The following is a 71,501-nucleotide window of genomic DNA, read 5'->3' as shown; positions in this document are numbered from 1 at the left end:
AGGGGCTGGTTCCCTTCCCCACTTGGCCCAATTTACCTCCCGGGGTCGTTGCCCCCCTTCGGTGGACCCCCGGGGCCACCTCCGGTGGTCCCGGTACGTTACCGGTGATGTCCGAAACACTTCCGGTATCCGAAACCATCCGTCCTATATATCAATCTTTACCTCCGGACCATTCCGGAGCTCCTCGTGACATCCGGGGTCTCATCCGAGACTCAGAACAACTTTCGGTAACCTCGTATAACAATTCCCTATAACCCTAGCGTCATCCAACCTTAAGTGTGTAGACCCTACGGGTTCGGGAGACAGGCAGACATGACCGAGACGCCTCTCCGGCCAATAACCATCAGCGGGGTCTGGATACCCATGGTGGCTCCCACTTGCTCCACGATGATCTCATCGTATGAACCACGATGGCAAGGATTCAATCAATCCCGTATACGATTCCCTCTGTGTGTCGGTATAGAACTTGCCCGAGATTCGATCGTCAGTATACCTATACCTTGTTCAATCTCATTACCGGTAAGTCTCTTTACTCGTTCCGTAGCACGTCATCGTGTGACTAACTCCTTAGTCACATTGAGATCATGATGATGTTCTACCGAGTGGGCCCAGAGATACCTCTCCGTCACACGGAGTGACAAATCCCGATCTCGATTCGTACCAACCCAACAGACACTTTCGGAGGTACCCGTAGTGCACCTTTATAGTCACCCAGTTACGTTGTGACGTTTGATACACCCAAAGCACTCCTACGGTATCCGGGAGTTGCACAATCTCACGGTCGAAGGAAAAGATACTTGACATTAGAAAAGCTTTAGCATACGAACAATACGATCTAGTGCTATGCTTAGGATTGGGTCTTGTCCATCACATCATTCTCCTAATGATGTGATCCCGTTATCAATGACATCTAATGCCCATGATCAGGAAACCATGATCATCTATTGACTAACGAGCTAGCCAACTAGAGGCTTGCTAGGGACACTTTGCGATCTATTTATTCACACATGTATTACTGTTTCCCGTTAATACAATTATAGCATGAACAATAGACGATTATCATGAACAAGGAAATATGATAATAACCATTTTATTATTGCCTCTAGGTCATATTTTCAACAAGAAAATCCCCGAAAATATTTTTTTTGTAACGGAAGAAGATCGGAGAACTTGGGAGCCAAGTCAGAGGAGCGCCAGGGGCCCCACAAGCCCCCACCCCGCGGCCAGGGGGCGCGCCATACAGGATTGTGGGCCCCCTGGAGGTCCCCTGACCAAGATCTTGCGCCTATATATTCCCAAATATTCCCAAAAAAATCAAGAGACAATCGCAATCGATTTTCCGCCGCCGCAAGCTTCTGTCTCCGCAAGATCCCATCTCGGGCACGTCCTGGTGCCCTGCCGGAGGGGGGATTCGAACACGGAGGGCTTCTTCATCAACACCATGACCTCTCTGATGATGCGTGAGTAGTTCACCATAGACCTACGGGTCCAAAGCTAGTAACTAGATGGCTTCTTCTCTCTCTTGGATCTTCAATACAAAGTTCTCCATGATCTTCATGGACATATATCCGATGTAATCTTCTTTTTTGCGGTGTGTTTGTCGAGATCCGATGAATTGTGGATTTATTATCAGATTATCTATGAATCTTATTTGAGTTTCTTCTGATCTCTCTTATGCATGATTTCATATCCTTGTAATTCTCTTCGAGTTGTGGGTTTTGTCTGGCCAACAAGATCTATGATTCTTGCAATGGGAGAAGTGCTTGGTTTTGGGTTCATACCGTGCGGTGACCTCACCCAGTGACAGAAGGGGTAGCGAGGCACGCATCGTGTTGTTGCCATCAAGGGTAAAAAGATGGGGTTTTCATCATTGGTTTGAGATTATCCCTCTACATCATGTCATCTTGCTTAAAGCGTTACTCTGTTCGTCATGAACTCAATACACTAGATGCATGCTCGATAGTGATACGTCTCCAATGTATCTATAATTTTTGATGGTTCCATGCTATTATCTTGTCAACTTTGGATGTTTTATATCCATGAATATGCTATTTTATATCTTTTTTGGGACTAACCTATTAACTCAGTGCCAAGTGCCAGTTTCTGTTATTTCCGTGTTTTTGACTCTTTTTCAGACGCAGTCCAAATGGAATGAAACTTTATGATGATTTTTTTGGACCAAAAGAGACCCACGAAGCTTTGGAAGAAGGCCGGAAGAGCCACGAGGGAGTCACAAGCCCTGAGGCCGCCACCCCCCCCCCCTAGGTAGCGCCTACCAGGCTTGTGACCTCCTCGTGGGCCCAACCGACGTAATTCCACCGCCATAAATTCCTATAAATTCAGAAACGCCCAAAAAGAAACCTAGATCGGGAGTTCCACCGCCGCAAGCCTCTGTAGCCACCAAAAACCAATCTGGAGCCCGTTCCGGCACCCTGCCGGAGGGGGAATCCATCTCCGATGGCCATCTTCATCATCCCGGCGATCTCCATGACGAGGAGGGAGTAGTTCTCCCTCGGGGCTGAGGGTATGTACCAATAGCTATGTGTTTGATCTCTCTCTCTCTCGTGTTCTTGAGATGTCTTGATCTCGATGTACCATGGGCTTTGCTACTATAGTTGGATCTTATGATGTTCTTCCCCCTCTCTCTCTTGTAATAAATTGAGTTTCCCCTTTGGAGTTATCTTATCGGATTGAGTCTTTGAGAACACTTGATGTATGTCTTGCACGTGTCTATCTGCTGTGATCAACTTGCGGGTTTGTGACATTTGGAACCTATGCATATGGGTTGGCACATGTTTGATTCATGTGAGTACTCGATGTATGTTTTGGTGATCAACTTGCGGGTTCGTGACATTGGGAACCTATGCATAGGGGTTGGCACACATTTTGACTCTCCGGTAGAAACTTTGGGGCACTCTTTGAAGTCCTATGTGTTGGTTGAATAGATGATTATGAGATTATGTGATGCGTATCGTATAATCATACCCACGGATACTTGAGGTGCAATAGAGTATCTAGGTGACATTAGGGTCTTGGTTGATAAGTATCTTAAGGTGTTATTCTAGTACGAACTCTATGAAAGATTGAACGGAAAGAATAGCTTCGTGCTATTTTACTACGGACTCTTGAATAGATCGATCAGAAAGAATAACTTTGTGGTGGTTTCGTACCCGACAATAATCTCTTCATTTGTTCCCTGCTATTAGTGACTTTGGAGTGACTCTTTGTTGCATGTTGAGGGCTGGTTATATGATCCAATTATGTTATCATTGTTGAGAGAACTTCACTGGTGAAAGTATGATCCCTAAGCCTTGTTTCCACGCATTGCAATACCGTTCGTGCTCACTTTTACCATTTGTTACCTTGCTGTTTTTGTAATTTCAGATTACAAAAACCTATATCTACCATCCATATTGCACTTGTTTCACCTTCTCTTCACCGAACTAGTGCACCTATACAACTTACCATTATATTAGGTGTGTTGGGGACACAAGAGACTCTTTGTTATTTGGTTGCAGGGTTGCTTGAGAGAGACCATCTTCATCCTACGCCTCCCGCGGATTGATAAACCTTAGGTCACCACTTGAGGGAAAATTGCTACTGTCCTACAACCCTCTGCACTTGGAGGCCCAACAACGTGTACAAGGAGAAGGTTGCGTAGTAGACATCAAGCTCTTTTTTGGCATCGTTGCCGGGGAGGTTAGCACTTGAAGGTATATCTTTAGATCTTGCAATCGAATCTTTTTGTTTCTTGTTCTTTCGCTAGAAAACTACAAAAAAATGGAATTGAGGATGCCTCATATGCTCCATCTTTTCAATGTCTTTCGTGAGCATGATGGGAAGGAAAATTGTGCTCAAGTGCTGAAAGAAGAATTACATAGAATGCTTGGCATATAATATGTGAATGATGAGCATGATTGCAATGTTCTTAGCATGAATTCTTTGAATACCCATGATGCTAATGATATGCAAAGCCACAAGCTCGGGGATGCTATATTTGATGAAGATGATCTTTTTAGTTCTTCCACTTTGAATGATCAAAAACATTTTTATGAAAGCATGCCCCCTATCTATGATGATTATTGTGAGGATACTTATGCTTTAAAGAAGAGGGATGATAAAACTTGTCATACTCTCGAGAACCCCTGCCAAACCTTGCTTTTTCATTGTGGACACAATTTGTAGTGCTCAAGTCTTTTACGATACTCCCACAACTATTCTTGAGAATAGATTTCCTTATGTGGAGAGTAGTAAAATTTCTATGCTTGTAGATCATGAAAAGAATGCTTTAGGTGCTGGTTATATTGTTGAATTCATTCATGATGCTACTGAAAATTACTATGAGAGAGGATCATATGCTTCTACTTATTGCAATAGTATCAAGCTTCCTCTCCATATGTTGAAATTTTTGAAGCTATGTTTGTTTTGCCTTCCTATGCTAGTTGATTCTTGCTCCAATAAATTGTTTGATCACAAAATCCCTATGCATAGGAAGTGGGTTAGACTTAAATGTGCTAGCCATTTGCTCCATGATGCTCTCGTTGTGTTTCAATCCTTACCTTTTATGTGAGCATCATTGAAATCAATGCCTAGCTAAGGGCGTTAAGCGATAGCGCTTGTTGGGACGCAACCCAATGAATAAATTTTTCTTTGATTTTTTGCTTCCTGTTTTGTTTTCTCCACACCATCATAATTCTGTTATGATTGTGTCTTTTGTGTTTCTTTTTGTGTTTGTGCCAAGCAAAACCGTTATGATTAGTCTTGGTGATGATTGTTTGATCATGCTGGAAAAAGACAGAAACTTTCTGCTCACGAAAATAATTTTCATTTTTATTCTGTAAGAGATTTTGAGTTGATTCTTTTTGCTTCTGATTTCTATGCAATTTCTTCAGACTGTCGTAAGTTTTAAGATTTTTTGAAGTACCAGAAGTATACGAAGTATACAGATTGCTACAAACTGGTCTACTGTTAACAGATTCTGTTTTTGTTGAGTTGCTTGCTTATTTTGATAAAACTATGGATAGTATCAGAGGGTACTAGCCATGGAAAAGTGAAAATACAGCAACCCAACACCAACATAAGTAGAATTTAAGTTTGCTACAGTACCTAAGGAAGTAGTGATTTGCTTTCTTATACTAATGATATCACGAGTTTCTGTTTAAGTTTTGTGTTGTGAAGTTTTCAAGTTCTGGGTGAAGTTCTTATGGACAAAGAGATAAAGAGTGGCAAGAGCTCAAGCTTGGGGATGCCCAAGGCACCCCAAGTTGATTCAAGGATTCTGAAAAAGCCTAAGCTTGGAGATGCCCCGGGAAGGCATCCCCTCTTTCGTGTTCAATCCATCGGTAATGTTACTTGGAGCTATATTTTTATTCACCACATGATATGTGTTTTGCTTGGAGCGTCTCGTATCGTAGGAGTCTTTTATTTTTGTTGTGCCACAATCTTCCTTGCTGAACACCTAGAGAGAGAGACATGCACTCACCGTGATTTTGTCAAGCTTCACTTATATCCTTTGATTTAGGCAATTCAGCTCACATGTGTTTCACTTATATCTTTAGAGCTAGTTGATTTTGCTCTATGTGCTTCACTTATATCTTTTAGAGCACAACGGTGCGTGGCTTGGTAGTTGGCTTATGCTATGAAAGTAGTCCCAAAAGTGGTAGTTATCCAAAGGGATATGAAAACTTCCATCTTCATGTGCATTGAGTAGAAAGAGAAACTTGATTCCTCTCAATTAGTTTTGAGATGTGGTTGTGGTAATATTTAAGTTATGTTAGTATGGTGTTGTGAATCTAGAGATAATTGTGTTGAAGTTAGTGATTCTCGTAGCATGCACGTATGGTGAACCGCTATGTGATGAAGTTTGAGCATGATTAGTTTATTGATTGTCATCCTTTGGGTAGCGGTCGGGATCACGCGATGGTTTACACCTACCAACCCTTCCCCTAGGAGTACGCGTTGAATGCTTTGTTTCGATTACTAATAAAACTTTTGCAACAAGTATATGAGTTCTTCTTGACTAATGTTGAGTCCATGGTTTAGATGCACTTTCACCTTCCACCATCACTATCTTCTTTAGTGCCGTGCAACTTTCGCCGATGCATAAACCTACCATATAGCCTCCCTCAAAACAGCGACCATACCTACCTACTATGGCATTTTCAAAGCCATTCCGAGATATATTGCCATGCAACTACCACCATGACATGTGCCACCACTTCTACATTTCCATTGCATGATCATAAGATAGCTAGCATGATGTTTCCATTGATGTCTATGCCATGCTAGATCATTGTCACGGTACACTACCGAAGGCATTTCATATAGAGTCATCATTGCTCTAAGTTTTGAGTTGTAAGTGTGATGATAATCATTGATGGAGGATTGTCCCATGTGAGAAAATAAAAGAGGCCAAAGATGCCCACCAAAATAAAAAAAGAGGCCAAAGAGCCCACCAAAAAATGAGAGAAAAAGAGAGAAGGGACAATGCTACTATCTCCTTTCCACACTTGTGCTTCATATTAAGCACCATGATCTTCATGATTGAGAGTCTCTCGTTTTGTCACCACCATATAGCTAGTGGGAAATTTTCATTATATAACTTGGCTTGTATATTCCTATGATGGGCTTCCTCAAAATTTCCCCAGGTCTTCGTGAGCAAGCAAGTTGGATGCACACCCACTAGTTTTCCTTAAGGGCTTTCACATGCTCATAGCTTTAGTGCATCTCTTGCATGGCAATCCCTACTCATTCACATTGATATCTATTGATAAGCATCTCCATAGCTCATTGATATGCCTAGTCAATGTGACCATCTTCTCCTTTTTTGTCTCACAACCTCCACCACTCCATTCCACATATAGTGCTATAACCATGGCTCACGCTCATGTATTGCGTGAGAGTTGAAAAAGTTCGAGAAAGTAAAGGTGTGAAAACAATTACTTGGCCAATACCGAGGTTGTGCATGATTTAAATTCGTTGTGCAAGGATGATAGAGCATAGCGAGACTATATGATTTTGTAGGGATAACTTTCTTTTTGGCCTTGTTATTTTGAAAGTTCATGATTACCTTGCTAGTTTGCTTGAAGTATTATTGTCTCCACATCAATAGCAAACTATTGTTTTGAATCTAACGAATTTGAACATTCATGTCACATAAGAGGAGTTACAAAGGACATCTATGCTAGGTAGCATGAAAGCATCAAAAATTCATTCTTTATCACTTCCCTACTCGAGGACGAGCAGGAGTTAAGTTGGGGATGCTTGATACGTCTCCAACGTATCTATAATTTTTTATGGTTCCATGCTATTATCTTGTGAACTTTGGATGTTTTATATGCATGAATATGCTGTTTTATATATTTTTTGGGACTAACCTATTAACTCAGTGCCAAGTGTCCGTTTCTGTTTTTTCCGTGTTTTTGAACCTTTTTCAGACGGAGTCCAAATGGAATGAAACTTTACGATGATTTTTTTTGGACCAAAAGAGACCGGCGAAGCTTTGGAAGAAGGCCAGAAGAGCCACGAGGGAGTCACAAGCCCTGAGGCCGCCACCACCCCCTAGGTAGCACCTACCAGGCTTGTGACCTACTCGTGGGCCCAACCGACATAATTCCACTGCCATAAATTCCTATAAATTAAGAAACCCCCACAAAGAAACCTAGATCGGGAGTTCCGCCACCGCAAGCCTCTGTAGCCACCAAAAACCAATCTGGAGCCCGTTCCGGCACCCTGCCGGAGGGGGAATCCATCTCTGGTGGCCATCTTCATCATCTCGGCGATCTCCATGACGAGGAGGGAGTAGTTCTCCCTCGGGGCTGAGGGTATGTACCAGTAGCTATGTGTTTGATCTCTCTCTCTCTCTCTCTCTCTCTCTCTCGTGTTCTTTAGATGTCTTGATCTCGATGTACCATGGGCTTTGCTACTATAGTTGGATCTTATGATGTTCTTCCCCCTCTCCCTCTTGTAATGAAATGAGTTTCCCCTTTGGATTTATCTTATCGGATTGCGTCTTTGAGAACACTTGATGTATGTCTTGCACGTGTCTATCTGATGTGATCAAGTTGCGGGTTTGTGACATTTGGAACCTATGCATATGGGTTGGCACACGTTTGATTCATCTGAGTACTCGATGTATGTTTTGGTGATCAACTTGCGGGTTCGTGACATTGGGAACCTATGCATAGGGGTTGGCACACGTTTTGACTCTCTGGTAGAAACTTTGGGGCACTCTTTGAAGTTCTATGTGTTGGTTGAATAGATGATTCTAAGATTATGTGATGCATATCGTATGATCATACCCACGGATACTTGAGGTGACAATGGAGTATCTAGGTGACATTAGGGTCTTGGTTGATAAGTATCTTAAGGTGTTATTCTAGTACGAACTCTATGAAAGATTGAACGGAAAGAATAGCTTCGTGCTATTTTACTACGGACTCTTGAATAGATCGATCAGAAAGAATAACTTTGTGGTGGTTTCGTACCCGACAATAATCTCTTCGTTTGTTCCCCGCTATTAGTGACTTTGGAGTGACTCTTTGTTGCATGTTGAGGGCTAGTTATATGATCCAATTATGTTATCATTGTTGAGAGAACTTCACTAGTGAAAGTATGAACCCTAGGCCTTGTTTCCACGCATTGCAATACCGTTCGTGCTCACTTTTACCATTTGTTACCTTGCTGTTTTTGTAATTTCAGATTACAAAAGCCTATATCTACCATCCATATTGCACTTGTTTCACCTTCTCTTCACCGAGCTAGTGCACCTATACAACTTACCATTATATTAGGTGTGTTGGGGACACAAGAGACTCTTTGTTATTTGGTTGTAGGGTTGCTTGAGAGAGACCATCTTCATCCTACGCCTTCTACGGATTTATAAACCTTAGGTCACCACTTGAGGGAAAGTTGCTACTGTCCTACAACCATCTGCAGTTGGAGGACCAACAACGTCTACAAGGAGAAGGTTGCGTAGTAGACATCAGATAGCGGTCGATGTGTGGAGTAATAGTAGTAGATGCAGAAAGTATCGGTCTACTTGTCTCGGACGTGATGCCTATATGTATGATCATTGCCTTAGATATCGTCATGACTTTGCGCGGTTCTATCAATTGCTCGACAGTAATTTGTTCACCCACCGTGATATTTGCTATTATGAGAGAAGCCTCTAGTGAACACTATGGCCCCCAAGGTCTACTCCACACCATATTTTCAGCCTTACACTTTTTACTTCGTTGCACTTTCCTCCTTCATATCTCACTTTGCAAACAATCTTGAAGGGATTGACAACCCCTTTGAAGCGTTGGGTGCAAGCTCGTTTGTGTTTGCGCAGGTACTCTGGACTTGACGAGACCCTCCTATTAGATCGATACCTTGGTTCTCAAACTGAGGGAAATACTTACTGCTCCTATGCTGCATCACCCTTTCCTCTTCAAGGAAAAAACCGACGCAAACAAGAGAAGTAGCAAGAAGAATTCCTGGCGTTGTCGGGGAAGGACTTTTGTTGCCGTAGCAAATAACGACTGCGAGAGGAGCAACTTGAGATGACGCACATACTCGTCATCGATCTGTGATGCCTCGGCAAGGAGGGCAGATTGTTGTTGCTTTTCAACGTACGAGGAGAGCACCAACTCCTCTCTCTTCACTATCGGCATAGTGGATCCCTACAGGCTCGAGGATCATGGGCGGCGGAGCCAGGATCCAGTGCTCCCCATGGATCCTCCTGCCAGTGTGAACATGGCCATGGCGAAGGTGTGCAATAGAGAGGAGAATAGATTGCGCAAAGAAGATTGGATAGGTTTTTCGGCATGGTCGTATTTCTTAAATAACCGGGGACAGGTGGATAAGCGTCGCATCACTACGGGAGCATCGGCTAGAGGTGACTTACGGGTTGTCGCGTTTGCATTGAAGCGGCTTTGGTCGGTCATCCAGTCATGTCAGTTTTTACGCCTTGTATGTGGATAGGTGGCCACCCGATCGCATCTCCTCTGAGCAGGAGCGAATGTGTGGCGAGGCCTCGGGAGTCGAGCTCGTGGCGAGAGGTTTCAGGTGGGAATGCACATGAGGGTTTATGTATGGGACTGCCCATGCATAACGTGGTGGACATCTGTGCGTTCACAAATCTCGTACTCGTTTGCATTTGGTTTGTGAGAATTTGGACGTATGGACCGTCCGCTGACGTTTTGAGGACGACGTCAAAGGAGTAAAAGTGTTCGTACTATGCGGTCCGGACGTTTACGGGCGGTTTGACATATAGCATTGGAGATGCTCCAACTTCCATTCACGTAGACTACATCCAGTAGTGGGTCATGAGGGAATAGTTTCCCCGCGTCCATCGAGTGGCTCAGGTGGAGACCCAGAAAACCTAGTTGCCGGCCTTCCTCTCCTTCGTCATCGCTGGAGAAAGCTGCCAGATGAAGTCCCAGGCGGCCGATGACGTTCTGGAAATATGCCCTAGAGGCAATAATAAAATGGTTATTATCATATTTCCTTGTTCATGATAATCGTCTATTGTTCATGCTATAATTGTATTAACAGGAAATAGTAATACATGTGTGAATAAATAGATCACAATGTGTCCCTAGCGAGCCTCTAGTTGGCTAGCTCATTATTCAATAGATGATCATGGTTTCCTGATCATGGGCATTGGATGTCATTGATAACGGGATCACATCATTGGGAGAATGATGTGATGGACAAGACCCAATCCTAAGCATAGCACTAGATCGTATTGTTCGTATGCTAAAGCTTTTCTAATGTCAAGTGTCTTTTCCTTCGACCGTGAGATTGTACAACTCCCGGATACCGTAGGAGTGCTTTGGGTGTATCAAACGTCACAACGTAACTGGGTGACTATAAAAGTGCACTACGGGTATCTCTGAAAGTGTCTGTTGGGTTGGTACGAGTCGAGATCGGGATTTGTCACTCCGTGTGACGGAGAGGTATCTCTGGGCCCACTCGGTAGAAAATCATCATGATCTCAATGTGACTAAGGAGTTAGTCACACGATGACGTGCTACGGAACGAGCAAAGAGACTTACCGGTAACGAGATTGAATAAGGTATTGGTATACCGACGATCGAATCTCGGGCAAGTTCTATACCGACAGACAAAGGGAATTGTATGCGGGATTGATTGAATCCTTCACATCGTGGTTCATCCGATGAGATCATCGTTGAGCAAGTGGGATCCACCATGGGTATCCATACCCCGCTGATGGTTATTGGCCGGAGAGGCGTCTCGGTCATGTCTGCCTGTCTCCCGAACCCGTAGGGTCTACACACTTAAGGTTCGATGACGCTAGGGTTATAGGGAATTGTTATATGAGGTTACCGAAAGTTGTTCGGAGTCCCGGATAAGATCCCGGACATCAAGAGGAGCTCCGGAATGGCCCGGAGGTAAAGATTGATATATAGGATGGATGGGTTTCGACGTCGGAAGTGTTTCGGACGTCACCGGTAACGTACCGAGACCACCGGAGGTGGCCCCGGGGGTCCACCGGAGGGGGACAACGACCCCAAGATGCTAGATGGGCCAAGTGCGGGAGGGAACCAGCCCCTAGGTGGGCTGGTGTGCCTCCCACACCCAGCCCAATGCGCAAGTGGTGGAGAGAGGGGGCAACCCTAGGCGCAGGTGGGCCTTAGGCCCACCAGGTGGTGCGCCACCCCCTCCCACCCTAGCCGCCCCCCTCTCCCATCTGGTGGCCGCCGGCCCCTAGGGAGGGAACCTTAGGGGTGGCTCAGCCCTCCCCCTCCTCCTATAAATAGAGAGGGGTTTTGGCCATTGGGAGACACTGTTTTCTCTCTCTCGGCGCAGCCCTGCCCTTCTTTCTCCTCCTCTTCGCTGGTGCTTGGCGAAGCCGTGCCGGGAGACCTCGTCTCTCCATCGACGCCACGCCGTCGTGCTGCTGGAGTTCTTCCCCAACCTCTCCCTCCTCCTTGCTGGATCAAGTTGCGGGAGACGTCACCGGGCTGCATGTGTGTTGAACGCGGAGGTGCCGTAGTTCTGCACTAGATCGGAATCACACCGCGATCTGAATCGTTGCGAGTACGACTCCATCAACCGCGTTCTAGCAACGCTTCCGCTTAGCGATCTTCAAAGGTATGAAGATGCTCTTACCCCTCTCTCGTTGCTGGTCTCTCCATACGAATATCTGAATATGCGTAGGAAAATTTTGAATTTGTGCTACGTTACCCAACAATGGTATCAGAGCCAGGTTTTCTATGGTAGATTCTATGCACGAGTAGAACACAAAAATTGTGGGCGATGATTTGTCAATTTGCTTGCCACTACTAGTCTTATTCTTTTCCGACGGTATTGTGGGATGAAGCGGCCCGGACCGACTTTACACGTACGCTTACGTGAGACTGGTTCCACCGACAGACATGCACACCATGCATAAAGGTGGCTAGCGGGTGTCTGTCTCTCCTACTCTAGTCGGATTGAATTTGATGAAAAGGGTCCTTATGAAGGGTAAATAGTTTTGGCATATCATCGTTGTGGCTGTCACGTAGGTAAGAAGGCGTTCTTGCTAGAAACCCAAATAAGCCACGTAAAACTTGCAACAACAATTACAGGACGTCTAACTTGTTTTTGCAGGGTTTGACATGTGATGTGATATGGCCAAAGTTGTGATGTTGCATGTATGATGTATGAGATGATCATGTTATTGTAATAGGTTTCACGACTTGCATGTCGATGAGTATGACAACCGGCAGGAGCCATAGGAGTTGTCTTAATTTATTATATGAGATGCAACGCCATGTGCTTACTACTGTTACTTCATTGCTAACGGTTAGCGATAATAGTAGTGATAGTAGTAGTGATAGTAGTAGTTGGCGTGACGACTTCACAGAGACACGGTGATGGAGATCATGATGATGGAGATCATGGTGTCACGACGGTGACGATGGTGATCATGCGATGCCTGAAGATGGAGATCGAAAGAGCAAAGATGATAATGGCCATATCATGTCACTATATGATTGCATTGTGATGTTTATCATGTTTTTCATCTTATTGCTTAGAACGACGGTAGCATAATAAGATGATCCCTCTTAAAATTTCGAGAACGTGTGCACCGTTGCGAAGGTTCGTTGTCTTGAAGCACCACGTGATGATCGGGTGTGATAGATTCTAACATTCGCATACAACGGGTGTAAGCCAGATTTACACACGCGAAATACCTAGGTTGACTCGACGAGCTTAGCATGTACAGACATGACCTCGAATACAAGAGACCGAAAGGTCGAACATGAGTCATATGGTTGAATACGATCAGCATGAAGTTGCTCACCATGGTGACTAGTCCGTCTCACGTGATGATCGGACACGGGTTAGTCAACATGGATCATGTATCACTTAGATGACTAGAGGGATGTCGATTTAAGTGGGAGTTCATACTTAATATGATTAAATGAACTTAATTGTCATGAAATTAGTCTAAAAGTTGTCTTTATAAATATTGTAGATGGCCAACGTCAACCTCAATTTCAACGCATTCCTAGAGAAAAACAAGCTGAAAGATGATGGTAGCAACTATGCGGACTGGGTTCGCAACTTGAAGCTCATCCTTGAAGCAGCTAAAAAGGCTTATGTCCTTGATGCGCTGCTAGGTGACCCTCCCGCTCCCGCAGCAGCCCAGGACATTCTGAACGTCTGGCAAACGCGGAGTGATGACTACTCTCTGGTTAGGTGTGGCATGTTATACAGTTTAGAAATGGGGCTCCAAAGGCGTTTTGAGCAACACGGAGCATATGAGATGTTCCAGGAGCTGAAGCTAGTTTTTCAAGCTCATGCCCGTGTCGAGAGATATGAAGTCTCCGACAAGTTCTTTAGCTGTAAGATGGAGGAGAACAGTTATGTCAGTGAACACATACTCAAAATGTCTGGGTTACACGGTCGTCTGACTTCACTTGGAGTCGAACTTCCGGATGATGCTATAATTGACAGAATCCTCCAGTCTCTCCCACCAAGCTACAAAGGCTTTGTGCTGAACTACAACATGCAAGGGATGGAGAAGACCATTCCCGAGTTGTAATCGATGCTCAAGTCTGCAGAAGTAGAAATCAAGAAAGAGCATCAAGTGTTGATGGTCAACAAGACCACTAGTTTCAAGAAAGGCAAGGGTAAGAAGAACTTCAAGAAAGACGGCAAAGCTGTTGCCGCGCCCGGTAAGCCAGATGTCGGGAAGAAGAAAAAGAATGGACCCAAGCCTGAGACTGAGTGCTTCTATTGCAAGGGAAAAGGTCACTCGAAGCGGAACTGCCCCAAATACTTAGCGGACAAGAAGGCCGGCAACGTTAAAGGTATATGTGATATACATGTTATTGATGTGTACCTTACCAGCGCTCGTAGTAGCTCCTGGGTATTTGATACCGGTGTTGTTGCTCACATTTGCAACTCAAAGCAGGAACTGCGGAATAAGCGGAGACTGGCCAAGGACGAGGTGACAATGCGCGCCGGGAATGGTTCCAAGGTCGATGTGATCGCCATCGGCACGCTACCTCTACATCTACCGTCGGGATTAGTTTTAAACCTTAATAATTGTTATTTAGTACCAGCTTTAAGCATGAACATTGTATCAGGGTCTTGCTTGATGCGAGACGGCTACTCGTTTAAGTCAGAGAATAATGGTTGTTCTATTTATATGAGTGATATGTTCTATGGCCATGCTCCGCTGGTGAATGGTTTATTCTTGATGAATCTCGCTCGTGATGTTACGCATATTCATAGTGTGAGTACCAAAAGATGTAAAGTTGATAATGATAGTCCCACATACTTGTGGCACTGCCGCCTTGGTCATATCGGTGTTAAGCGCATGAAGAAGCTCCATACTGATGGACTATTAGAGTCTCTTGACTTTGAATCATTTGACACATGCGAACCGTGCCTCATGGGCAAGATGACTAAGACTCCATTCTCAGGAATAATGGAGAGAGCAACCGACTTATAGGAAATAATACATACTGATGTGTGTGGTCCAATGAACGTTGAAGCTCGCGGTGGCTATCGTTATGTTCTCACTCTCACCGATGATTTGAGTAGGCATGGGTATATCTACTTGATGAAGCACAAATCTGAGACGTTTGAAAAGTTCAAGGAATTTTAGAGTGAGGTTGAGAATCAACGTGACAGAAAAATTAAATGTCTAAGATCTGATCGTGGAGGAGAATATTTGAGTCACGAGTTTGGTAGTATTCATATAGAATAAGAATAAAATAGAATAGAATAAGAATAAAAATTAAGACAATAAACTGCAGATTCTTTCTTTCTGTTCCATTCTTACGTTTCCATATTAAAGTGTTTCTTACTTAAATTTAATAATATTAATCTAATATGCCCATTGGTGTTCCAAAAGTACCTTACCGGATTCCTGGAGATGAAGAAGTGACTCACACCTAAGGAAGTGTGGAATCGTTTCACAACTGACGCCGCCTGGCACACCGCAACGCAACGGAGTGTCTAAACGTCGTAATCGCACTTTATTAGATATGGTACGATCTATGATGTCTCTTACCGACTTACCGCTATCATTTTGGGGATACGCATTAGAAACTGCAACATTCACTTTAAATAGGGCATCGTCTAAATCCGTTGAGACGACACCGTATGAACTATGGTTTGGCAAGAAACATAAGTTGTCGTTTCTTAAAGTTTGGGGCTGCGATGCTTATGTGAAGAAACTTCAACCAGAAAAGCTCGAACCCAAAGCGGAGAAATGCATATTCATAGGATACCCTAAGGAAACTATTGGGTATACCTTCTATCTTAGATCCAAAGGTAAAACCTTTTTTTGCAAAGAACGGATCCTTTCTAGAGAAAGAGTTTCTCTCGAAAGAAGTAAGTGGGAGGAAGGTTGAACTTGATGAGGTAATTACACCCCCTCTCGAACAGGATAGTAGCGCAGTGCGGGAAGTTGTTCCTGTGGCGCCTACACCAACTGAAGAGGAAGTTAATGATGATGATCATGAAGCTTTGGATCAAGTTACTACTGAACCGCGAAGGTCCACAAGGGCACGCTCCGCACCAGAGTGGTACGACAACCCTGTGATGGAAATCATGTTGTTAGACAACGGTGAACCTTCGAACTATGAAGAAGCGATGGCGGGCTCGGATTCCAACAAATGGCTTGAAGCTATGAAATCCGAGATAGGATCCATGTATGAGAACAAAGTATGGACTTTGGTGGATTTGCCCGATGACCGGCGAGCCATAGAAAGTAAATGGATCTTCAAGAAGAAGACTGATGCAAACGGTAATGTAACCGTTTATAAAGCTCGACTTGTCGCAAAGGGCTTTCGTTAAATTCAAGGAGTTGACTATGAAGAGACTTTCTCTCCCGTAGCGAAGCTGAAATCAGTCCGAATCATGTTAGCAATTGCCGCCTTTTATGATTATGAAATTTGGCAAATGGACGTCAAAACAGCGTTCCTTAACGGGAACCTTAAGGAAGAGTTGTATATGATGCAACCAGAAGGTTTTGTCGACCCTAAGGGTGCTAACAAAGTGTGCAAGCCCCAGCGCTCCATCTATGGGCTGGTGCAAGCATCTCGGAGTTGGAACATTCGCTTTAATGAGGTGATTAAAGCATTTGGGTTCATACAGGTTTACGGAGAAGCCTGTCTGTACAAGAAAGTGAGTGGGAGTTCTGTAGCTTTCCTCATACTGTATGTGGATGACATATTATTGATGGGGAATAATATAGAGATGTTGGAGAGCATAAAGGCCTATTTGAACAAGAGTTTTTCAATGAAGGACCTTGGAGAAGTTGCATACATATTAGGCATCAAGATCTATAGAGATAGATCGAGACGCCTCATAGGTCTTTCGCAAAGTACATACCTTGACACGATATTGAAGAAGTTCAATATGGAAAACTCAAATAAAGGGTTCTTGCCAGTTTTGCAAGGTATGAGATTGAGTAAGACTCAGTCGCCGACCACGACAGCAGATAGAGAGAAGATGAGTTCTGTCCCCTATGCTTGAGCCGTGGGCTCTCTAATGTATGCCATGTTGTGTACCAGACCTGATATAAACTTTGCCATAAGTTTGGTAGGGAGGTACCAAATTGATCCCGGTATGGAACACTGGACAGCGGTCAAGAATATCCTTAAGTACCTGAAAAGGACTAAGGAAATGTTTCTCGTTTATGGAGGTGACGAAGAGCTCGTCGTAAAGGGTTACGTCAGCGCTAGCTTCAACACAGATCCGGATGACTCTAAGTCACAGACCGGATATGTATATGTGTTGAATGGTGGGGCAGTGAGCTGGTGCAGCACCAAGCAAGAAGTCGTGGCAGCATCTACATGTGAAGCGGAGTATATAGCTGCTTCAGAAGCGGCTCATGAAGGAATTTGGATGAAGGAGCTCATCACCGACCTTGGAGTGGTTCCAAGCGCGTCGAGTCCAATAACACTCTTTTGTGATAACACTGGGGCCATTGCCATAGCCAAGGAGCCCAGGTTTCATCGGAAGACGAAGCACATCAAACGCCGCTACAACTCCATCCAGGACCATGTCCATAGTGGAGTAATAGATATTTGTAAAGTACACACGGATCTGAATATTGCAGACCCGTTGACTAAACCTCTTCCACGAGCAAAACATGATCAACACCATAATGCTATGGGTGTTCGATACATCACAATATAACTAGATTATTGACTCTAGTGCAAGTGGGAGACTGTTGGAAATATGCCCTAGAGGCAATAATAAAATGGTTATTATCATATTTCCTTGTTCATGATAATCGTCTATTGTTCATGCTATAATTGTATTAACAGGAAACAGTAATACATGTGTGAATAAATAGATCACAATGTGTCTCTAGCGAGCCTCTAGTTGGCTAGCTCGTTAGTCAATAGATGATCATGGTTTCCTTATCATGGGCATTGGATGTCATTGATAACGGGATCACATCATTGGGAGAATGATGTGATGGACAAGACCCAATCCTAAGCATAGCACTAGATCGTATTGTTCGTATGCTAAAGATTTTCTAATGTCAAGTGTCTTTTCCTTTGACCGTGAGATTGTGCAACTCCCGGATACCGTAGGAGTGCTTTGGGTGTATCAAACATCACAACGTAACTAGGTGACTATAAAGGTGCACTACGGGTATCTCTGAAAGTGTTTGTTGGGTTGGTATGAATCGAGATCGGGATTTGTCACTCCGTGTGACGGAGAGGTATCTTTGGGCCCACTCGGTAGAAAATCATCATGAGCTCAATGTGACTAAGGAGTTAGTCACACGATGACGTGCTACGGAACGAGTAAAGAGACTTAGCGGTAATGAGATTGAACAAGGTATTGGTATACCGACGATCGAATCTCAGGCAAGTTCTATACCGACAGACAAAGGGAATTGTATACGGGATTGATTGAATCCTTGATAGCGTGGTTCATCCGATGAGATCACCGTGGAGCAAGTGGGAGCCACCATGGGTATCCAGACCCCGCTGATGGTTATTGGCCGGAGAGGCGTCTCGGTCATGTCTGCTTGTCTCTCGAACCCGTAGGGTCCACACACTTAAGGTTCGATGATGCTAGGGTTATAGGGAATTGTTATACGAGGTTACCGAAAGTTGTTCAGAGTCCCGGATGAGATCCCGGACGTCACGAGGAGCTCCGGAATGGTCCGGATGTAAAGATTGATATATAGGATGGATGGGTTTGGACGTCGGAAGTGTTTCGGGCGTCACCGGTAACGTACCGGGACCACCGGAGGTGGCCCCGGGGGTCCACCGAAGGGGGGCAATGACCCCAAGAGCCTAGATGGGCCAAGTGCGGGAGGGAACCAGCCCCTAGGTGGGCTGGTGCCCCTAGGGGGTAACCCTAGGCGCAGGTGGGCCTTAGGCCCACCAGGTGGTGCGCCACCCCCTCCCACCCTAGCCGCCGCCCCCATCTCCCATCTGGTGGCCGCCGGCCCCTAGGGAGGGAACCCTAGGGGTGGCGCAGCCCTCCCCCTCCTCCTATAAATAGAGAGGGGTTTTGGCCATTGGGAGACACGATTTTCTCTCTCTCTCGGTGCAGCCCTGCCCTTCTTTCTCCTCCTCTCTGCCGGTGCTTGGCGAAGCCCTGCCGGGAGACCTCGTCTCTCCATCGACGCCACGCCGTCGTGCTGCTGGAGTTCTTCCCCAACCTCTCCCTCCTCCTTGCTGGATCAAGGTGCGGGAGACGTCACCGGGCTGCACGTGTGTTGAACGCGGAGGTGCCGTAGTTCGGCACTAGATCGGAATCACACCGCGATCTGAATCGCTGCGAGTACGACTCCATCAACCGCGTTCTAGCAACGCTTCCGCTTAGCGATCTTCAAAGGTATGAAGATGCTCTTACCCCTCTCTCGTTGCTGGTCTCTCCATAGGAAGATCTGAATATGCGTAGGAAAATTTTGAATTTATGCTACGTTACCCAACATGACGGTGGTGGAGGTCCTCTTCCTCCTGCACCGGGATTGGAAGAGGCGGGTCCCCAACGATGTCGGGGCTCTCCTCCCAGATCTGGGTCACGGTGGCGTGGCAGATCGTCCCCGACGACGATGCAAGATGATGGCATGATGGTGGGCGGAGGTGGCAACGATGCATGGCGACGCGAAAGAGTTGGTGGAAGCGACGACATCTGACCTACATCCTGAGGCGGCAGTTCTGGAAGGTGGGGGCAGGTGAAGCTCATAGCTCTCGCGACGGTATGGCGTGGTGTTGTCCCTCTCCAAGGCGGATCTGCGTCGGTGATCTGGTGGCTTTGGCTCCGGATTGGTTCGGACGGTGACGAGTGTGTGGGATCCCTCTCGGCGTCACTCCCAGTTTGTCAAGTTGGGATGGCAGCCCTCCTCCGAGGCTCCACTGGTAGCACACACATGCTATGGCCGTTGTGCGGGGGCTCCCACGATGGCAGTGTTGTTGTGGATGGTCGCAGGAACTGGGAGCCTGGACCTGGGGCTTTGAATGCAGCCTGGACGGTGCACGCGTTGTCACTTGAATTTTCTTGGGACAGATCCGGGTGAAAACCCGGTCTTCAGCCGGTGGCCGAAGCCGGTGAAGGTGACGCCCTTTGTGTCGTTTCCTTCATGAAGGCGTCATCGAGATGAAGCTCTCAACTCCTCATGGCACCTCCGGGGGAAACCCTTGATCAATTGATCGGATGATGGTGGTGCTTTTGTATCGTTCCATCCTTGGGGCGTCATTCTTGGATGTGTGCATTCGCTCGAGGGACCAGTGAACGATTTTAGCGGTGGAGTGGCGATTCATGTCACGCATCGATGATGTGGAGCCTCGATGACATGGTGGAGCAGAGTCTCGGCGTCGGATGTGTGATGATGGATGCGCGTAGGGAGGTGGCGTTGTCTGACATCATGGTGGCGCGGACGACATGTCTAGAAAGGTTGATGCGTGAGTACCTGTTGTGAAGATGAATCGACGGATGACGACGGCGATATTTGAGAGTGCACCAAACCGGTGTGTGTACCAGATATACCTGGCCAAACGGGTCGTCTCAGTCGGGCCGACCCGATAGCACGCCGGCCTGGCACGAGACGAGCCCGGCCCGACACGACTTAAACGGACCCGTGCCAGGCACGCAGCACGCCTCGGGCCGTGCCTGGGCCTGGAGGCTGAGCACGCGGGCCGGCACATCACGACTCGTTTAATTTATGTATGTATATATATATATAGCCTAATGGGCCTAAATATGAACCCATGAGGCTAAAAATATAAGGCCCAGCGTGCTAATCGGGCCAGCATGCCGGCCCGTTTAATAACCGGGTCGTGCCTGGGCCTGGAGGCGCAGCCCACGGGCTGGCACGACACGACCCGATTAGTAAACGTGCCGGCGCGGGCCCGTTTACAACGGGTCGTGTCGTGCCGTGCCGGACCTACCCGTTTGGCCAGGTATGGTACCAGACCTAAACAACGTGGCTTCGTTGGGGCTTCCGGCTTTAGATGTTGGTGCGAGGTCTATTTGGTATTCGGCTCGGACAATCGAATCTCCTTTACTAATTGGATAGAAGTAGTGACATATGTTGTTAAGATGATGACTTTAGACTTACTGATGTATTACTCCCTCCGTTTCTAAATATAAGTCTTTGTAGAGATTCTACTACTAGAGTACATACGGATGTATATAGACATATTTTAAAGTGTAGATTCATTCATTTTGTTCCGTACGTAGACTTCTAATGAAATTTCTTAAAAGACTTATATTTAGGAACGGAGGGAGTACTTTACAAGGTCTTTATAAAATTAATAAAATAGTTGCATACATCGTTCAAATGCAGGGGTGCAGAGGTCAGGGTCATCCATTTTTTTAATGTAATTAGGTGTAGGTTTTGCCGTATCAGGGGCAGGCTTGTATTGAGCTCCTACGGGTTTTCTTTTTTCTTTGAACTTTGTTTCGTTATATATAAACTGGGACCGGGGGTCTTTGGGGGGGGGGGGGGGGGGGGGCAAATGGTCGGAACATTCGGATTATCAGATTATGGTTCGTGCTGCATCTTCCACGATGTGATGTTGCTCGGAATCTATTCAGCCATTGGAACCTCTTGCAAACCAACACGATTGAGCCATTGGCATCCTTACACACAAGTTCGTATAATGCATCCGCAACTCCACTTTACGCGTCTTCTCTGTCCGCTTTGGGAATCCAGTGGCGTAACTGGAGAACGAGAGTTGCAGCATAAGTCCGTAACAAAAGATGCTGAATACATTTAAAGTTATGTGGAGAAATGGACCAAAACGGTTTCGTGGTGTAGTTGGTTATCACGTCAGTCTAACACACTGAAGGTCTCTGGTTCAAACCCAGGCGAAGCCATGTATCTAGTTTTTTCGCACGGAATCAACATTTTTATCGCGTGATGCATTTACATTTTTTTTTCAGATAGAAAAATGCATTGAGCAACATACAAATTAAGTGCCAAACTTTTACAGTGATTCTATTGCAGAATTTACAATTCTTGATTTCAGTTGCTTAATTAAGGCCTCACGGATCATGTTCCTTAACTTTTACAGTGATTCTATTGCACAATTTACAATTCTTGATTTCAGTTGCTTAATTAAGGCCTCACGGATCATGTTCCTTCATACATCATGACGGTTTTAGGATTGAGATCTTTTGCCCAAACCCCGGAGTCGGCATTTTTATCACGTGTATGCATTGCCATTTTTCTTTCAGGCAGAAGAATGCATTGACATATGAAATCAACATACAAATTTAATGCCAAACTTTTTAGGATGATTTATGGAGTAGTGCATGAAATTTGCGTACGCACCCCTGGAGAGTTGTCATAATTACACCTTTTTAGGGATGTTGGAGCTTTTATCGAGCATGCGCAAAAAATGATTTGTGAATACAAGACGCTCCCAGACATGCAAATTGGATTCTAAACAGGACAAATTATGGTGTAGATTATATAATTCAGTTTTTATAATTTATTATGTCTCCAAACAGGACAAATTATGGTGTAGATTATAAAAACTAGATGGATAGATTATTAAAAACTCACAATCTACTTTACCCCAGCTAAAATCAGATTATGGATTGCTAATGACCCATTACCTTTGTAAAGTTAGAGATAATTACATTCCTACCACCGCCACCCTTCTCTTTAAAAAAACCCAGAGGGCAGAAAACTTGGATTACAATTTATATAATGTGGCCTCCAAACATGCCCACCTAGAATATTTTTATAAACCAGATTGTATAATCTATCTTCATAATCCAGATTATCATAATCTATTGCGGTTCCAAACAGGTCCTTACAGGAGAGGTTTGTCGGGCTTACATGAGAGCACTATTAGTAAGCCCCATTATTATTAAGGTGTCACTTAGCAAAAATGATGTCGAAACTACATTGCTTGTGTGTAACACCATAAAGGAAGTTGATACACACAGTCATGTTTTATAGACCATATCAATAACAATTAAGCAATTGTAAAGTTTTTATTACAAAAGGGAGAATAGAAATATCAATGGGAAATGGTGTTATTCATCTCTGATCCAATTATTTAGCCGGGCGTGTGCCACGTCACCTCATCACACACAATCATGTGGTCTAGGTTGCCCCCACAACATGCATATCATGCACCCAGCTCTCGTGTGCATCAACCCATGTTGGAAGCCCTTTTTGTCCTTTTCGACAGGTTTCACACAACAAACATATCAAGAATTTAGAGTCCAACATGCTTATCTGAAGAGGAAATTCAATCCTCTGTTCTAACAACTATAACCTAGAAGGGTACTTCACACCCGATTTAACACGACTAGGCTGAAAAACACTTCTAATTGTAAATAACTCACAACCGGAGCATTGTCAATCTTCCCACACTCCTCTATAACCTCCCTTGGGGGTAGCTTATTGCTAATGTATGACTTTCAAAGACTTTTCGCAAACATAACTAATTCATTTTTCAAATCTTGACACTCCCTCCCCCTTCAAGAAACGACTTGACGTCAAGGCGGTTGGTGAGCCATGAACTTTGTGTAATGATTCACAGAGAAATACAGAAGTGTGGGCAGAAACAGCCAAGCACATTCCTTATATTTGTTGGGACCAAAGTAATGCTTTATTTCCTGGCCAAATTAAGGATTTGGGGTTGTTTGCAAAATATATCTAAACAGAATGATAGATCCACCCATCTATACATGCATATGGAAAACTCAACTTTGCTTTCATGAAATATTTGTTTCAAACAAGTGCGGTAAGCCCCCCACCCACCGTGTGTGCACGCTCATGAAATGATTCTGTTGCAAAAGATATCAAGGGTTCTTAGTAACTGTATCATTGTAGTGATTCAGTAGCCGACAAGGGTCCTAAGTGCCTACTACTAGACCACACTACACCCGACTCTACACATTTACATAGCTTAGGCCCTTATCGAGTGTTTGTTACGATGTTGAGGGCTCCAACCAACGACTTGTTATCCTCATCTCAAGCCAAGATTAAAATCAAAACCGTTTCTTTTTATGGGTGTAATGCTTATAAAGATGGACAATAATGATCGTGTAATATCAATTGATCAACCTCATCATCAAAACTGGTTTCCAATTGCTCAAAAATTCTCACCTATATGTTGGTCTTTTATGGTGAACTTGTGGTGAAGGTTAACATATCGAGAGTAGGGCAAGATAGGATAAGGATTGCAACAAAGAAATAAGTATGAATTGGGCACAAAATCACTACTTCATTGCCCATGTCGCGTGTCATGCCACCTAATACGATTTACATTTTTTAAGAAAAGAGTAGGTTTTTGCCCCAACATGAACCTAGGTGATCCAAATAGCTAGTTTCCCTCTCTTTAGTTTAGCTTTACCAACCGAAGGAGGACACTTCCAACCAAATAGGAGGGACAATGAAGAATATATAAGTGGCAACCATCTATATATAACTAAAATAGGTGTGCGAAGTATATTATTGAGTCGGCCATGAAATCATAGAATGAAGGAATCGGGCTCTAGGATAAGCATGTATTGGAGGCGGGTTCCCAATAAGTTACTGACTATCCTTCTCTAGCTGAGGCTTGAATCATCATTTTTTTGCGAGCTGTGAGTTGGTCTAGTTTATAGTAAAAAAATAAAAAAATGAAGAAAGAGAAACTATATTATGAATGAAATGCAAAGAAACAATTTCACACGTTCGGACTTAGATAGACGGGGAGTCAATGGGGTTGTCAACGCTCGGTGGTTCATAGGTGATGACGGGAACAAGGCGGCGCTTCGACCGGGCAAGAAACACTTCACCTCGCAAAACTAATATAACGAATATCGTCTTGTGATAGTATCGACATACGTGACGAGTCAAACTGATATTTCGATCATACGAAATATGATTTTGTCCTTAATCCTAAAAGTCAAGTAGTCAAAAACCATATTCCAAACTTACCCGTTGAAATATATTGTGTGCCTCTCTCCAAGAGTTCAGACTGTTGGAGCAACTGACTGAAGCATTAATTCAATATGTTACATTACAATGGCACACCCCTTGTTAGTTGATTCCCTTGTGACTCATTTGTATCAAAGTATGTATGATTTCATGATTTCATCAAATGATTAATAATTCACAAAAAAGAAATAAATGGATTAAAAATTACTAGAGCTTCAAGTCTATGTAAAAGCTTTGAGTATAGAGTAAAGAAAATCTCTACTACTTAAAAAATGAATATCGTTCCTTTTACTACCAAGTGGAATGCTTCGTTCAATCTTCCATTTTTCTTTGTTGAGCATCATTCCATGAAAACTACCTTAAGCATACCATCTTTTACTGACTTACCAAATAAACTTGTGTTTTCTTTGAAAAGCTAATAAATGATATGTTGTTGTGCTTCCTGTGATTTTAGTCAAGGATGAATTCGTCCAAGCAAGGTTTAGAATTTTGGTAAAAAACTACTTCTTTATTTTCTGAATATAAGACATTTTATTTTTTACTATAGACTAGATACGGAGCAAAATAAGTGAATATATAATTTAAAATATGACTACATACATCCGTATGTAATTCAACTGGAATCTTTAAAATGTCTTATATTTAGAAACGGAGGGAGTAATACACACTATAAAAGGAATGGATGGAGTATAAAGTAACCTAAACCTTAGATATTGTAATTCAATTAAATCATATAAATGAAACAATCCACACATAAGTCTTTCTCTCTTTCCATAAGATACTAGTATGTCCTTCAAAATTTATACGAAAATGTTTTAAACCAAAGGTCCAGCAAGTTGAGATTACATCACTAAAAATTCCCTTCTGAGTGAATTTGTAAGTTCAGATCATATCACTAAAAATTCCCTCGGGAGTGAATCTGTGGACTTTTGACGGTGGATTAACGAAACGGGAGAACGGTCAAAAATCCATCGCCGCCTCCATTTCGGCGCCCAAAATTCGCGCTAACCGCTAAAACCGCCAAGAGATCCGCGCTCGGCCTCGCACCAGCCACTCAGACTTCCCCACGCGTCCCAATCTGCACCGTCAATCGCACCGAACGTCTCAGATCCTTCCACGTCACCGATCCGCGCCCTCCCCCGCTCCACCAATCCCAGCCCACCTCGCCTCTATATAAATTCAATCCCGCACATCTCATTGCACAGCGATCCATCACCAGCGCTCTCCGATCATCCTCCTCCTAGCCGCAACCGCAACCAACCGTCCTCTCGATCCGTCCGTGATGGCGCCCAAGGCGGAGAAGAAGCCCGCGGAGAAGAAGCCGGCAGCGGAGGAGAAGGCCGAGAAGGCGCCCAAGGGGGAGAAGAAGCCCAAGGCGGAGAAGCGGCTGCCGGCGGCCAAGGAGGGCGGCGGCGGCGGCTCGGACAAGAAGGCCAAGAAGAAGGCCAAGAAGAGCGTGGAGACGTACAAGATCTACATCTTCAAGGTGCTCAAGCAGGTTCACCCGGACATCGGCATCTCCTCCAAGGCCATGTCCATCATGAACTCCTTCATCAACGACATCTTCGAGAAGCTCGCGCAGGAGGCCGCCAAGCTCGCCAGGTACAACAAGAAGCCCACCATCACCTCCCGGGAGATCCAGACCTCCGTGCGCCTCGTCCTCCCCGGCGAGCTCGCCAAGCACGCCGTCTCCGAGGGCACCAAGGCCGTCACCAAGTTCACCTCCTCCTAGATAGATAGCTTCTCTCGTCTCGTCTCGTCGTGTGTTTGACGATCGATCGTCAGGGATCGAGGCTCCTCGTAGTTTGTAATTGTTTTCGTTTGTTATACAATGAACAATGGATGGATGAATGGAATCGCTACGATTGGTTGCCATATCTCGTCTCAATTTTCGTTCGATCGTTGTATGTATGAGAAAGAAATCGAGTTAAAAAAAAGGAAGTGATCCGTGGATCGTGTCTGGTGGTGGCGTATAATTAGTTCGTGGCGTTGTCTTCCGTGGGATTGAGGAATTCCTTGAGGAGGCCGCCGGGGAGGTCGGAGCCGTAGAGGTGCCCCATCTTGGTCCTCTTGGTCTCGAGGTATTTCTGGTTCTCCTTGGTGATCGGCGAGATCACCGGGACCCGGCCCACCACGGCGAGCCCGTACCCCTTGAGCCCAACGAACTTGGCCGGGTTGTTCGTCATCAGCCGCATCGTGCGCACGCCAATGTCCCTGAGAATCTGAAATCGGCAGCAAGATCACCGCCATCAATCATCAAGAACACACCATTGACTTCCCAATAACAATCTCGGTAAATCCGCGATGATGGATTCAAGGAGTACGTACCTGGGCGCCGATGCCGTACTCGCGGGAGTCGATGGCGAGGCCGAGCTCGACGTTGGCCTCCACCGTGTCGCTGCCTTGGTCCTGCAGGTTGTAGGCGCGGAGCTTCTGGCCGAGCCCGATGCCGCGGCCTTCATGGCCGCGCAGGTACACGAGTACTCCGCGGCCGGACTTCTCGATCAGCTGCATCGCGAGGTCCAGCTGCTCGCCGCAGTCGCAGCGGGCAGAGCCGAGGATGTCGCCGGTCAGGCACTCCGAGTGCACCCTCACGAGCACGTCTTCCCCATCGCCGATATCGCCCTGCACATTTGCCCAGAACTCAATGGCGATCAAAACAGTTGGGATCGCACAATCAAATTGCAACATTGGTTTCTGCTCCGGTCGTTCTGCTTCTGTCAAAGAATTCTACTGTATTACCTTGGCAACAGCGATGTGCTCAGTTCCATCCAGCTTGGATTGGTAGCAGTAGGCGCGGAAGAGGCCCCATTTGGTAGGCAAACGAGATACAGCGATCAGTTCCACCAGTTTCTCCCTTTTCCTCCTGTACCTGAATTTACAGCAACATACTGAAATGAGATCGCATCAAAAGGGGTAGCATCTAACTATCTATCCTAACCTAACCACATTTCATTTTTATTTAATTTATCCGTTTGATCTTGGAGAGGGATTTTAACAGCGCAATTCAAACCAGAATTAAACAGGCAATAAGTTCACAAAGGCTTCACCTTAAGGCATACTAACCGGATGAGATCAGCGATCGAGACAATCGGGATATCATGCTCCAAAGCCATCTGTTTCAGCGCAGGCGTTGATGCCATCGAGCCGTCTTTCGGGTCGATGATGCTCGACAGGACAGATACATGGCGCAAGCCAGCCAATGCGACAAGATCCACCGACGCCTCGGTGTGCCCGGCTCTTTTCAGCACGCCTCCGTCCCGGTATTTGAGGGGGAATATGTGGCCTGGCCTTCTGAGATCACTGGGCTTGGAGTCAGGAGAGGCCAGAGCAAGGATGGTTTTTGCCCTGTCTGCAGCTGATACACCAGTGGATATGCCCACTCTGGCATCCTGTATCAGATAGGAAAAACAATGCTTCAAGTTACTGTCTTAAGTAAGGATTAAAAAGCTGATCAATCAGGGATTCTATAGTGCCTGCAACAAAGGTTATGGACCATAAGGTTTTTACCACTGTCACTGTGGAAGCAACAGCTGAAATGTCGCCGATTTCTGTGACTGGAGACATCATAGGAAGCATCAACCTTTCTAGGTCCGCTTCCTTCATGCCCACTGAGATGATACCGGAACCATTTCTGATCATGAATGCAATTGATTCCGGGCTAGCTAGATCGGCTGCCATGACAAGATCCCCTACGTTGTCACCGTTTTCGTCATCTATAGCAATAACAAACTGGAGAAGAATGAATAGTTAACTTTGTAGCTAAAGTCAACTACATTTTGAAAAAAAATGATAATTCATTCATGCATTGAAGGCCCTGAATTTTGAGGCAAGCAAATGAACTTGCTACATGAAAATGAAAATGGAGTAAATTGAATATCACAAAATTGACATTGTTCATCCTATTATTTCGAATTACACAAATCACTTTGCTCTGGAGATGAAAATAAGGACAGTTATTCAGATGACCTTTAAAATCCAAGTATAGCAGAGTCTGTTTTATATGAAGTACTCAATTATTCGTAGTACAAAGGTACAAGTGTACAACTATGGTTTCTGGGAGAATAAGCAACTGTGATTCATTCACCTTGTAATCTACGTACAAAATGAAGTGGATAATGGAGGCTGACAGGCTGGAAGGTAATACAGTTATGTATAGTATCATTGTACATGTTGAGAAAATTAGAAATTTATTTTCTCCTACCTTTCCTTCGCGCAACGAATTTATAGCATCCTCGATTGAGGAGAAACCGTCCGTCGGTTTGTCCGGGTCACCCTCGGCATCGCTGACAAAGAAATCTCCTGTTTCTTGAGTGATTTCAGCACCAACAGTTGTGAAGGAAGCACTGGGCCCGTTTAGTTCTTGCGAAATGGGCCCATTCTTGTTCTCGTTCAAAGGATCATTTCGACGCCCTGCATCACCAATCGCATAGCACCTTAAACTTAAGCACCCCTTTCTGATAACTGCAAATCCTACACTGTTGAGGCTAACAGAGCATTGCTGAAGCCTGCAGGAATCCAAAGTCAGCGCAGATGGCAATCACAGAGACAAAATCTACTAGAATTCTTGGATCCCGGCAAAGTTTACAGCAACAGAGTAAAGGGAATGAAGATTTTTTACCTTGCGTTAACGGTATTATATGATGGCGAATGTGAGCTCAGAAGAACGCAGTCCATCTGGCGATCCCCGTTAACCGATCTTCGGAAAATCAGCTCCAAAAATATGTTTATATACCTCTATCGCTTGCATCGTCGCGGCAACTCTCAGCCTATCGCTTGGACTTATCTGGTCATGTGGATAGCAGAAGAAAAAGCCACGCAAGGTGTAGCCAAACTGGCCACATATTTCTGAGCTGCAAGATAGAAGAAGCCACACGGTTCAGGTGATGCCAAGATAGCATCCATCCTTTTTTCTCTTCATTCTTTCGTTGTGGGTCTAGTTAAGGGTCAAATGTAGTAGATGTTGCACCTGAAAGTGACAGGCAAACTGTACCTCCTGCCCTGAAATTTTGGATAATTTTCCTCGAATGCATATAAACACCTCAGGTCAATGTACTTATTTTTCACATGAAGCATCATCGCGGGTCACGTACGTTAAAGGAATAGAGGTTCAGGCGTCCCAAGTAAACAAAAGACTCAGGTTGAAACTTCTTAAGCTGCAAAATTGACCACCTCCCCTCTCTGAGGTACAATATTGTCACGGGCTCACAACATTTGCCTACGTTTTACCGAATAAGATGGCAAATGAGGCTACCGGGTTCGACGCCGGCGACAAAGCGATTTCATAGGCTGCCTGTGCCTCGAGGGTGGCTGAAGGGAGAAAGAAAGTAAACTGGTCGGAGGAGCTCAACCTCTTCAAGATCACGAGACACCATCGGCAATTCAGGATCAGCCGGAGTCTTAACCATACGAATTCGACACAACAGAGCAAAGTGCCAACATGGCTACATTGCATCTTCATATCACAGGATTATGGGAAGTTTCAGGATGCTCAAGGGCAGCAAGAAAGCTTTGTCGAGCAACATGGCCACATTGCAGCTATGATATCGACATGACAAACTCAACCATGTCAATGATCAGTAAGCATGGACTCTTAACACATCAGCAACAATTTCTAGTCACAATGATCCTTGACAAATAGTATAAATATCATGCGGAAACATAAGTTTTTAGTCTGTTACAGAATGGGTCTCCTAATTAGCGCGTCTAAAGAGAAAAAAAATATCTCACAAACACAAAATAAAGATAAATGGTACTTTTGGTTCTCATAGCCCTTCTGTTTTGGAGTTCTGGCTGACTTTAGGCCCTGCCCACTGTTGGCTAGCACGGGACTTGGTCCACGGATCAAGAGGGACACGCTGGGGAGGCGATGGAGTCGCAGGTTTGGCCTCTCGAAGTTCATTCTCCCGGTCGACAAACCTGTATATGACATTGGCAACAGATGTTAAATTCAATCTCACCACAGCATATAGTTTATTTCTCTGCTGTAATGTGGCCATGTTCTTGATTAAAGTTCCAGAGTGAGAGATGGGAAAACAATTTTGTCTTTCGTAACATCACCATTTCTTCGAGAAATAATTTTTTACAGGCAATTTCAGACCGCAATCTAATTTTATTATACAATACTAAACAGAAAACAAAAGAGAACTAACTGGCATCATGTAGTGAAAGCACATTACTTGAATGTGAAGACCCAAATATAGTTAACGCAAATAGCAAATGTATTTAAAAAAAATCATACTATGATTTTATGCAGTTGGTATATGGAGTACAGAATATATATACATACTCAATGTAAGCCATTGGTGCAGCATCGCCAATTCGTATCCTGGTTCGCAGTAGTCTTGTATACCCACCAGCTCGATCCCTAGATATAAGTAGAAAATAACAAAGATACATAAGATATATAGCTTGAGAGGTTCTTTTGAGCATGCTAACCAGACCAAAATAGAAAACAACCCATAACATAGGTAAAACTTACTTGAAGAAGAAGAAACTTACTTGTAGCGGTATGCAAGCTCTGTGAATAACTTGTGAACGACGTCATCACCCCGAACAAATGCCGAGGCACGTCTTGCTGCATCTAGGGTACCCTATAAAACAATAGAATGCCCATCAATATAGCAGCAATTGCAGGAACGGAAGTTTCATTAGAAAGAGCTACAGAAATCATGCAATATATCTGGTCATGGGCATTTAAGTCAAGGGGAACTCCTGGAATGTGGAATGATATAATTTTCAAGTACACAACAAAACTCTCTGTATCTGAAACCTATTTCGCGTTAACTTCATCGTTACAGGGCGACATTCAGATTTGTGCGAACTCATTCGTATGATCACCACTGTAACATCACTGACAAACAGGGTGTCCTTGAATTACATACTAACTTCTTCATGAAAGCAGCTTCCGTGAAGTTTCACTCGCACTTGCTTAAACAAACGAATGCTAACACTTAACATCTATCTACTCAGGTAGTCAAAACCTCAACAATCTCATAAGTTCCATGAGAGGCTACGACAGGAAACAAGAAACCCATATAAGACAAGTGCACCTACGTGAAAGTTTTTTATCCATACACCATTGTGTCCAGATCATGCCATTTTTCTTATCAGCATAGCGATTATCAGCACCAATTATGAATGACCTCCTACACAGTTTGCGGCACAAGGTATCAACCCTGCCGAGGACAATCTGTCCATCTAATCAAGGTGCCTGGTTCCATCAAACCACTCAAGTAAACTTAACCTAAATAGGCGCCACTGAACAATTCAGTATACTGTCCAAATTAGCAAAATGCGGGTACTGGGCGATTAGGTTATACTGAATACTAGTAAACGACTAAAGGACGTACATCTTTGCCGAGCTGCACCATCTGATCCGCCTTCCGCCGCACCTCCTTCGCCTGAAATGGCAAGAAGTAACACATAAAAAAGGAGGACCGAAATTCCCTGGCGCAGAAACCCTGCAACCGCAAGGTGTTCGATGAAATGCCGGAGTAACATGAGGCAGGAAGCTACCTTGGCGACTGTGGTCTCGATCCGCTCGTGCTTCACCAGCTGCGACACCATCGTCCTGCCGAGAGAGATCGGGAAGGGGCGGGGAGAGAGGCAGCCATGGCCCTTGTGGTCAGGGAGAGAGGTGAAAAGGAAACAAAAGGGAGACGGGTCGACCGGCAGGGACAGGGGGGTGGATACCTGAGCATGGAGACGCGGTGGGCGGCGTGGCGGCCGAGCTTGCGGAAGTTCCCCATGGCGGCGGCGGCAGGAGCGGAGAGGGGCCGGCGGTCAGCGATCAGACGGGGCTGCAGGCTTCGTTCGTTTCGTATGTGCTGCAGCTATGGGCCTTCCGGGCCCAAAATCATAAGGCCTGTGACCTATGGTGCAGCCGTTTTCTCAGGGAAAAAAGAAGTATACACCTATTTGCTTGCTCTCACTGAACATAACCTCCAAGATTTGTCTCACAAAAAAAAAAACCCTCCAAGATGGGCAAATTGAATTACTCTAAAAATATTTGGCAGTTGAACTGAACAAGCAGCTCAGGATCATCACTGATTAATGCTGCACCTCTGGAAAGGTAAAGTAACAGAAGTATTTAAGTTGTACTTATCTCTGTAAAAAAAAGAGGTATTTATATATGCCTCAAGCAACCAAAGTGGAAGAACAAAGAAGTTGTTTGATTTTGCTTTTTAGGTATAAAAATGGTCAAGTTTTTTTCCCCATACATTTACAAATTTGGCATACTTTGCTCAATTTTTGTAAAATGCATATGTTACAACAAATTTGGCATCTTCATTCAAATTCAGTAAATCCGATAGAGATCAGTAATCTGCTAGTAGTATAGTAAGTTGCCTCTCAACTCAGCTAAGACTCCACAGCTGCAAGACCCTCCCAACAATCTGGTTGCCTCATGCCCGTTTCTTCCTGTCCGCCTTTCCCAGCTTGGACTTGCGCTGCTTGAACACATGCAGGTACAGCTTCAGCCATAGAAGCGGATAGCACAGCAGCACACCCTATCACCGCATGTTTGCCGGTAAGTGATCAAGCGAACATTACGTATGATCAAATAGAAACTGAAGTGGCACAGGATGTATTCACTCCCGCTGATTTGATGTCGACTTACCACAAGAAATGAATGGTAGCTCATGGAGAACTTTGCAAAGAAGCCTGAGTAGAGGTCCCTCTCCTTTACAAATGGAAGAGCTTGGTACATAGTCCACACTGCATGCAGATATAGCAAGGAGAGCAGGGCACAACAGTGGATTACTGGATCAAGGAAAATTGTATTTGTAGGCACATTGTAGAGTGGAAGAGTTACTGAGCTTACTTTCCCCTGGTCCTACCCCGATAGGATACAACGGGATAAAAGCAGTGTACCTACAGGTAGGTAGTTATTTGAGATAAAGTTGTATAATCTGAGAACAGAGTTGCAATGGTCTGAAAAACCACAGGGAAGCAGAAAAAATGTGAACCGGAAGTAATTCACAAAGGATATGAAGGCCTTCCACTTTATGCTAGCAAATAAAAGATACTTCATCCGTTCCTAAATATAAGTCTTTTTACAGATTCCACTGGAATCTCTAAAAAGACTTATGTAGTCCGTAGTGGAATCTTTAAAAAGACTATATTTAGGGACGGAGGGAGTAGATCCTATGTTGTTCTTTCAGAAAACAATAGAGGTTGCAATCAGTTGACTTTATGCATTTGAACTCAGTTATGACTCATAAGACAGGGCATCATTTATATCAAAACAACATATGCATGTGGAGATTGCAACTGTTAGGGAATGGAACCTGAGGTAAGTCAGCCATGCTGGACAAACTTTTATGGTACTCAGAGCATAGTGAGAGTATCGAATAACCTGCACAGTGAAAACAATGTATTATGCGTGATTCAAGAAACTTCTACCAAAAGGTGGACGTATTATGCGTGATTCAAGAAACTTCTACTAAAAGGTCGACCTTACTAACTATATCCTGTGAAGAATCTGAATAAGGACCATTTTTCTAATGCTAATTATTCGGACACAATACTACATACTACTATGTTTACTCGTCTATTTTCCTCAAAAGGTAATCACTGATCTAGTTTCTTCCTTAACAATTGAACATAAACAGGTTAATACATTGAGAAAAACTTTATGAACAGAACAACCCTTCATAATGACACCGTCAACATTGACATTACTGTAGCCACATGCAATTAATTCCACAAGCATGTTACAAACTCAAATTAGCCCAGCAATAGATACGTGGATTCAGAGAAGAATCAAAGCTGTATATTAAAATATGCTTTCGAAGCAGTAACTCGTTATATCAGGGGAATGCATCTTAACATAGCCATCAAGTGGATCACAAAAATAAGAGAGTAAAAATGGTGACCTGGTGAGATTAGGACAACTTAAAAAAAGGCAGAAAATGTGAGGTGTGCCACACCTCAGATATGCTCCAAGCCATAAACGTTATGAACACAGATGGGCTGTCCTGAACCTGCATTTGCAACAGCAGACTGAACTTATCAGCGAAACTCTACAGAGCTGAAGTACGGGAAGAGTGAAGAAATTTGTTGAGGCCGTTGGTTCCTGCATTCATCTCACCTCAGGGATTTGCCGGAGAAGGGCAAGAACGAAGTGAGTCCTCCCTCCCCATTGCAAGAAGGCAAGAAACGGCGAGGTGGGCACCAATCCTGAACAACCAAACACCCAACCATCCGGAGTCAATTCACACACATCGATAGTAAGGGGGAAATCCAGGAGAAGACGAAATTCAGTCTAGCTAGCCAGTAGTTCATCCACCCACCGACGGCGGCATGGATGGTCTCAAGGACCGCGCAGGTTTGCAGAAGGCCTACGGAGACGGCAAGAAAATGTGGACAAGAAGTCATCAATCCACACGAAATTCAAAATTCAGATGGTAATAGGAATTAGGGGAGGCGGGAGGCAGCACGCACATATGAGGTCGCCGGCGGCGGCGTATGCGGAGTCGACGGAGACGGGAGGGGCTAGGCAGGCCAGGAGGCGGAGAAAGGCGACGGACCTGCAGTTCGACGACGAGGATGGGGATCAGAGACGGATTAGTTTGCACAGGCGCGAAGGACTCAAGTGATTAGGGGATGCAACTGTTGCTGCTGCTGATGGGAGGTGGTTTGGTTACCATCCGATGGCCTGGAGGGAGTTGTAGGCGAGGAGGTAGAGCCGCGAGGGGCGCGCCATGGCGCCGCTGCCTCGCTTCGCTCTCGCCGCTGGCCGGCGAATCCCCCGAGGCGGCGGCGGGACGCTTCCTTTTTTTTTTGAGAGAGAGAGAGGAGGACGCTTCCTGTTGGAGCAGAGAAGGTTAGTTCTAGGATACCAGAAGTGGCTATTGATGAGTGTTGATTGACGGAAGAGTTTCTGTGGCTGAGGTTCTGTGCCGACGTGGACGGGAGGAATGAATGAAGGGCGATACCGCCTTTCGGCATAATTCGACCAAAAATGATAATTTCTGGTATTTTTAAGTCCGTTCTGTCAAATTGTGTGGAACTTTCCCAGAATGATCAATATATCAGTGTTGATTTTACAGAAGTTTTTTTTTGAAAAAATTGGGCACTCAATTTTTTTGGACAAATTTTGACCAAATAATGGACTGAAATTGTAATTTTAGGTATTTTTAAATCTCCTTGTTTAAATTATGTGAAACTTTCCGAGAATGATCATTGCATTAGTGTTTATATTACATAACTGTTTCTGGGCATTTAAATTTCTTTTGACAAAAAATATCAGAAATGGGTCAAGTGATCGTTTGGATTGGAACGCGCAACCACCTTAGGCCTTGTTTGGTTTGACTCTCATCCACGTGTATCAGCTGAATTTTCCTCGTGATCCACGTGTGTCAGTCCAGACGTGGATTTGTTCCCTAGCAAAGCCCAAAAATCATTTGGTTTAGTCTGGATGTGGATCTTCCACGCCTCAGTCCACTTGCTTCCACTATAATCCACGGGGTAAAAAAATCGTCCCCAACTCGTGGAACGAATCCACTAGAGGATTGGTGACAAAAGGGGTTTAAACTAATCCATGTGTGAATTAATTCCACTAGGGGATTGATTTCCTAGTAATCAAACAAGGCCTTAGTAGACGCTTGGTATGGATGTCATTTAATATATGTGTATTTAATTTACCAATCCATAACTATTTTCAATTAGAAACCAAAATGATGGGCGAATGTTTATATTTTTTATGAGTGGGTTTAGCAGAAAGACGACAATTCAAACAAGCTCGGCATCGGTGTATATTCGAAAGTGGCCTAATTTGCGCCAAGATTTTGGTCGATCGTTCAAATATCCGCTAAGTCTTGGGCGAAGTGATGGCGGCAAAATCCCCCACCAAATAATTGGCACTCCACGCTTTGGTATGGAAGGATAGATTCCTAGCCGGTTTTCATAATTTCACGTCGATTCTTAGAAGATTTCAAAGTTCAGGGTTGAATCTTAGACAAATGAAAACATTTTTGTAATATGAACTTTTGCCTCCCGTCTCAAATATTGTATTTTCACATCGCAAAATAATAGAAAAATGTGTGCATACACAAATACATGTATGCATGAATTTTTTTTTTCTCTTGAATACGTAGGAGTGTGCATGAAATTTAATAATGACATGTTTTTATAAGTGACATAAACAAAAAATAAAAAATATATATCAAGTTTTTTTCTTTTGCTTTTGGGTCAGATTTTCTTTGTACTAGAAGGGTTGGGCGCACTTTGCGGTGCCGTTAAATTTATTGGGATACTTAATTTTTTTACTCACTCTATTTCAAAATATATGATGTGTTATTTTTTCAAAAGGCAAACCTCTTTAAGTTTGAAAAAAATTCTGGAGAAATATATCAGAATTCATAATACCAAAACGATGTTATTAGATTCATCAGAAAATGAATTTTCATATTTTTTTGTTTACTATTGTGTATGTCGATACTTTTGTGTGTGAATCATAAACCATATTCAAAATTGGATACCTCAATTGATTGAAAGAGCTTTAACATTAGGAAACATAGAGGATTAAAATAATTAAATGGGAGTTCCTTGAGAAATTGTTGACCTCGTCAAAATCGGTTGACCCATTTCTAAATTGAAGCCTTAATGAATTGTGAAGACTTAAAATTTAGGAAGCATGGTGTATTTTATAAAAAATTAAATAAATGATTTTTGAGAAATTATTGACCTGGTCAAAATTGGATGACCAAATTTTAATTGGAGACGTGAGTTGATTATGAGGCCTCCAATCCTAGAAAGCTTAGTGATATGGTATGTTGCTTACAAATCACCATTTTTTATTGAAATTTTATAAATTTATTGTGAACATGTACATGTTTTCACAAAAAAATCATTGAAACTTTTATTTTAAAAAAATATATGACTCCATGGAGCTATGGTGGGATGATATCTTAGAGGATCTCTAGCCCTTCAACCAAAAATTTAAAAAAAATCTAAACTCCCTATTTTTTCCTTGAAAGTAAATAAATCCACCTATTCTCCTTTTAACCAAGAAGTTTGTAAGGGAAAGGAGATCGCCTACTTCGTGAAGATCTACCATGAGTGATGCTAGTCCTGTGTGGATGGAAGCCGTGGTGGAATAGACAAGGCCGCTTCTTCATGGACCTCGGTGGTTTTTCAATATAGGCAGCACACACAACTGGATGAACATTGTAAATGATAGTTTCATCTTTAATTGTAACTGACTCCTTAATCTTTTCTTTAACAGGTGGATGAAATTTAAATCACTTCTCCTTAGGAAGATCAACATGAGTGGAAAATGATTCACAAAAAGAGGCTACTATCTAAGAGTCCAGTCCATATTTATTGCTAAACTTGTGAAAAGCATCGGTATCCATAAAAGATTTAACACAATTGAACTTAAGTGTTATACGTGACTCATTACCTTTGTCGAGTTCCCAATCTTTAGAGTTGTGTTTAATTCTTTCAAGTAGGTCCCACCTACGTTCAATAGTTTTCTTCATATAAGAGCCTCTCGAAGAAGAATCGAGCATGCATGGTTTGAGTATCATGAGAAAGCCGATCATAAATTTTTGTTAGATCTCATGATTGGGGCATGTATACATCATGTATTTAAACCTTCCCCAAGCTTGAGCAATATTTTCTCCTTCACGAGGCCAAAAATTATATATATAATTCCGATCACGATGAACTAGATGCATAGGATAAAACTTTTGATGAAATTCCAATCTCAATCGATTCCAGTCCCATGCTCCAATATCATAACATAGCCTATACAATGTCAATGCTTTCCCTTCCAAAGATAAAGGGAAAAACTTCTTATTAACTTCATCTGCGGGTAAACCTGCAAGCTTAAATAATACACAAACTTCATCCACCTAGATTAGGTGCATATCAGGATGTAGTGTTTCATCTTCTGCATAAGGATTACCTAGAAGTTTCTCTATCATACCCGACGGAATCTCATAACCAATATTTTCAGTAGGTGCAGTAGGTTGAGGAGAAACTCCTTGTGCTTACGGTTGAGGTGAAGATACCACGAAACCCCCCTCAAAGGATTGTTTTCCATAGTAGCAAGTAACAGTAATTTTCAGCATGTAATATAATTTTTTCCTTACCAACTTCCACTCACCGAAAGCGCTTCTCCGGCAACGGCGCTAGAAAAGATTCTTGATGACCCACAATTATAGGGTATCAATTGTAGTCCTTTTGATAAGTAACAGTCTCGAACCCAACGAGGAGCAGAAGGAATGACAAGCGGTTATCATAAAGGTATTTTCTACACGCACTAAAATTGTCAGTAACAGATAGTTTGATAACAAGAAAATTTGTAACAAGCAAGTAATAATAATGGTAACTAATGTGCAGCAAGGTATCCCAATCCTTTTTGTAGCAAAGGACATGTTTTAATGGTCTCTTAAAATAAGTAAATCATTCTCGAGGACACATGGGAATTTCATCTAGTCACTTTCAGCATGTATTCTTGATTCGCGTGCGCTACTTTGATAATTTGATATGTGGGTGGACCGGTGCTTGGATGATGTTCTTACTTGAACCCCCCCCCCCCACTTATGATTAACCCCTCTCGCAAGCATCCGCAACTATGAAAGAAGAATTAAGATAACATCTAACCATAGCATTAAACATATGAATCCAAATCAGCCTCTTACGGAATAGCACATAAACTAGGGTTTAAGCTTCTATCACTCTAGCAACCCATCATCTAATAACTACTCCACAATGCATTTCCTTAGGACCAAAGATGGTGAAGTTTTATGTAGTCGACGTTCACATAACACCACTAAGGGAATCACAACATACACATCACCAAAATATCAAATGAATACACATGATTACTTATGACAAGGCTTCTCCCATGTCTTCAAGAACAAAAGCTACTAGTCACAAATCATATTCATGATCAAGACCAGAGGGATAATAAATAGCATAATGGATCTGAACATTTAATCTTCCACCAAATAAACCAACTAGCGTCAACCACAAGATGTAATCAACACTACAAGTCACCCACAAGAACAAATACGAGGTTTTGATACAAAGATTGAACACAAGAGATGAACTAGGATTTGGAGATAAGATGGTACTGGTGAAGATGTTGACGAAGATTGATCCTCCCAAGATGAGAGGTTGTTGGTGATGACGATGGCTTTGATTTCTCGCTCCCCAAGGGAAGTATCCCCGACGGAATCGCTCCACCGGAGAGGTAAGGTGCTCCCGCCCAAGTTCCGCCTCGAGACGGAGGTTCTCCATCCTAAGAGCCATCTCTTGTTTTTTAGGGAAAATGGGATTATGTACAAGAAGATGGGCACCAGAGGCTGGCCAGGGTCCCCACTACCCACCAGGGCGCGCCGACGGGGACGAGGCGCGCCCTGGTGTCTAGTGGGCACGTGGGTGGCCCCCTCTGGTATTTATTTTCTTCATTAATTTTATATATTCCAAAATAAATCTCCATGAAATTTCAGCTTATTTGGAGATGTGCAGAATAGGTATCTCTGACATAGCTTTTTCAGGTCCAGAATTCTAGCTGTCGGTTACCTCCCTCTTTATGTAAACCTTGCATATTATGAGAGAAAAGGCATTAGAATTACTCCATAAAGTATTATATTGAATGAAAACACTATAAATAGCAGTAGGAAAACATGATGCAAAATGGACGTATCAGTAACCTACTTGTGTGCTTATTCATACATAGAATAATACAATCACTGCACATACAACTATTACATGAATAATCAAGGAGAAAAAGGATGAACATATCCATTTTAATTAGTGTCACACAAACAGGTTTTCGCCTCGCTTTATATATAAAGAAACACATCAAAGTACACGACCAAACTGTAGCGACCCGACTCAAAACGAGTCAAGCCTCTGTGAGTTCTGTGCCATTCCTGGATCAGTATGCTGGCACACACAGTACATTAATGCATATATCAAAGTGCAATCACATGTAAATAACGTAAAACTGATATATACCTTAAAATCTCAGCGAAAACAGTCAAAGAGAGTGGAGTCCCAATAAACACCAACGACAGGTTCAGTGCAGACCATAACCCTGAATCGTACTCTTACTCATCGAAGAAAGTATCTGCAACATAAGACATTGCAGCCGTGTAGGTCAGATATTGAATACGCCGGCAAGTCAAAAAAGACAGGGTGAAAATATCATCTATACTATATGCATATATGGCAGGTGGGGCTGTAGTTTAAGTTTTGAATAAAGCAAATTTTTCCTACAACAAGAGAGAGGTAAAAGCAAAATTTACTACATTGGTGGTTATATAATGAGAAGGTTCCATGTGACAGCCCGAGACCGACGTTCCAGAAGATTCCCCTTTATTTCCGTTTCCGTCGTGTGATTATTTTATTTTGTGGCCTCATTATTTAGTTTGCATCGTCGCATCATGCATGGCATCTTGCATCGTATGTCGTGGGTGGTGTTTTGAGTTTGTGTGCTTCGAGTGCTCTCCGAGTCTTAGTGCGATAGGAACTCTCCCCTCCTCTCCTCTTTTATTTGTTTTTGCGGTTTGCTAAAGTTCCCGTTTTAAACCCCTATTTAAAAGGGTTCGTCTTCTTCTTTTCAATAAAACTCCTTTTGTTAAAAGGTGGGGGCAACCCCTTGGGTTTTCTTTATTTCCTCCTTTTGTTTTATTTTAAATCCGTATCATTTTCTTTTCTCTTTTAAAGCGCTTCTATTTTATTCTTTAAATAAAAGAGGTTTATTTTATTCTTAAAAAAAGGGTTTCAATTTTAATTCTTCAAAAGGGTTTGTATTTTTTCTTTTAAAAATGCCCAACTATTTCTTATAGTTGGGAATATTTTTTTTTCAAAAGGGGACAAAGACATTTATCATATTTTATTTTTGTGATAAGCCTTTCCTTCTTTAAAAATTTCTGTCTCAAGAGTTAAAAAAAACAATAGGGAGAGGGAGAGGCCCAGCCGGCCGAGGCCCAGGCCTCCTCCCCGTGCCCTAGCGATCACCCCAGCCTCGCTCTCCTCCCGACCGCGCCGCACCTGCCCAGAAACCCACGTAGTCCCTGATCCCCTCTGGCCTCTGTTCCTCTCCTCACCCAATCCCCTCGCAGCTGCTCTTGCCCCGCGCCGCTCCTCCCTTGCTGCGCCGCCGCGCTGCTCCGCCGTCTCCCGCGCCGCCCCTGGCCTCCCGTGGTCGCCGCCTAGCTCCACCCCGCGCCTCCCGTCGCCGGTGCTCGCCCCCTCGACCCGAGCGCGCTGCCGCCTGCTGCGAGGAGCGCCCGTGCCAGGTCCCTCGACCCGCCGTAGCTCCCGTGCCGCCTGCGGTCGCCGTTCCCGGCGAGGCCCCGAGGTCCTCCCCTCATGCCCTAGCCTCGTCCTCGTCGTTCCCCGAGGTCCTCCCTGCAGGTGCCCCGCCGAGCTCGTCGTTCCTCTCGCTGGAGGACCCTGCCCGCATGCTCGCTTCCCTTGCCGAGCTCCTGGTCGCCGCTTGTGGTGCTGTTGGCCTGCTGCTGTTGCTGTTGACTGTAATTTTGTAGTCGGTTGTAGCTGATGTTTCCATGGCCGATGCCTGCCTAATGATGCTGCTGCCGCCTACTGTCCCTGATGCTGCTAGGTTGCTAGGCTGCCTCGCTGCGCTTGTTGCTGTTGCTGCTCTTGCTGTATGCTGTCTGATGTGTTTTGCTTGCTTGCGGCTGCTTGCTTGCTGTTGCTAGGATGCTAGCTTGTTTTGCTAGCTGCTGCATGTACTTGCTTGTGTCGTTGCCGTGGGCGGTTGCTATTGATGCTTGCCGTTGCTGTTGCCGCGTTGCCGTGTGCCTGTAGCTGTGCTGGTGCTGTTGCTTATTGCCTCTAGCTGCTGGTGTTTTGCTGCTACCATTGCCTTGCAGCTGCTATGCTGCTAATGCTAGCCGCTGCTGCCTGATGTGCCATGCTGTTGTGTTGTCAGTTGCCGTGTTGGCTGTTGCTCCTCTTGCTTGTCTGCCTGCCGCGTTGTTAGTTGCTGCCGGCTTAGTCTATTAGTTGCTGTAGCCGATGCCTTGCAGTTTGTCTGCCCTGCTTGCTGCTGTTGATGGCCGTGGCTTAGCTGCCGATTGCCGTTGTTTGCCGGCACCGATGCATGTTGCTGCTAGGTGCTTAGTTGCTGCTGTTGCTATTCCACCGTAGCTTGCTGTTAGTTGCGTCCGCCGTTGTTGCTACCTGATGCTGTTGTGTCGCCTGCCATCCCCGCCTGCCGTGAGTCATCGACTAATTTGCCGAGCACCACGACGTCCTCGACGACCCCGGAAACAAGTTCGCCTTCCTCGACGTCGCCGAAGACCCGTGTTCGACTACTGAGGTGAAGACCGTGACCGTCGCCAAAGACCGTGTACCACTACTTCAACTACCGGCGCGGGAACGACTACTTCCACGACGACAACTACTTCCATGACTTCCACGACAACCGTTGTTCTCCTTCTCCGAATCGAACCGCTCCGATGTGCACGCTCCGAAGGTATAACGTTGAGACGTTGTCGTGTACCGTGTACAAGTGATGTATGAATATATGTATGTATGCACCGTATGTTGCCCGTTGGCCGCTGTCTTCTTTCGTCGTACCTCGACACATGGGAACCCGAGATCCGGGATCACCCCATCTTCATTTACCGTTTCCGCACACGCTTTTATACATTGGCACGATATCTCGACGAGTTATCGGGATAGGAACGTTGCCGTGGCATCGTTTCCGATTTGCTGCCATGGTTCCCTCTCGCTCGCCGTGGCGACACCTGTTTCTTTCCCTTCTTGCCCGTGTTGAAACTCGCATGCATGACGCATTCATGGCATATATTATGTGTTGCATGTTCTTGTGCCGTAGCTCGTTCTATGTTCCGCGAGTTAAACCGACTAGGATGACACGTAGAACCGTCGCTTCACCCCTTGCCATGTTAACAACATTTAATATTGCGTGTTAAATAATCGGGAGTGAATTAAATAATTAAACGTGGAGTTTCGTCGATATGCAACCCGTTGCATATCGAGCTTCATTTAATGTGTAGTGTTTGCGTGAGGTGATTTGCCATGCCATCCCTTGCATATTGAACTGATCATGCATCATATTAGGGTATGCATCATGTCTTGCTTTTGTTGTGGTGAATATCTGTGTTGATGTTTGTTTCCGGTTTGCTCCGTCTCGATAGAGTTCCGCAAGCGTGTCAGAATGTGAGGACCCGTTCGACTACGTTGGTTCGCCGACTTCTCGGGGTTATTCTTCTTCCAAGCGGGATCTCAGGCAAGATGACCATTTCCCCAGATACCATTACTATCATTGCCATGCTAGTTTCATCGCTTCTATCGATTATGTCTCGTTGCCTACCACATGTTAAATATCAGCCTCTCAACAATGCCATGATAACCTTCAACCTGTTCGACCTAGCAAACCACTAATTGGCTATGTTACCGCTTGCTTAACCTTGTGTAGCGTTGCTAGTTGCAGGTGCAGATGCTTCCATGTGAAAGCATGGGTTCCTTGTTATATCACCATATTAAATGCTATTTAATTTAATGCACCTATATACTTGGTAAAAGGTGGAAGGCTCGGCCTTTCTAGCCTGGTGTTTTGTTCCACCTTTGCCCCCTTAGTTTTGTCTACTGGTGTTATGTTCCATATTTGAGCGCTCCTAACACGATCGGGGTTGTTATGGGGACCCCCTTGATAATTCGTTTTAGATTAAAGTTGGTCTGGCAAGGCCCAACATTGGTACTATTTGCCCAACATAATAACTTGATAATATTGAAATGCATAGGGAGTTAGCGCTACCCGAGGAGTAATTCTACATAATACAGGGGGGGGGGGCAGTGCTGTTGGTGCTGGTCCAAAACTAGAGCCGTTTGCGGGGCCAACCCGGGGCAACTTGGGAGATTTCTATCAGGCCACCGTACGCTGTGCTTATCTGTCGTGTCCTGAGAACGAGATACGCGGCTCCTATCGGGATCGTCGACACGCCGGGCGGCCTTGCTGGATTAGTTTTACCTTTGACGAGATATCTTGTGCATCGGGATTCCGGTGATGCTTTGGGTAATCTCAGAGTTGAGGTTTTCCACTAAGGAATCCGACGAGATCGCGAGTGTCCTGATCGAGGATTTCTATGCGGCTTGTGGTAATTTGTGATGGACTAGTTGGAGCACCCCTGCACGGTTAAATCTTTTCGGAAAGCCGTGCCCGCGGTTATGTGGCAATGTGGAAGCTTTGTTTAACACTGGTTCTAGATAACTTGAAGTTAATTAATTAAAATATGCCAACTGTGTGCGTAACCGTGACTGTCTCTTTCATGAGTACCTTCTCCGATCGAGGACACGGTGGGGTTATGTCTGACGTAGGTAGGTGTTCAGGATCATTCATTTGATCACCAGTAGACACGTCCGTTATGCGTAGATATTCCCTCTCTTATTTCTTGTACTCGTAAGTTAGCCACCATATTTATATGCTTAGCCGCTGCTGCAACCTCACCACTTAACCATGCCTCACCCATTAAGCTTTGCTAGTCTTGATACCTTTGGAAATGAGATTGCTGAGTCCCCTGTGGCTCACAGTTTACTACAACACCAGTTGCAGGTACATGTAAAGGTTACTTGACGTGAGCGCGTTGATTGTTCATTTGGAGTTGCTTCTTCTTCTTCTTCTTCCTCATCGATCTAGGATGGGTTCCAGGCCGACAGCCTGGGATAGCAAGGATGGACGTCGTTCTTCTTTTGTCGTTTTTTTTCGTCCGTAGTCGGACCCTGCTCTTCTTCATGATGTTTATGTAATGTACTGATGTGACTCTGATGTAGCTTGTGGCGAGTGTAAGCCAATTCTATTATATATCTCTTCTTTTCAGTACATGTACTTGTGACGATATCCATTCTTGCGACACGACGAGATGCGCTCCTATCCCTGACGAGGCCTTCGTGCCTAATTGAGGATAGGGTCACATCTTGGGCGTGACATTCCACCAACCATTTCTCATACCCAAGTTATCAATATTACCCACATCAATAAGTTAATGGTGTTGAGAATTCATGATAACTTCAGTTCCTTTGGCTCAAGTTGTCCATGACCGTGGACACGGCTAATCGCTTAGGTTTGAGTACTCTGCAGAGTTTTGCACACGTTCCCCACAAGATTTGACCGCCTCCGTTGAAGTCCTCGCACTTCAGGGTGTTTGAGAAACGTATGATCAAAACATGGTCTTTCAAAGGGTTCCTCCGAGGCACTGTCGGCGCCCATCCAATCCTACCGTTCTTGTACATCTCGTAGCACCGCCCGTCCAGAGTCACCACGATGTCCAACCAAGCCAGAGCCCATAATGACTTGTGGCTGTGTAGGTAAGCCTCGGGTCTTGAATTATCCATCCATCTCTTTGTGCATGGGTGAAGCTTTCCGCAAGATGTGATGGCGCTTCCCCATGCATCCCGGGTAATCCACTGACTTCCCCACGGTACCCATCTGAACCGTCCTTCACCCAGAGGTAGATTGCATCATGAGGTCTTGAAAGTCTTCAAATCTTCAGGTCTTGATTATTAAGTTCTCACAAGACTCATGATAAACACTCAACCAATCCCCGTCTACTAGGAGCATAGTAAATTAACGTCCCGGCCAAAGTAACAAGGGTTTATGGGTGCCTATACTCAAGTATCCAAAATTTCCAAGTTCCTACTTTGCATGCAATGGGTGGAGAAGGTTCAAACTAATTCAATAAAAGCATAGGTATAAATATGATCAATGTGAACTTGCCTGGCGAGGTTGATGAAGATAGATATCGCTCACAGGAAATAACTTGATAGAACTATTCGTCACTCTCCGATGAAATCTATATAATTCAAACATGGTATTTACATAAGCAATTATACCAGCATTCATCCTAGCAATCAATATCACAACAACCAATAATATTTATCCAATAAATAAAATCAAACGAGAATCCAAAAGAAACTTCAAAGGAAACTCTCCAGCCTTCTACTATAACAATCACTAAATAGTTTCTGTTCTAATTAAACTTAACAAAAAATAAAACAATAAAATATTAAAATAACAGAAAATAAAATATAAAATAACTAAGATAACAGAAGTAAAATTTCCAAAATAATATTATTTTGAAAGTATTTTCAAATAGGAAATCAAACTAGCAATGAAATCAATTTGCAAGTTATTATAGAACTAGAATTGATTCCATGCGAACAAATAAGAATAAATAAAATAAAATTTTATTATTGTTGAAAAGTTACTGGTAAATATCAGAAAACAAAATATAACTTCTCACAATTACAAAAGAAAACAAATTAAGAACAATTAATACAAAAGAAATAGCAAGAAAACTAAAAAGAGCTAAAACAGAATCTGTTTTGCTTAAAACCATAATTTAAAATATTCTAAAAATTCTGAAATTTTACCTACTGATAAATAAAATCACTAGTGATCAGTAGCAAAAAAAAATCATCTCAAAACCTATTTTTAAACTCCAGATAATCACAAAACTAGGTTTAAACTAAATCGGTTTAAACTCAAGATTAAAAAATTCAAACATGGTCAAATTTTATATCTATAGAAACTACATAAAATTGTAATCCAATGCAAAAAGAATCATCTAATTTTTAGTTATAGAATAAAAGTTAAAGCCAAAACAAAACAGAAACTTTCTAGTTTTTAATAACAACAAGAACAATAAAATTTCAACCGAGTGAACAAGGGTGCTACGTGGCAGATTCCTATTGGTTGGAGGGTGTGCGTTGAGTGGGCTAACCAACGAACGGCCGCAATATAACAAGCGAGGTATAAGCTTGGGGGAGTTGATACGTTCATATTGATATTTATCGCATTATGGGTTGTTATTACACATTATGGTACAATACTTATGCCTTTTCTCTCTTATTTTATAAGGTTTACATGAAGAGGGAGAATGCGGGCAGCTGGAATTCTGGGCTGGAAAAGGAGCAAGTTTGAGATACCTATTCTGCACAACTCCAAAAGCCGTGAAAATCAGCGAGGAATTGTTTTGGAATATATAAAAAATGCTGGCGGAAGAAATACTGGAGGGGAGCCACCAGGAGGTCACAAGCCTGCCAGGCGCGCCTCACCCCCCCTGGCGCGCCTGGGGGGCTCGTGGGCCCCCCTGTTACCCCTCTGGCTCCCATCTTCTCCTATATGGAGGGTTTCGTCCTAGAAAAAAAATCAGGAGAGAGCTTTCGGGAAGAAACGCCGCCGCCACGAGGCGGAACTTGAGCAAAACCAATCTAGAGCTCCGGCACGGCCGTCCTGCCGGGGAAACTTCCCTCCCGGAGGGGGAAATCGTCGCCATCGTCATCACCAACACTCCTATCATCAGAGGGGACTCATCTCCATCAACATCTTCATCAGCACCATCTCATCTCCAAACCCTAGTTCATCTCTTGTACCCAATCTCTGTTTCGCGACCCCGATTGGTACTTGTAAGGTTGCCAGTAGTGTTAATTACTCCTTGTAGTTGATGCTAGTTGGATTACTTGGTGGAAGATCATATGTTCAGATCCTTAATGCTATTCAATACCTCTCTGATCATGAACATAATTATGCTTTGTGAGTAGTTACATTTGTTCCTGAGGACATGGGATAAGTCTTCCTATAAGTAGTCATGTGAATTTGGTATTTGTTCGATATTTTGATGTGTTGTATGTTGTCTTTCCTCTACTGGTGTTATGTGAATGTCGACTACATGACACTTCACCATTATTTGGGCCTAGAGGAAGGCATTGGGAAGTAATAAGTAGATGATGGGTTTCGAGAGTGACAGAAGCTTAAACCCTAGTTTATGCGTTGCTTCGCAAGGGGCTGATTTGGATCCACCAGTTTAATGCTATGGTTAGACTTTGTCTTAATTCTTCTTTCGTAGTTGTGGATGCTTGCGAGAGGGGTTAATCATAAGTGGGATGTTTGTCCAAGTAAGGACAACACCCAAGCACCGGTCCACCCACATATCAAACTATCAAAGTAGCGAACGCGAATCATATGAACATGGTGAAAACTAGCTTGACAGAAATTCCCATGTGTCCTCAGGAGCGCTTTACCTTATATAAGAGTTCATCCAGGCTTGTACCTTGCTACAAAAGGGATTGGGCCATCTTGCTGCACCTTTGTTGCTATTGTTACTTGTTACCCGTTACGAATTATCTTATCCCGCAACTATCTGTTATTGATAATTTTAGTGCTTGCAGAGAATACTGCTGACGTGCAACTATTCCTGACTTGATGCCTCCACGGCAAATGAGCCAGAAAAGAGCTCGCCCCAATTGCTCAACAATTAGAAATTGTCTTGCAATAGCCCACCAACGCGTGGGATCGCGACAGTTTTCGAGGGTAGAATATTCAACCCAAATTTGTTTGTTCGCGCGACGGGAAGTGAAAGAATATTCTCAAGTATTAGCAGCTGAATGTGTCAGATTCAACCACACCAGAAAGATTAGTGTCTGCAAGCAAAGTATCAACAACAAAGTAGTATGATAGCAGCGGTGCCAGAAACGATCTGGTGACAAGGTAGACTATTTCCTAACTATCGTATCAATGGCGCCAGAAGTTGCTCGTGGACGGGAAATAATCTTTCCCGGCAATGGTGCAAGAAAAAGTATTGTAGCAGGTAGCAGCAGTGGCAAGGAACAGCAGTAGTGACAACAGTACCAAGTAGCACCAGTAGCGAGTAATAGAAGCAAAGCAAAACAAGTAACATCAGCAGTGGGACAAACTCGTAGGCAATGGGTCGGTGACTTGTCGGATGACGTTCATCATGCAACAATTATAACACGGAGAGATATGCGGCTAGCTCCCGTTCGTGAATGTGATGTAGGCATGCATTCTCTGTGTCGTCATACGTGCTTAGGGAAAAGAACTTGTATGACATCTATTGTCCATCCCTCCCGTGGCAGCGGGTTCCAAAAGGATACTACGGGATATTAAGGTTCTCCTTTTAATAAAGAAATGGACCAACGCATTAGCACTTGGTGAACACATGAACTCCTCAAACTATTGGTCATCACCGGGAGTGGTTCCGGTTATTGTCACTCTGGGGTTGCCGGGTCATAACACATAGTAGGTAACTACAACTTGCAAGATCGGATCTAAAACACACATATATTGGTGACAACATAATAATTTCAGATCTGAAATCATGGCACTCGGGCCCTAGTGACAAGCATTAAGCATGGCAAAGTAGTAGCAACATCAATCTCAGAACATAGTGGATACTAGGGATCAATCCCCGTCAAAACTAACTCGATTACATGATAGATCTCATCCTACTCATCACCGCCGAGCAAGCCTACGAAGATTACTCACGGACGATGAAGAGCTTCATCGAATTAGAGAGGGAAGAAGGTTGATGATGATGATGGCGACGATTTCCCCTCTCCGGAGCCCAAAACGGACTCCAGATCTGCCCTCCAGATGAAGAATAGGATGTGGCGGCGCCTCCGTATTGCAAATGCGATGAAATCTTCTCTTCTGATTTTTTTGGGACGAAAGGGAATTTATAGAGCTGAGTTTGGGGGCGGCAGAGCCACGTGGGCCCCACAAGCTTGGTTGCCGCGGCCAGGGGGGCCGTATCACGCGCTAAAACTACTTGGGACCAGCTAGAATCAACATTTCGAGCTCAAGAACAGGGTCACCAAGGTAGCAAGAATACGCGAAGGATAAAGCACTAGAGCAAAAACTAATTGGACCAATGGAGGAGTCACTTACCAAGGAGTAATTGCCCAAAACGGTTCGGGGAATGGTGCTTTGAGCAAGGAGATCGAAAATCACACCCAAATGAGCAAAAAAACGGGTTTGAGCTGCGAAATGATTTTTTCTGGAGGTAGAAGAAGAGGATGGGAGCTGGAATGAGTGGAGGGGGTCCCTGTGAGCCCCACAAGCTTGCTTGTCATGGCCACGGGGGTGGTCGTGGTAACAGGGCTTGTGGCCCACTGGTGTGGCCCCCAGGCCAGCTCTCAGTCCCAGTATTTTTCAAATATTTCAGAAAAAATCATACTAGATTTTCAGGACCATCGGAGAACTTTTATATTCGGGATATTTTTCTACCGGACGCTAAAACAGGAAACAGGGAAAACTAAACTAAATCTATCATTTTTCTTCCAAGCAACAAAAGGTGAAAGCTTAAAACAGAGGTATGTGACTCTTTGATTCATCCATTTCATGGTCATCGAAAGAAATCCGTCAATGGGGGTGATCAAATCCTCATGACAAAACCTTCTAGAATCACAAAAGAGAACGGAGAATTTTCGAATAGCCACTAAGTCACCTCAATGGGGATATGTATCTCCCCAACAAGCAAATCATACTTCATCTTGACATGAGGAATAGGGCATTCAAAGCTCCCAATAAGAATCGATGAAGTTTTTTCGATAGCATTGATGCAATGTACTTGATATTGTTTCTTCGGAAAGTGCACGGTATGCTCATTACCGTTGACATGGAAAGTGACATTGCCTTTGTTGCAATCTATAACAGCCCCTGCAGTGTTTAAAAAGGGTCTTCCGAGGATGACATCCATGGCATCGTCCTCTGGAATATCCAAGATAACAAAGTCTGTTAAGATAGTGGTGTTAGCAACCACAATAGGCACATCCTCGCAAATGCCGACAGGGAAAGCAGTTGATTTGTCGGCCATTTGCAGAGAGATTTCAGTGGGTGTCAACTTATCCAGTTCAAGTCTACGATAAAGAGAGAGCGGCATAACACTAACACCGGCTCCAAGGTCACATAAGGCAGTTCTTACGTAGTTTCCTTTAATGGAGCAAGGTATAGTGGGCACTCCGGGATCACCAAGTTTCTTAGGAGTTCCACCTTTCAAAGTGTAATTGGCAAGCATGGTGGAGATCTCAAGATTTGGTATCTTCCGTTTATTGGTCACGATATCTTTCGCGTACTTGGCATATGGAGACATTCTGAGCATATCAACTAACCGCATCTGCAGAAAGACGGGTCTTATCATTTCAATAAAACACCCAAAATCCTCATCATCCTTTTTCTTGGATGGCTTAGGAGGAAAGGGCATAGGTCTCTGAACCCATGGCTCCCTTTCTTTACCATGCTTCCTAGCAGTGAAGTCATTCTTATCGTATCTCTTAGGTTGTGGGTTATCAGGATTAACCGTAGGTTCAATCTCCACATCCTTATCATTGCTAAGTTGAGCATCATTATGAACATCGCTGTCCATATTGTCACCAGGTTCATGTTCATCACCAGATTGTGTTTCTGCATCATACGCAGAAATATCATTTGATTCTTCAGGTGTGACAGTATTTGGTGAACTGACATGTAGGTTTCTATCATCCTTCTTCTTCTCCTTAGGACGACTGGGTGTATCAGCATTAATTCCTTGAGAATCTTGATCAATTCTCTTAGGATGGCCTTCAGGATACAAAGGTTCCTGAGTCATTTTGCCTCCTCTAGTAATGACTCTGACAGAGTTGTCATTTAATTCATTGAGCAAGTCATTCTGAGCTTTAAGTACTTGTTCTACCTGAGTAGTAATCATAGAGGCATGTTTACGCAGAAGCTTCAGATCATTGACATTTCTGTCTACACAAGCACTTAAATGACTAAGCATACAAGTACTTTGTTCCAAATGTCTGCTAACATAATCATTGAAACTCTGTTGTTTGGCAACAAAGTTGTCAAATTCATCAAAGCATAGGCTAGCAGGTTTGTCAAAAGGAATATCACTCTCATCAAACCTACGCCGAGAATTTACTTCTACTACCTGTATCGGGTTATCGAGACCATGGATCTTTTCGATAGGTGGTAGATTTTTGACATCTTCAGATCTAATGCCTTTCTCTTGCATAGATTTCTTGGCTTCATGCATATCTTCGGGACCAAGGAATAGAATACCTCTTTTTTTGGAGTTGGCTTAGGAGGTGGTTCGGGAATAGTCCAAGCATTATCGTTGATCAAGATGTTATTTAGTAGGATCTCAGCTTGTTCTACAGTTCGTTCCCTAAAAACACAACCGGCACAACTATCTAGGTGGTCTCTAGAAGCATCAGTAAGTCCGTTATAGAAGATATCAAGTATCTCGTTCTTCTTAAGAGGGTGATCAGGCAAAGCATTCTGTAGCTGGATGAGCCTCTCCCAAGCTTGTGGGAGACTCTCTTCTTTGAGTTGAGCAAAGTTGTATATTTCCTGCAAGGCAGCTTACTTCTTATGGGCAGGGAAATATTTCTCACAGAAGTAATAGACCATATCCTAGGGACTACTCACACATCCAGGAGCAATAGAAGTGAACCAGGCTTTAGCGTCATCCTTTAGAGAGAAAGGAAACAGCTTAAGGATATAGTAGTAGCGGATCTTCTCCTCACTAGTGAAAAGGGTGGCTATATCGTGTAGTTTGGTTAGATGGGCTATGATCGTCTCAGACTCATAACCGTGGAAAGGATCAGATTCGACTAGAGAGATTATCTTAGGATCGACAGAGAATTCATAATCCTTATCGGTGATAAAGATAGGTGAAGTGGCAAACTTCGGGTCTTATTTCATCCTAGATTTCAGAGATTTTTCCTTCCACTTGATAAGTAATTTCTCAGCGTCATAGGCATCCTTACACGCAACAAAATCCTCAGCTATCAGGAAATTCATATCTAGGAGAGCTAGATCTAGCAGGAGCAAAAGCAGGTTCTATCTCAATAGTATCGGCAGTTTCAGAAGCATCACGAGCATTGACAGTAACTCTAGCAATATGAGCATCAAGGAATACCCCTAGTGGCATATCAGGCAAAGTAGTATCTCTAGCAGTATCAAGCATAGCATCTCTAGCAGTATCAGACATAGTATCTCTAGTAGTATCAGGCATAGTATCTCTAGCAATATCAAGCATAGCATCATCACGCAAAATAGCATCTCTAGCATCATCAGGCAAAGCAGCATCAGGCAAAATAGCATCTCTAGCATCATCAGGCATAGCATCTCTAGCAGTAGCATCATAAGCATCATCAAGCACAGGCGACATATCAAGATTTCTAGCAGGAGGTGGTGTCGCAAACTTAATCATAACTGAAGGTGAATCAAGTGCAGAGCTAGATGGCAGTTCCTTACCTCCCCTCGTAGTTGAGGGCAAGCCTTTGGTTTTTGGATCTTTCAGATTCTTCATAGTGATCAGCAGATATAAATCCCAAGTGACTCAGAGAATATAGCAATCCCTTCCCCGACAACGGCGCCAGAAAAATGCTGCTGACGTGCAACTATTCCTGACTTGATGCCTCCACGGCAACGGAGCCAGAAAAGAGCTCGTCCCAATTGCTCAACAATTAGAAATTGTCTTGCAATAGCCCACCAGCGCGTGGGATCGCGACAGTTTTCAAGGGTAGAGTATTCAACCCAAATTTGTTGGTTCGCACGACGGGAAGTGAAAGAATATTCTCAAGTATCAGCAGCTGAATGTGTCAGATTCAACCACACTTGAAAGATTAGTGTCTGCAAGCAAAGTATCAGGAGCAAAGTAGTATGATAGAAACGGTGCGAGAAACGATCTGGTGACAAGGCAGACTATTCCTAACTGTCGTATCAATGGCGCCAGAAGTTGCCCGTGGACGGGAAATATTCTTTCCCGGCAACGGTGCGAGAAAAAGTATTGTAGCAGGTAGCAGCAATGGCAAAGAACAGCAGTAGTGACAGCAGTAGCAAGTAGTAGCAGTAGCGAGTAATAGCAGCAGAGCAAAACAAGTAACAGCAGCAAAGCAAAACAAGTAGCAGCAGCATAGCAAAACAAGTAATAGCAGCAGTGGGACAAACTCGTAGGCAATGGGTCGGTGATTTGTCGGATGACATTCATCATGCAACAATTATAACACAGAGAGATATGTGGCTAGCTCACGTTCGTCAATGTGATGTAGGCATGCATTCCGTGTGTCGTCATACGTGCTTAGGGAAAAGAACTTGTATGACATCTATTGTCCATCCCTCCCGTGGCAGCGGGGTCCAAAAGGATACTACGGGATATTAAGGTTTTCCTTTTAATAAAGAACTGGACCAACGCATTAGCACTTGGTGAACACATGAACTCCTCAAACTATGGTCATCACCGGGAGTGGTTCCGGTTATTGTCACTCCGGGGTTGCCGGGTCATAACACATAGTAGGTAACTACAACTTGCAAGATCGGATCTAAAACACACATATATTGGTGACAACATAATAATTTCAGATCTGAAATCATGGCACTCGGGCCCTAGCGACAAGCATTAAGCATGGCAAAGTAGTAGCAACATCAATCTCAGAACATAGTGGATACTAGGGATCAATCCCCGTCAAAACTAACTCGATTACATGATAGATCTCATCCTACTCATCACCGCCCAGCGAGCCTACGAATAGATTACTCACGAACAATGAAGAGCTTCATGGAATTGGAGAGGGAAGAAGGTTGATGATGACGATGGCGACGATTTCCCCTCTCCGGAGCCCAAAACGGACTCCAGATCTGCCCTCCAGATGAAGAACAGTATGTGGCGGCGCCTCCGTATCGCAAACGCGATGAAATCTTCTCTTCTGATTTTTTTCGGGACGAAAGGGAATTTATAGAGTTGAGTTTGGGGGCGGCAGAGCCACGTGGGCCCCACAAGCTTGGTTGTCGCGGCCAGGGGGGGCAACAGGGTTTGTGGCCCACTGGCCTGTCCCCTCCGGTGGATCTTTGCGCAGGTATCTTTCATATTTTCCAGAAATATTCTCCGTAAATTTTCAGGACGTTCCGAGAACTTCCATTTCTGCACAAAAACAACACCATGGCAATTCTGCTGAAAATAGCGTCAGACCGGGTTAGTTCCATTCAAATCATGCAAATTAGAGTCCAAAACAAGGGCAAAAGAGTTTGGAAAAGTAGATACGATGGAGACGTATCGAATACCTTGTCGATAACCACTTGTCATTTCCTTCTGCTCCTCGTTGGGTCTGACACTCTTAGTTATCGAAAGGACTACGATAGATCCCCTATACTTGTGGGTCATCAAGACTCTTTTCTGGCGCCGTTGCCGGGGAGTGAAGCGCCTTTGGTGAGTGGAATTTGGTAAGGCAACATTTATATAGTGTGCTGAAATTAATTGTCACTTGTCACTATGGAAACTAATCCTTTGAGGGGCTTGTTCGGGGTATGCTAGAGAAACTGTTGGCTAATCCTTTTAGAGGAGATGGAACATCGCATCCCGACTTGCATCTAATCTATGTAGATGAAGTTTGTGGTTTATTTAAGCTTGCAGGTTTGCCCGAGGATGAGGTCAAGAAGAAGGTCTTTCCCTTCTCTTTGAGGGATAAATCATTGACATGGTATAGGTTATGTGATGATACTGGATCATGGAACTACAACCGATTGAAATTGGAATTTCATTAAAAGTTTTATCCTATGCATTTGGTACATCGTGATCGGAATTATATCTATAATTTTTGGCCTCGTGATAGAGAAAGTATTGCTCAAGCTTGGGGGAGGCTTAAGTCAATGTTATATTCATGCCCCAACCATGAGCTCACTAGATAAATTATTATTATGAACTTTTATGCTCGGCTTTCTCATGACAATCGCACCATGCTTGACACTTCTTGTACCGGTTATTTTATGAAGAGAGATATTGATTTCAAATGGGATTTATTGGAAAGAATTTAACGCAACTTTGAAGATTGGGAGTTTGATGAAAGTAAGGAGTCAGGTATGAATCTTAAGTTCGATTGCGTTAAATCTTTCGTTGAAACAAATACTTTTCGTGATTTTAGCGCTAAATATAGACTTGATTGTGAGATAGTAGCTTCTTTATGTGAATCATTTGCTGCTCATATTAATCCCCCTAAGGAGAAGTGGTTTAAATATCATCCTCCCATAGAAGTTAATGTAGTAAAACCCAATCCAGTTGAAGAGAAAGTTATTGCTTATAATGATTCTATTGTTCCTAGTGCTTACATTGAGAAACCACCTTTCCCTGTTAGAATAAAGAATCATGCTAAAGCTTCAAATGTGATACGTAAGGGATACATTAGAACACCTACACCCCCTGAGCAAATTAAAGTTGAACCTAGTATTGCTATTATTAAAGATCTCTTGGCCGATAATGTTGATGGGCATGTTATTCAATTCTCTGAAGCTACTGCTAGGATTGCTAAACCTCATGCTAGAGACAAACATAAACCTGTTGTTGGCATGCCTATTGTTTCTATTAAGATAGGAGATCATTGTTATCATGGTTTATGTGACATGGGTGCTAGTGTTAGTGCAATACCTCAATCTTTATATAATGAAATTAAAGATGAGATTGCACCTCTCGAGATGGAATTTATTGATGTTACTATTAAACTTGCTAATAGAGATACTATCTGCCCTGTGGGAATTGTTAGAGATGTTGAAGTCTTGTGTGGTAAAACTAAGTATCCTACTGATTTTCTCGTTCTTGCTACCACACAAGATAGCTTTTTTCCCATCATATTTGGTAGACCTTTCCTCAATACTGTTAATGCTCAAATTGATTGTGAGAAACAAACTGTTACTGTTGACTTTGGAGGTGTGTCACATGAATTTAATTTTTCTAACTTTGGTAGACAACCTCATGAAAAAGAATTGTCTAGTAAGGATGAAATTATTGCTCTTGCTTCTATTGCTGTGCCTCCTACTGGTCCTTCAGAGCAATACTTGCTTGAACATGAAAATGATATGCATATGGATGAAAGGAATGAGATAGATAGAGTTATCTTTGAACAACGTCCTATCCTTAAGAATAATTTGCATGTTGAATTACTTGGAGATCCACCTCCCCCAAAGGGTGATCCTGTGTTTGAGCTTAAACAATTACCTGATACTCTCAAGTATGCTTATCTTGATGAAAAAGAGATATATCATGTTATTATTAGTGCTAACCTTTCAGAGCATGAAGAAAATAAATTATTGAAAACTCCGAGGAAGCACCGTGCTCCTATTGGATATACTCTTTATGATCTTAAGGGCATTAGTCCCACTCTATGCCAGCATAAAATTAAAACTGATCCTAATTCCAAACCAGTTGTCGATCACCAACGAAGATTAAATCCTAAGATGAAAGAAGTGGTAAGAAAAGAAATACTAAAGCTCCTGGAAGCAGGTATTATTTATCCTGTTGCTCATAGTGATTGGGTAAGTCTGGTGCATTGTGTCCCTAAGAAGGGAGGTATTACCGTTGTCCCTAGTGATAAAGATGAATTGATCCCACAAAGAATTGTTACTGGCTATAGGATGGTTTGAAAAGGGCCCCAATGATTCGGAGTCCATCTATCTTGATGCTAAAAGCATTGAAAGTGGAGTAGAAGATATTAAAACTTTGAGTAGTAATGAAATTACTACTTTGGATTTCAAGGAATTCAATTATGATAGTTGCTCCTTGATTTAATGTATTTCCTTGATGCAATCCATGCTAAACTCTCCACACGCTTATAGCCAAAACAAGGCCTTTACCGATCATATCGCCGAAGCTATGATAAAATCTCTTGAAGAGAAACTTGAATTGGAAGTCTCTATCCCTAGAAAGCTTCATGATGAGTGGGAACCTACTATCAAAATCAAAATAAAAAACTATGAATGCAATGCTTTGTGTGATTTGGGTGCTAGTGTTTCCGCGATTCCAAAGTCTTTATGTGATGTTCTGGGTTTTAATGAGCTTGAAGAGTGTTCTCTTAATTTGCATCTTGCAGATTCTACTGTCAAGAAACCCATGGGAAGGATCAATAATGTTCTTATTATTGCAAATAGGAACTATGTACCCGTGGATTTCATTGTGCTTGACATTGATTGCAATCCTACTTGCCCTATTATTCTTGGTAGACCTTTCCTAAGGACTATCGGTGCTATCATCGATAGAAGGAAGGGAACATTAGATTTCAATTTCCTTTAAAGAAGGGCATGGAACACTTTCCTAGAAAGAAAATAAGATTGCCTTATGAATCCATGATGAGGGCCACTTATGGTTTGAGCACCAAAGACGACGATACGTGATTCTATCGCCTTATGCCTAGATAAGGGCGTTAAACAAGAACGCTTGTTGGGAGGCAACCCAATGAATTTATTTCTTTTTATTTCTGTTTTGTTGCGTCCACACCATCACAATTCTGTTGTGATTGTGTTTTTTGTGTTTATGTTTGTGTTTGAGCCAAGCAAAACCTTTATGACTAGTCTTTGTGAGGGTTGTTTGATCCAGCTGGAAAAAGACAGAAACTTTTCGCTCACGAGATGATTTTTACTTTTTATTCAGGAAGAGCTTTTGAGTTGATTATTTTTTATGCTGGTTTATATGCCTTTTTTCCAGTAGTCGTAATTTTTCAGAATTTTTTAGGTACCAGAAGTATACGAAGTATACAAATTGCTACAGATTGGTCTGTTTTTGACAGATTCTATTTTTGTTGAGTTGGTTGCTTGTTTTAATGAAACTATGGATAGTATCGGGGGGTACTAGCCATGGAAAAGTGAGAATACAGTAGCCCAACATCAATATAAATAGAATTCAAGTTTTCTACAGTACCTAAAGAGGTGGTAGTTTGTTTTCTTGTGCTAATGTTATCACGAGTTTCTGTTTAAGTTTTGTGTTGTGAAGTTTTCAAGTTTTGGGTGATGTTCTCATGGACAAAGAGATAAGGAGTGGAAAGAGCTCAAGTTTGGGGATTCCCAAGGAATCCCCAACCAAATATAAGGACACCAAAAAGCCTAAGCTTGGGGATGCCCCGGGAAGGCATCCCCTCTTTCGTCTTCAATCCATCGGTAACATTACTTGGAACTATATTTTTATTCACCACATGATATGTGTTTTGCTTGGAGCGTCTTGTATCGTAGGAGTCTTTTCTTTTTGTTGTGTCACAATCATCCTTGCTGCACACCTTTAGAGAGAGACATGCACTCATCGTGATTTTGCTAGAATGCTCATCGTGCTTCACTTATATCTTTTGAGCTAAATAATTTTGCTCTATGTGCTTCACTTAGATATTTTAGAGCATGGCGGTGCGTGACTTGGTAGTTGTTTTATGCTATGAAAGTTGTCCCAAAGGTGATAGGTACCCAATGAGGATACAAAAACTTCCATCTTCATGTGGATTGAGTAGAAAGAGAAGTCTTGATTCCTCTCAATTAGTTTTGAGGCATGGATTTGGTAATATTAAGAGCTATGTTTGTAGGGTGTTGTGAATCTAGAAATACTTGTGTTGAAGTTAGTGATTCCCGTAGCATGCACGTATGGTGAACCGCTATGTTAGGAAGTCGGAGCATAATTGATCTATTGATTGTCATCCTTTGTGTTGAGGTCGGGATCACGCGATGGTTAACACCTACCAACTCTTCCCCTAGGAGTATGTGTTTAGCACTTTGTTTCGATTACTAATAAAAACTTTCGCAACAAGTATGTGAGTTCTTCATGACTAATGTGAGTCCATGGCATAGATGCACTTTCACCTTCCACCATTGCTATCCTCTCTAGTACCGCGCAATTCTCGCCGGTGCACAAACCCACCATATGCCTTCCTCAAAACAGCCACATACCTACCTACTATGACATTTTCATAGCCATTCTGAGATATATTGCCATGCAACTCCCACCGTTCCGTCTCATGACTTGTGTCGTCACTCTCATATTGCCATTGCATGATCGTAAGATAGCTAGCATGATGTTTCAACGTCATACGCCAAGCTAGATCGTTGCACATCCCGGTACACCGCCGGAGGCATTTCCTATAGAGTCATCATCATTTTGAGCTTTGAGTTGTGAGTAAATAAAAGTGTGATGATCATCATTATTAGAGCATTGTCCCATGTGAGAAAAAAGGCCCAAGAGCCTAACAAAAAAAGAAGAGGCCAAGAGCCCAAATAAAAAAAAGAAAGAGAGAAGGGACAATGCTACTATATTTTTCCACACTTGTTCTTCATAATAGCACCATGTTCTTCATGATTGAGAGCTTCTTGCTTTGTCACTACCATATGCTACTGGGAATCTTCATTGTATAACTTGGCTTGTATATTCCAATGATGGGCTTCCTCAAATTGCCCTAGGTCTTCGTGAGCAAGCAAGTTGGATGCACACCCACTAGTTATCCTTTTGAGCTTTCACACACTTATAGCTCTAGTGCATCCCTTGTATGGCAATCCCTACTCATTCACATTGATATCTATTAATGGGCATTTCCATAGCCCTTTGATATGCCGAGTCAATGTGACCATCTCCTCCTTTTTGTCTCACAACCACCACCACACTCTATTCCACCTATAGTACTATATCCATGGCTCACGCTCATGTATTGCGTGATAGTTATAAAAAGTTTGAGAAAGTAAGAGTGCGAAAACAATTACTTGGCCAATACCGGGGTTGTGCATGATTTACATTAGTTGTGTGAGGATGATGGAGCATAGCCAGACTATATGATTTTGTAGGGATAACTTTCTTTGGCCTTGTTATTTTGAAAGTTCATGATTACCTTGCTAGTTTGCTTGAAGTATTATTGTTTTCATGTCAATAGAAAACTATTGTTTTGAATCTTACGGATCTGAACATTCATGTCACATGAAAGAAGTTGCAAAGGACAACTATGCTAGGTAGCATTCCACATCAAAAATTCAGTCTTCATCATTTCCCTACTCTAGGATGAGCAGGAGTTAAGCTTGGGGATGCTTGATACGTCTCCAACGTATCTATAATTTTTGATGGTTTAATGTTGTTATCTTGTCAAACTTTGGATGTTTTGTATGCCTTTTATATCTTTTTTTGGGACTAACTTATTAACTCAGTGCCAAGTGCCAGTTCCTGTTTTTTTTCCGTGTTTTTGACCCTTTTCAAAGGAAGATTTGAAACGGAGTCCAAACGGAATAAAATCCCCGAAAATATTTTTTCCGAAACAGAAGAAGATCGGGAGACTTGAGAACCAAGGCAGGGGGTCTCCGGGGACACCACAAGCCCCCTAGCCCCGGACAGGGGGGAGGCCGGACCTCCCAGGCTTTTGGCCCCCCTGGACCTCCTCTGCCCTAGGTTTTGCGCATATATATTCCCTAAAATCCCAGAAAAAATCAGGAGATCATCGAAACTACTTTTCCGCCGCCGGAAGCTTCTCTCTCTGCAAGATCCCGTTTGGGGCACGTTCTGGTGCCCTGCGAGAGGGGGGATTCAGATACGGAGGGCTTCTTCATCAACACCTTGACCTCTCCGATGATGCGTGAGTAGTTCGACATAGACCTACAGGTCCATAGCTAGTAGCTAGATGGCTTCTTCTCTCTCTTGGATCTTCAATACAAAGTTCTCCATGATCTTCATGGAGATCTATCCGATGTAATCTTCTTTTGCGGTGTGTTTGTCGAGATCCAATGAATTGTGGATTTATGATCAGATTATCTATGAATCTTATTTGAGTTTCTTCTAATCTCTCTTATGCATGATTTCATATCCTTGTAATTCTCTTCGAGTTGTGGGTTTTGTTTGGCCAACTAGATCTATGATTCTTGCAATGGGAGAAGTGCTTGGTTTTGGGTTCATACCATGCGGTGACCTCACCCAGTGATAGAAGGGGTAGCGAGGCACGCATCATGTTGTTGCCATCAAGGGTAAAAATATGGGGTTTTCATCATTGATTTGAGATTATCCCTCTACATCATGTCAACTTGCTTAAGGCGTTACTCTGTTCGTCATGAACTCAATACACTAGATGCATGCTGGATAGCGGTCGATGTGTGGAGTAATAGTAGTAGATGCAGAAAGTATCGGTCTACTTGTCTCGGACGTGATGCCTATATGTATGATCATTGCCTTAGATATCGTCATGACTTTGCGCGGTTCTATCAATTGCTCAACAGTAATTTGTTCACCCACCGTAATACTTGCTATTTTGAGATAAGCCTCTAGTGAACACTATGGCCCCCGGGTCTACTCCACACCATATTTTCAGCCTTACACTTTTACTTTGTTGCACTTTCCGCCTTCAGATCTCACTTTGCAATCAACCTTGAAGGGATTGACAACCCCTTTTATAGCGTTGGGTGCAAGCTCTTTTGTGTTTGCGCAGGTACTCTGGACTTGACGAGATTCTCCTACTGGATTGATACCTTGGTTCTTAAGCTGAGGGAAATACTTACTGCTCCTGTGCTGCATCGCCCTTTCCTCTTCAAGGAAAAAACCAACGCAAGCTCAAGAGACGACAGAAGGTTTATGTCGCCGTAGCCGAAGGATTTCTGGCGTCGTTGCCAAGGATAGAAATCTACAACATAGGTAATTTCCAAATTAACACCACCTAAAAACAACACCGAGTAGCATTGAAGTTAATTATGATAACTGAAATTTGAGAGCTGAGTCATCACATGTTCTTCGAGTGGTTTCCAAAGGCATATGTATGACCATGAGTTCTATCACCATAGGAGAATGAAATGCATGACACTGTAAAGGAATGAAAGAGTGCATGTTAGATGAACATGCTAAAATATTAAGTGGAAACCCCAAGTCCTCTTACCCCACAAATACTATGTTGAAAGCATTAGTTTTCTACATAAATTGTAACCATATCATCATTTGCGATAAATATCCAGATGTGAAAAGCTCGCGTAACATAAGGATGTGTTAATTAAAGAAATAAATATATAAAAGAAAAAAAAGGCCCAAATGGGGGATGTAGGGAAGTTTATTGATCTTCATGGTTTGAAAATTGACCTAATGCTTCAATAAGAAAGTTATCGATTCAATATCCCCTGTGTGGAGAATGCCATTGTCGTTATGCGTCAAAAAAGATCATGTTCCTTGTAGGTTGCAGAAAGATATTTAGCTATGCGAATAATTAAGATAAAATATACAATCCCACATATAGAACTCTTTTTAATAGCACTCACGGTAGAGAGGGGTGAATATTTAGGATTGGTTAATCTTGCAACTTTTCTGCATGAACCAAAGTTCTAGGTCGTGTAAGTGTACCATATTTGCAAGCTCCTCACGCACAAGTTATTAGTACAATAAGCAAGTAGTATCACTTTTGTGGTACATTTAAATTAACATGGGAAAAACTGATAGAGCATGTTCGTTCATGTAACATGAGGGTTATGACAAAATCAAGTTAGGAACTCAATAAAATTTACCAATTTTTCATCTGGAATTGCTACTCTGTTAGTTAAAGTTATGTTATGAATATAATGACATCAAGGTTGTATTAAGGTCTTGAGTCTAAACTCCACTATCAAAAGAGAACATAAGTAGCACAAGTCATTCCTGGAGTAGCTGTACAACGGAAAATGGCTGGGACAGTCCCTTGTGTAAGAGAGTTCATACATGGACCAATGTTATTGCATCACCGTGGATGAGTAGCAGAGAGGTGCGAACGACACGCCATCAACAGTGAGATGTGACAACTCACCCGCCTCCTATGTCACCTCAACCGTCGCTGCTTTAGGATGCCGAACACCCACTCCATATACTACATATCGTATGTCGAACATCCAGGTCTCTTTGATACTCAACTACCAAAATATGTGTCCGTGTTGCAACACACGAGTAGCCAAATATTTCAACAAAAGCACTATCAAAAGTTTTTACCACTAAATCTAGATCTCTGAAGAGCATTGAAAATTATTCTTTCAACCTGACAAACCGTTTTCGTAGCAACCGGGGTCTCATAGGTGCCTAGAGCTTCAGCACAAAGGCCAATGGAACTGTGGTCACTGGATATTTCATCCGTCAGAATACGAATCATAAACCTTGTTAATCATGGATCATCACAGAAGAAAGTATTCCAATCACCAGCCTGTTAAATGGACAACAAGTTTAACTTTGAGTTCGATAGAAAATAGAAGGAAGCAATCATTACGTTGCCTTAAGATTTTTGGAAACCAGAATTACGTTTCATGTTTACACAAATACATGGCTTTAACTCAATTCTTATGACCATATTATTTCTAGATTGAAAACCTTGTCTTTTCTATTATTTGAGAAAGGTCGACACTGTTGTTTTGGAGTATATACACTCCCTCTTGTTCAATTGTATTTCAATGTACATAGAAATATATATTAGTCAAGTGTGATTGAATAGCTAGCAATCGTACACTAAAACACTTATGTAATTAATTTAGCCACCAATATAGTGATGTCCCTTTGTTTTTATGCCACCGATTTTCACTCAAGAAGGTGCAACCCACAGGATTGGGATGCCGCTTTCTTACGGTATCAGCGAAGCCTATTCTATGAATGTTTATCTTGAATGAATACCTCGCTTCAATAGTGAGACCAACATTGTCTATTTTGGCATGAAAAATAGTGTTGGATAAGGAACTACCCACATCAATAAACCATTGAAATAAGAAGGGAACTTGTGCATTGATAAGAAAATTTAGGAAAAACATAAACTGTTGTATCCTTAGGAGATGCAAATGTAATACAAATGGCAACTCTAAACATTTGTTGTTGAATGTTATTGACAATATTCGCAATCGCAATTCAGTTTCTTTGTAGTCACACTCAGTTTTAACTGAACCATCCATATTTACTAAGAAATATTTTTCTCTAGATCTCACTATGTACATTGGTCATGAATTTAATTTAGAGCATTCATGTTCTCATCTGATCCTAAAGAATGGGAAGTTGGAAACTATCAAAGCTGCTCTGAAATGCTATGTTCACAGAATTCATAAGTTGGATTGCACACCAATGTATTGACCTTTTTTTGTTAGATTCAGCTTTGCAACCCCCTTCGATAAAAAAAGTACCATGGCTTTAGTTCAGCTTTAGTTCAAAGTTGAACTAAAGGCATGGCAATTTATTTGGATTAGAGGGAGTATGAAATAAAGAATCACACATGTTCAAACAAGTTATGTTCCATAACACACACAAAATAAAACTAAGAATGTGGAATATCTCATATGGAGAAAATTCTGTAACAACCAATGATGAACTGTATACATAAGGATATAACATTTCGGCTGAGAAGTTTCACGGATGAAGGAGAACGTACCGACGGATTGTGAATGTCAATACTCTAAGGAGTACAGTTGAGATCACCATTATTGATTACTGCCTTTCCACTAAAAATGATTATTGGATTGAAACTTTGTGCTTTCTACAAAGCAGAAGGTAAGCGCGAGTTTAGTTTACAAAAGTACCTTTCAAAGATAATAATATGTAGATGTGGTCACAATTACAGTAAACTATAAAATAAGAACTATTATAAACATTAATTGCAACTATCAGGAAATGTAATATGTTGCTTTCAAGAAAAAAGTTATTCTCCAGAAAATGATTGAGGGATGTCAAATAGAAATGAGCGTAGAAATCTAGATAAGAAAGCACACTTGTAAAAAGTGGCTGAAACATGGACCCCAATTGTTAACCCTGTAAACTTGAAGAACAAGTGAAATAAAATAAAATAAAATGAGAACCTTCTCGTCAAGTAAAACATTGGGAAGTCGTTGAAACATACTCCCTCCGTTCGAAATTACTTGTTGCACAAATGAATAAAAAAGATGTATCTAGAACTAAAATACATCTAGATACATTCATTCTTATGACAAGTATTTCCGGACGGAGGGAGTAGATTACAATTATCAATTCTATAAAGGTGAAGATTCCGTGAAGAGAAATGACGGAAAAGAAAAAAAAAGGTTAGCCATGCAAGCCTATGTAAACCACATCCAAAATTTTGGGACATAAGCACTCAACATGTAGGAGTTCTGAAACTCCAAATTGATAACCCTGCCCTCCTGAAGTCCTGATCATGTTCAGCTATGCCAATTCCGTATTGACACATATTGGTTTAACCTACGAGAGTACAAATCAAAATCAATTCATGGTATACTCTTCAATGAATGATATGTTATGTAGGACAAATATGATTGTAAAACTTGCAATACTTCATGACCAGTAGCCATAGCCATACCCTGTTATCAAGTTCTTGAAATCGTTAACATCACCCTCCTAAAAACTGAAGGAAAACATATCCATGACAATGCATATGGAACGAGCAATCATGGGATGAAGTCAACAATTAAAGTAAATATAAAAACATGTACCAAAAGTACAACCCGTAGCACATAACTTGTGAGAGTATATGTTGACGACGAAACCTAGTCCTCACGTCGACCGCATCCAGAGCGTCGTCGACCACCATGTTTGCACATGTGGTGTATAGAATTCTGCACATGTCTCTACTGCAATAAGGGATGAGGAGGCGCCTAGTTTCCCGGAATCCCGAGTTCGGTGGCGTCGAAGTCGACCCCGATCCCTTCCAGCTCCCGAGTCCCGACTACTCGCAAACATATGGCTATAACAACATGGTTTTCATTATTTTGACATCTTAATCACATTTATTTTACTTTGCTATTGAAACTCGATGTCTTCTTTTTAAAAACTTAAACCATTGATATGTCATGTGTTTTTTTGAATCATACGCATGGTGGAGGAAGTTCTGAGTCCTATATTTTCAGAGGGTTATACTCAAGAAACCATTGCTTTCAAATTGGGTGTGATCAGTACCAAATAAAAAAAACTATATAGAGACATGGAGATGCACACTCTTTCAAAATAAAATACAACAAAATATCTTCTCCTAGCATTCTTCTTAATCTTGTGCAAAGTATTTTGTCACTGACACTTCTTCACCAGTGTGCACCATGTAGAGAACCGGTGATCTCCGAGCCTTTACCACCACAAGAGCTTACATGGAGCATCCATAAGGTCTCTAGGCGGCGCAACTGTGCGGTCACATGTGGTACTACCTACATCCATAGTACACAAAGTTTCATTTCAAAATGCGGTCGACTGTTTTAGGAGAAAGAACAGAAGAAAAGAATCTCGTAAGCTCCTCGTAAAGCCACAAATAGAAATGTCATGATGCAAGATTTGTGTGGATTAGGAGTGAAAATCAGGCACATACCTTCTTGTCAATATCAATCTTTTTTTTGCCCATACTCTTCTTGCATAAGGTAACTTCCTTGAGAAATGCACTTTGCTCCTTTTTTTTACAGCAAGTCCATTGCGAGAGGATTGATTATCTTCGCGCGCTTGTTGAAGTATTTCATTGTCAAGTTCACCTTCTATTTTTCCATGTCTTTTTCAATGTCGTAGAGTTGCCATATGAGATGCTCTATTTTTAAAAGTTTCTGAAAACAAGGCATAGGGCGCATAATGTGAATATTTGATAGAGTAAGTAACCCAAACTTCAGATTTTACATAACAAGAGAAATGAGTGTGCAAGAAGTATCATGCCATGTTGTAAGCGTAGATGCTTCCCTACGTATTCCTTCCGCGGCTTCTTCTTCTTTCTCTCCATGACCATGGTCTTTTTCTCTTGATAGGCAATTGTAAATTTCTCCTTGGACTAGATTTCTGCTCCTCCAAATCGTCGTACTCCCTCTTGAGCTTGTCACAACTGGCAATCTGTTCCAGAAGTGCAGTAAGTTCCTTAGGATTCTTGGAGGCAAGGGATTCCACGTCACCATGCAACCCACATGCTCATGTCATCGTCTATGGAATTATTTCTAATCAAGGAGGAAGAATTAGTGAAGACGTGGAAAACGAGGAAGTTGCGGGCCTTGACGAGGATGCCCGGGGATCTGAACTTGGCTAATCGAGTGGAGATAATCAATCCTCTGACAATGATATTGGACTTGTTGGTGCCATTGGGAACGATGATGGCCGTGAAGTCGAAGAAGGGGCTGATGATCCGCGCTCCCTTGGTGAACCGATGATGGCCACGAAGTCGAAGAAGGGGATGATGATTTGCTTCCACCTCCAGCCAATGGATCCTCCCGCCGCCGCCTCTGTTGTTATGCCCAATGGAGGCCACCGCAGTAGCCATGTGCCCATAACCCGATATCCCTCCCATGGAGCGGCGACACGGCAAGGCGGACAAGCACATGCATGGACCACCGCCACACACAACCATCACACACGGTGGCCTCTCGCAACTGGACTGATCCAAGCTAGCTAGCTAGGGTTCATCATCAACGGGGTAAGAGATCGATCCATGCTCCCGTCGTTGTCCGATTTTTTTCATGCGTGGGGGCATTGCTACGTGGTCGTCGTCCAATTTTTTTGTTATCTGCGATCGAATCGTTAGGTACGGGGGGATTTTTACGTGGGAGGAGGGGAAAACCGGATGAAAATAAACCTCATAAAGATGGGAGGGAAGATGAAAAAAATCCTAAAACGGAAGCTACCAAGTCCCCTTTTAGGAGTAGAGATAGAGGTCCTCATGTCTACTACACAATTTTATTCTTGTAGACTCGTGTTGGACCTCCAAGCGCAGAGTTTTGTAGGACAGTAGCAATTTTCTCTCAAGTGGATGACCTAAGGTTTATCAATCCGTGGGAGGCGTGGGATGACGATGGTCTCTCTCAAACAACCGTGCAATCAAATAATAAAAAGTCTCTTGTGTCCCAAAGACACCAAATACAATATTAATTTGTATAGGTGCACTAGTTCGGCGAAAAGATGATGATACAAGTGTAGTAATGATAGTAGATATTAATATTTGTAATAGTAACAATAAAAAACAGCAAGGTTACGAGTAACAAAAGTGAGCACAAACGGTATTGCAATGCTTGAAAATGAGGCCTAGGGTTCATATTTTCGTAGTACAATCTCTCAACAATGCTAATATAACTGGACCACATAACAATCCCTCAACGTGCAATGAAGGATCACCCCAAAGTTCCTATCTAGCACAGAACATAACAAGAAATTGTTTGTAGGGTACGAAACCACCTCAAAGTTATTCTTTCCGATCAATCTATCCAAGAGTTCATAATAAAATAACACAAGGTATTCTTTTCGATCGATCTAACCAAAAGTTTGTACTACAATAACACAACTTATCCTTTCCGATCGATCTATCTAAGAGTTCGTACTAAAATAATACCAAAAGAAATTCAGATTCATAATAGTCAATCCAACACAAAGAACCTCAAAGAGTGCCCCAAGATTTCTATAGGAGAACGTAGTATGAAAAAGTGCAATCAACCCCTATGCATATATCCCCAAGGTCACCGAAATCCGCAAGTTAATGCCATAACATATATCAGGTGAATCACTTGAATACACCAATGTCACTATGGGTATCTGCATGCAAGACATACATAGTGTTCTCAAACATGAATATTCAATCCAACATAATGAGATCTTAAAGTGAAAGATTCAATTCATCACAACAACACTAAGGGACAAACACCATACGATCGAACTATATAACAAAGCCCGTGATACATCAAGATCATGACATCTCAAGAACACGAGAGATAGATAAAATACATAGCTACTGGTACAAAACCTCATTCCCGAGGGTGGACTACTCCCTCCTCGTCATGGTGGCCATAGGGATGATGAAGATGGCCTCCAATGATGATCCCCCCCTCCGGCAGTGTGCCGGAATAGGCTCCCGATTGGGTTTCCATGGCTACAAAGGCTTGTGATGGCGGAACCTATCTTCTAGGGTTATTTTGTGGGGTTTCTATATTCATAGGAATTTTTGGCGTCCGTCTCACGTCAAGATGGGCCTCGAGGAGCCCACTAGGTACCAGGGCACGCGTAGGGGGGCTGGCGCTCCCTGGTGCCTAGTGGGCACCAGGGGCCCCTCTGGCGGTTCTTTGCTTTAGTATTTCTATTTTCTCCCAAAAACAATCGTCAAAAAGTTTCGTCCAATTCCGAGAACTTTTATTTCTCCACAAAAAACAACACCACGGTAGTTCTGCTGAAAACAACATTAGTTCGAGTTAGTTCCATGCAAATCATACCAAAACCATATAAAATTGTTGTAAACATGGTATGAATACTTCATAATTTATAGATACGTTGGAGACGTATCAGATCCTAGGGCGGCGTCAAGCGCCCAAGCCCTTGTCGTCCTTTATCCGCCATCTCCATGAGCACTCGTGATAAGATCGATAGAGTGAAGCTATGGTCTCCGATGAGGAAGCGTAGAACATCGGAGATGGACCAACCCACATGGGTCACCAGGCCCTGACGCCTCCCATGCCCTGCTCATCCTCGGAGGAGTCCGTGCCTTGTCTGTTGTTGATGGATGTGAGGTCCACGATGGAGATGGCGGCACCAGCTCCGTCGTTGTCAAACTAGCCCACCCGATAGTTCGTTGGCGGTGCGTATGAAGCGCAACTGGTGTTGTTCTTACTCGCTACAGCCTACAGCTGCACCTCTGTAGCGGTCACTTCTAGGCGAGCGGCGGCTTGAGCGCGAAGGGCATCGTAGATCGCATGATGCTATGCGATGAAGCTGAGGTTCGCCGCGGCCATGGCTGCCACAACCTCGTCGATCGCGCTAGCCGTCGATTTGGCCCTCCGCTAGATGGTGCTGCTCCAAGAGGAACATGTTGTACCTCTATTCCTCTTGTGCTTGTTGGAACAATGACATAGGCACCAACACAGTCTGCTCCTCTGCCATGGCGGTGTCGATGTGTGCCTCGCTTGCTCCATGTGAAGCCGGCATGCACAGGTGCAGGCTCCGGGTATCGTCAGAGCCCGTCTCCATCATGGGGTCATCCTCGTCGTTGGAGATCTTGGGCGAGTTGGACGGCATGCCGGCCTCGATCCATCTAGCACGATGGCTTTTCCAGTCGGCCGCAAGGGCGGCCACCTCATGTTTCATCTTCGCGGACAGGCTCTCCCATAGAGCATTGCCGCCTGCAATCATGGAGGATGTGGTGCGGTGCAAGGAAGGAG

General features: G+C 43.2%; 4 protein-coding genes and 1 non-coding gene across 6 annotated transcripts; 2 read left to right on the top strand and 3 right to left on the bottom strand.

Annotated features, from left to right (window-relative positions):
- Nucleotides 1-21,733: 21,733 nt before the first annotated feature.
- On the top strand, nt 21,734-21,807 carry TRNAV-AAC. The gene has a single exon. It is a non-coding gene; the product is annotated as a tRNA-Val (tRNA).
- A 4,265-nt stretch (nt 21,808-26,072) lies between these two features.
- LOC123445412 (histone H2B.11) lies at nt 26,073-26,749 on the top strand. Its single transcript, XM_045122401.1, has one exon. It carries the CDS (start codon nt 26,157-26,159, stop codon nt 26,604-26,606), a length of 450 nt encoding a protein of 149 aa, XP_044978336.1. The 5' UTR covers nt 26,073-26,156; the 3' UTR covers nt 26,607-26,749.
- Nucleotides 26,722-29,712, bottom strand: LOC123445402 (probable monofunctional riboflavin biosynthesis protein RIBA 3, chloroplastic). 2 transcript variants are annotated; one of them, XM_045122381.1, is made up of 7 exons: nt 29,496-29,712; nt 29,079-29,382; nt 28,385-28,606; nt 27,941-28,266; nt 27,617-27,746; nt 27,203-27,499; nt 26,722-27,096 (listed from the first exon to the last, which is right to left on the bottom strand). In XM_045122381.1, exons 1-7 carry the CDS (start codon nt 29,549-29,551, stop codon nt 26,851-26,853), a joined length of 1,581 nt encoding a protein of 526 aa, XP_044978316.1. In that variant the 5' UTR covers nt 29,552-29,712; the 3' UTR covers nt 26,722-26,850. The 2 variants fall into 2 exon arrangements, with proteins under 2 accessions (XP_044978316.1, XP_044978324.1); XM_045122389.1 differs by lacking the exon at nt 29,496-29,712 and having other exon boundaries at nt 28,385-28,590; nt 29,079-29,168.
- A 773-nt stretch (nt 29,713-30,485) lies between these two features.
- On the bottom strand, nt 30,486-32,708 carry LOC123445392 (50S ribosomal protein L17-like). Its single transcript, XM_045122371.1, has 6 exons — nt 32,570-32,708; nt 32,393-32,447; nt 32,227-32,277; nt 31,376-31,467; nt 31,164-31,241; nt 30,486-30,793 (listed from the first exon to the last, which is right to left on the bottom strand). The coding sequence occupies exons 1-6, from the start codon at nt 32,623-32,625 to the stop codon at nt 30,640-30,642; spliced, it is 486 nt and encodes a 161-aa protein (XP_044978306.1). The 5' UTR covers nt 32,626-32,708; the 3' UTR covers nt 30,486-30,639.
- A 319-nt stretch (nt 32,709-33,027) lies between these two features.
- On the bottom strand, nt 33,028-35,700 carry LOC123445381 (very-long-chain (3R)-3-hydroxyacyl-CoA dehydratase 2). Its single transcript, XM_045122359.1, has 9 exons — nt 35,524-35,700; nt 35,321-35,406; nt 35,170-35,217; nt 34,968-35,056; nt 34,807-34,860; nt 34,165-34,232; nt 33,699-33,748; nt 33,495-33,592; nt 33,028-33,384 (listed from the first exon to the last, which is right to left on the bottom strand). Exons 1-9 carry the CDS (start codon nt 35,580-35,582, stop codon nt 33,280-33,282), a joined length of 657 nt encoding a protein of 218 aa, XP_044978294.1. The 5' UTR covers nt 35,583-35,700; the 3' UTR covers nt 33,028-33,279.
- Nucleotides 35,701-71,501: the final 35,801 nt, after the last annotated feature.

The sequence above is a fragment of the Hordeum vulgare genome, chromosome 1H, assembly GCF_904849725.1.
Source record: "Hordeum vulgare subsp. vulgare chromosome 1H, MorexV3_pseudomolecules_assembly, whole genome shotgun sequence".
Classification (NCBI taxonomy): Eukaryota; Viridiplantae; Streptophyta; class Magnoliopsida; order Poales; family Poaceae; genus Hordeum; species Hordeum vulgare.
Note: the sequence above shows the minus strand (reverse complement) of the source record. Positions and strands in the feature narration are given on the sequence as shown.

Bases quoted from the DNA above. Each gene is read 5' to 3' on its own strand.
- LOC123445381 (XM_045122359.1), bottom strand. From the start codon at position 35,582: ATGGCGCGCCCCTCGCGGCTCTACCTCCTCGCCTACAACTCCCTCCAG. The intron at 35,218-35,320 runs GTGCGTGCTGCC...CCGTCTCCGTAG, and splicing joins CGCCGCCGGCGACCTCATAT to GCCTTCTGCAAACCTGCGCG. The intron at 34,233-34,806 runs GTGTGGCACACC...TTCACTGTGCAG, and splicing joins TGGCTTGGAGCATATCTGAG to GTTATTCGATACTCTCACTA.
- LOC123445402 (XM_045122381.1), bottom strand. From the start codon at position 29,551: ATGGACTGCGTTCTTCTGAGCTCACATTCGCCATCATATAATACCGTT. The intron at 29,383-29,495 runs GTAAAAAATCTT...GGATTCCTGCAG, and splicing joins TATAATACCGTTAACGCAAG to GCTTCAGCAATGCTCTGTTA. The intron at 27,500-27,616 runs GTAATACAGTAG...GCAAATGTGCAG, and splicing joins AGCACATCGCTGTTGCCAAG to GGCGATATCGGCGATGGGGA.
- LOC123445392 (XM_045122371.1), bottom strand. From the start codon at position 32,625: ATGGGGAACTTCCGCAAGCTCGGCCGCCACGCCGCCCACCGCGTCTCC. The intron at 32,448-32,569 runs GTATCCACCCCC...CTCTCTCGGCAG, and splicing joins CACCGCGTCTCCATGCTCAG to GACGATGGTGTCGCAGCTGG. The intron at 31,242-31,375 runs GTAAGTTTCTTC...ACTTATATCTAG, and splicing joins GAGCTTGCATACCGCTACAA to GGATCGAGCTGGTGGGTATA.
- LOC123445412 (XM_045122401.1), top strand. From the start codon at position 26,157: ATGGCGCCCAAGGCGGAGAAGAAGCCCGCGGAGAAGAAGCCGGCAGCG.